The following is a 71,319-nucleotide window of genomic DNA, read 5'->3' as shown; positions in this document are numbered from 1 at the left end:
CAGTGTGGTGAGTGTGACTAGAGTGAGTGATAGGTTGATGATGGTGAAAATGATGATTGGAAAGCTCTTGGTGAACGTAATCATGGGATATGCTCCGCAGGTTGGTCGAAGCGATGAAGAGAAGGACAAGTTCTGGTGTGCGATAGAGAAGCTGATGGAAAACGTGAAAGATGAGGAAGTTGTTGTGGTGGGAGGCGACCGAAATGGACATGTGGGAAGGAGTATGGATGGTTTTGAGGGAGATCATGAGGGTTACGATATGGTGTGAGAAATGGAGGAGGTGAAAGGATTTTGGAGTTTGCTGATGGAGCTGATTTGTTGATTTGTAATAGTCAGTTCCAGAAAGAGGATAATAAGCTTGTTACATACACGTCAGGTGGGTCGACGACAACCGTTGACTACCTGATGGTGCGTAGGCGAGAAAGGGGGCACCTCCGGGACACAAAGGTGATCCCGGGGGAGGAGGCTGTTTCACAGCACCACTTGGTTGTCTGCGACATAAGGGTGAAAGGTGTGAGAAGAGCTCGGCGGGGGAAGTACCGATAATGAAGGTGTGGAAGTTGAAAGAGGTGACAGTAAGGGAGGCATTAAAAGAGAGGCTGAGTAGGGTGAATGTGGTTGAGCTTGAATGTGGTTGGATGTCAATGAAAGATAGTCTGTTGGGAGCCGTTGGTGAGGTATGTGGATGGACAAAAGGACCACTGAGGCACTCGGAAACATGGTGGTGGGATGATGAAGTTGGAAAGAGGATTGACCAGAAGAGGAAGAAGCTCAAGGAGTGGCAGAAGGCAAAGGGTACGGGAGCAGAAAAAGCAGAGCATGAAAGTTATAAGGCAGCCAAGAAGGCTGCAAAGAAAGAGGTAGCAAATGCGCAGGAGGCATGTAGGAAAATGTTCGGAGAACGCTTGGATTCGGAAGAGGGTCAGAGAGCGGTATTCAGGATTGCAAAGCAGATAGCGAAAGAGAGGTGTGATGTGATGGGGGTGAGTTGCTTGAAGGATGAAGTGGGACAAATCGTTGTGGACCCAGATGGAATTAAAGGAAGATGGAAAAGATATATGGAAATGCTGTTGAATGCAGAGAATGAATGGGATGGCAGAGAAGATAACTGAGAAGGAAGTTGAGGAAGCGATAAAAGCAATGAAGAGTAGAAAAGCGGGAGGGCCGACGGGAATTGTGGAAGATATGTTGAAGGCAGCAGGAAGTTGGGGTGTGAAGAGAATGGCAGAGATCTGTAATCTAGTGGTGAAAGAAGGTCACATTCCAGTGGATTGGGAATTGAGTACCCTCGGCCCTCTATACAAGGGGAAAGGTGACCCTCTGGAGTGTGGCTCGTACCGAGCGATAAAGTTATTGGAGCATGGAATGAAGGTATTGGAAAGGGTATTGGAGAGGAGGATAAGGAAGAAGATGAAGATCGACGAAATGCAGTTTGGATTTATGCCAGGAAGAGGAACGACAGACACACTCTTTATTGTGAGGCAGTTGCAGGAGAAGTACATGGAGAAGAGGAAGAAGTTGTTTCTTGGGTTTGTTGATCTGGAGCATTCGATAGGGTTCCACGCGAAGTATTGACATGGGTATTGAGGAAGTTAGAAGTGGAGGAATGGTTGATCAGAGTTGTGATGGCAATGTACAAAAGTGCGCGCACAGCTGTAAGGACGAAGGATGGGAACAGTGGTGAGTTTGAGGTGAAGGTGGGAGTGCATCAGGGGTCGGTACTAAGTCCACTACTATTTGTAGCTGTGATGGAGGTGCTGGCTCAGAACGTAAAGGAGGGTTTACCGTGGGAGTTGTATGCAGATGATCTGGTGTTGATTGTGGAAAGTATGGATGGACTGAAGGAAAAGATGAACAAGTGGAAGGAATGTATGGAGACAAAAGGTCTGAAGGTGAATATCGGAAAGACGAAGGTGATGGCAAGTGGTAAAGCATGTGGTGAGGTGGAAAGAACTGGGAAGTGGCCATGTGCTGTGTGCAGGAAGGGTGTCAGAGTGAACTCCATTCAATGTACAATGTGCGCTGAGTGGGTTCATCAAAAATGTCGTGGTCTGAGAGGGTCATTAACCAGTGTGGCAGCTACATTCAAGTGTAAGGTGTGCACAGAGGGAGCTGCAGATGGAGGAAATGTTGAGTTGGATCTTGGAGACGGCGTGAAACTGGAAGGTGTGCAAACATTTTGCTACCTCGGAGACATGCTGAATGGAGAAGGTGGATCAGACTCGGCAACGGTTGCTGGAGTGAGATGTGCATGGAAGAAGTTTCGGGAACTGAGTGGCGTGCTGATGAGGAGGGAAGTGTCGTTGAAGCTGAAGGGAAAGGTGTATGCTGCATGTGTGAGAAGTGTTATGATTTATGGGAGCGAGACATGGGTCATGAATGTAGAGCAGCAACGAAGGCGGGAAAGGGTGGAAATGCGAATGGTTCAGTGGATGTGTGGAGTATCGTTGAGAGAGAGGAAGACAAATGATGAATTGCGAAAGATGATGGAATAGAGCCTGTGATGGATGCTGTGAAGAGAAACAGGTTGAGATGGTTTGGTCATGTGTTGAGGAAGGATGAAAGTGACTTGTTGAGAAGAGCGATGGAAATGAATGTAGAAGGAAGTAGAGGACGGGGAAGACCGAGAAAGACTTGGCTAAAGATGGTGGAAGAAGAAATGCAGGCAAGGGGGTTAACAAGGAGAGATGCAGAAAATAGGGCAAAATGGAAAATATTGTCATGGGGACCACAAGGCTAACCCCTGCTCTAGCAGGGAAAATGGCCTTAAAATGCAAGTTGTTGTTTGTTGTTGTTAGCATCTGTACGATGCACAAACCACATTTAATTATTTATATACATTTTAGCATCTGTCCCATGCACAAACCACATTTAATTATTTAATTATTTAAATACATTTTGCCCTCACTACTGCTATACCGCCTTCAATTATATACAAGTATTTATATACATTTTAGCATCTGTACTATGTACATAGCCTGGTGTTGACTTAGCGGTTAGGGGGCTGGCTTGGGATCCTAGTATCCTGGGTTCGAATCCTGGTTGATCGCTGAATTATTGATTGCTGAATTATTGGTCGCTGAATTAACGACAGGGGGGTTGACTCAGCCTGTCATCCTTCCGAGGTCGGCAAATTGAGTACCAGTTCACTGGTAAATTCCCTGTGTGTAGCAAGAGGCGACTAACAGGGTTGGTGGCAGGAAGGGTATCCGGCCATAAAACATTGCTTCAAAAAGGAGACCACAGTGCCCAAAAAAGGCCAACCCCTGCCCACTCAGCGGGGAAAAAAATGGCCTCGAAAGGTGGTTCTTCATCTGTACTACGGATCAACCACATTTAATTATTTATATACATTTTAGCATTTGTACTACGTACCAACCACATTTAATTATTAATATATATTTTAGCATCTGTACAACAGCTAGGACAAACCACATTTAATTATTAATATATATTTTAGCATCTGTACAACATGTTTGTACAAACCACATTTAATTATTAATATATATTTTAGCATCTGTACTACGTACCAACCACATTTAATTATTAATATATATTTTAGCATCTGTACTACGTACCAACCACATTTAATTATTAATATATATTTTAGCATCTGTACTACGTACCAACCACATTTGATTATTAATATATATTTTAGCATCTGTACAACAGCTTGTACCAACCACATTTAATTATTAATATATATTTTAGCATCTGTACTACGTACCAACCACATTTAATTATTAATATATATTTTAGCATCTGTACTACGTACCAACCACATTTAATTATTAATATATATTTTAGCATCTGTACTACGTACCAACCACATTTAATTATTAATATATATTTTAGCATCTGTACTACGTACCAACCACATTTAATTATTAATATATATTTTAGCATCTGTACTACGTACCAACCACATTTAATTATTAATATATATTTTAGCATCTGTACTACGTACCAACCACATTTAATCATTAATATATATTTTAGCATCTGTACTACGTACCCACCACATTTAATTATTAATATATATTTTAGCATCTGTACAACAGCTTGTACCAACCACATTTAATTATTAATATATATTTTAGCATCTGCACAACAGCTTGTACCAACCACATTTAATTATTAATATATATTTTAGCATCTGTACTACGTACCAACCACATTTAATTATTAATATATATTTTAGCATCTGTACTACGTACCAACCACATTTAATTATTAATATATATTTTAGCATCTGTACTACGTACCAACCACATTTAATTATTAATATATATTTTAGCATCTGCACAACAGCTTGTACCAACCACATTTGATTATTAATATATATTTTAGCATCTGTACAACAGCTTGTACCAACCACATTTGATTATTAATATATATTTTAGCATCTGTACTACGTACCAACCACATTTAATTATTAATATATATTTTCGCATCTGTACAACATGTTTGTACAAAGCACATTTAATTATTTATATACATTTTAGCATCTGTACTACGTACAAACCACATTTAATTATTTATATACATTTTAGCATCTGTAAGACATGCATACCACCTCAAATTATTTATTGATATACTTTAGCATATGCACTGCCTACATTGCACCTTGAAGTTTTCTTTCCTTTGTATACAGAGTGAAGGCTCGTGGAAGAGCTCGAACAATGAATGGATCAGAACAAAGGAAACAGTACAGAAAGAGGGAGGGAGGCGGGGTGGGTACAGCCGGGTTGAAGGACAAAATAGAGCGAGACTTGGACAAAACAATGGGTGTGGGGAGGAACGAGGAGTAGGGGATGACACATAGTCCCCACAAGATAGATACGGAAGGAAAGTGCCAGGAAGGAAAGACTGGGAATTTGGAAGGATAATGTGGGGGTGGGAGGCAGGTTAGAGAGGGTACATTACATTTTTCGCATGAACAAAAAAAAAAATTTTTTCGCATGAACACCACCAACATATACACAAAGAATTAAGTTAAGCACCCCCCCCCGTTTTTTTACAACCTCGCACATTACAAGTTTGTTGTCGTCAAAACAGTGTAATATACCCATGATATTGCTATATTTTCTGGAGAAGTGATATTATGGTCACATAAAAACATAACAATCATGCCGTTTTCAATATTTTATTCTGAATAATTTAAGGTGAAATTTTTTGGGAATTTTAGGCATATTTTCACCTCAATTTAAGTATGGAGCTATAGGTCCATCACGGACAGTGTGGATGACGTTTATGTTTTCTAACGTACAGTCATTGTTCTGAGAAGACCTCTAGCGATCTTTGCGTCAATAACGTGTGTAGGACCCACGTGATCGGATCACTGACTCAACCCTACGTCTCATAGACCCTGTAAGCCGTCGTATGCGTTGCTGTGGCAGGTTGTTCCCTTCCCGATGTAATGCACGTTCGGGACATGTTGGGCCGACAAATTGCGAAGATGGTCCCTCCAATAGCCAATCTGGATGAATTGGAACGTGCATTACATCGGGAAGGGAACAACCTGCCACAGCAACGCATACGACGGCTTACAGGGTCTATGAGACGTAGGGTTGAGTCAGTGATCCGATCACGTGGGTCCTACACACGTTATTGACGCAAAGATCGCTAGAGGTCTTCTCAGAACAATGACTGTACGTTAGAAAACATAAACGTCATCCACACTGTCCGTGATGGACCTATAGCTCCATACTTAAATTGAGGTGAAAATATGCCTAAAATTCCCAAAAAATTTCACCTTAAATTATTCAGAATAAAATATTGAAAACGGCATGATTGTTATGTTTTTATGTGACCATAATATCACTTCTCCAGAAAATATAGCAATATCATGGGTATATTACACTGTTTTGACGACAACAAACTTGTAATGTGCGAGGTTGTAAAAAAACGGGGGGGGGGGGTGCTTAACTTAATTCTTTGTGTATATTTGATTACTTTGTTAAATGCATAATCGACATCCATTTTTAAGGTGTGTTTGGGGGTTGTGTGTGATGACTTGTATTTTGCTTTTAATAGAGGTGTCCAGATTTGTGAAAGTGTCGATCAGAAGGGTGACATCTGATAGCAGCACTGAGAGGGACAGATGTACAAAGGACGTCCAGATAATCCATGAAAGCAGAGGTGATTGGTAAGGAGGCCAGGAAGAGAATCAAATCAGTGAGAGCTCCCAATGGTGGACGCATGCAAGTGAGGCACAGGGTTAGTGAGAGCTCCCAATGGTGGACGCATGCAAGGGAGGCACAGGGTTAGTGAGAGCTCCCAATGGTGGACGCATGCAAGGGAGGTACAGGGTTGGTGAGAGCTCCCAATGGTGGACGCATGCAAGTGAGGGACAGGGTTAGTGAGAGCTCCCAATGGTTGTCGCATGCAAGGGAGGCACAGGGTTAGTGAGAGCTCCCAATGGTGGACGCATGCAAGGGAGGAACAGGGTTAGTGAGAGCTCCCAATGTTGGACGCATGCAAGGGAGGCACAGGGTTGGTGAGAGCTCCCAATGGTGGACGCATGCAAGTGAGGCACAGGGTTAGTGAGAGCTCCCAATGGTGGACGCATGCAAGTGAGGCACAGGGTTAGTGAGAGCTCCCAATGGTGGACGCATGCAAGGGAGGCACAGGGTTAGTGAGAGCTCCCAATGGTGGACGCATGCAAGTGAGGCACAGGGTTAGTGAGAGCTCCCAATGGTGGACGCATGCAAGTGAGGCACAGGGTTAGTGAGAGCTCCCAATGGTGGACGCTTGCAAGGGAGGGACAGGGTTAGTGAGAGCTCCCAATGGTGGACGCATGCAAGTGAGGGACAGGGTTAGTGAGAGCTCCCAATGGTGGACGCATGCAAGGGAGGGACAGGGTTAGTGAGAGCTCCCAATGGTGGACGCATGCAAGGGAGGCACAGGGTTAGTGAGAGCTCCCAATGGTGGACGCATGCAAGGGAGGCACAGGGTTAGTGAGAGCTCCCAATGGTGGACGCATGCAAGGGAGGCACAGGGTTAGTGAGAGTTCCCAATGTTGGACGCATGCAAGGGAGGGACAGGGTTGGTGAGAGCTCCCAATGGTGGATGCATGCAAGTGAGGCACAACGTTAGTGAGAGCTCCCAATGGTGGACGCATGCAAGTGAGGCACAGGGTTAGTGAGAGCTCCCAATGGTGGACGCATGCAAGGGAGGAACAGGGTTGGTGAGACCTCGCAATGGTGGACGCATGCAAGGGAGGCACAGGGTTAGTGAGAGCTCCCAATGGTGGACGCATGCAAGGGAGGCACAGGGTTAGTGAGAGCTCCCAATGGTGGACGCATGCAAGGGAGGCACAGGGTTAGTGAGAGTTCCCAATGTTGGACGCATGCAAGGGAGGGACAGGGTTGGTGAGAGCTCCCAATGGTGGATGCATGCAAGTGAGGCACAACGTTAGTGAGAGCTCCCAATGGTGGACGCATGCAAGTGAGGCACAGGGTTAGTGAGAGCTCCCAATGGTGGACGCATGCAAGGGAGGAACAGGGTTGGTGAGAGCTCCCAATGGTGGACGCATGCAAGTGAGGAACAGGGTTAGTGAGAGCTCCCAATGGTGGACGCATGCAAGGGAGGGACAGGGTTAGTGAGAGCTCCCAATGGTGGACGCATGCAAGTGAGGCACAGGGTTAGTGAGAGCTCCCAATGGTGGACGCATGCAAGTGAGGCACAGGGTTAGTGAGAACTCCCAATGGTGGACGCATGCAAGGGAGGCACAGGGTTGGTGAGAGCTCCCAAAGGTGGACGCATGCAAGTGATGCACAGGGTTAGTGAGAGCTCCCAATGGTGGACGCATGCAAGTGAGGCACAGGGTTAGTGAGAGCTCCCAATGGTGGACGCATGCAAGTGAGGGACAGGGTTAGTGAGAGCTCCCAATGGTGGACGCATGCAAGTGAGGGACAGGGTTAGTGAGAACTCCCAATGGTGGACGCATGCAAGGGAGGCACAGGGTTGGTGAGAGCTCCCAATGGTGGACGCATGCAAGTGATGCACAGGGTTAGTGAGAGCTCCCAATGGTGGACGCATGCAAGTGATGCACAGGGTTAGTGAGAGCTCCAAATGGTGGATGCATGCAAGTGAGGCGCAGGGTTAGTGAGAGCTCCCAATGGTGGATGCATGCAAGTGAGGCACAGGGTTAGTGAGAGCTCCCAACGGTGGACGCATGCAAGGGAGGCACAGGGTTAGTGAGAGCTCCCAATGGTGGACGCATGCAAGTGAGGAACAGGGTTGGTGAGAGCTCCCAATGGTGGACGCATGCAAGTGAGGCACAGGGTTAGTGAGAGCTCCCAATGGTGGACGCATGCAAGTGAGGCACAGGGTTAGTGAGAGCTCCCAATGGTGGACGCATGCAAGTGAGGCACAGGGTTAGTGAGAGCTCCCAATGGTGGACGCATGCAAGTGAGGCACAGGGTTAGTGAGAACTCCCAATGGTGGACGCATGCAAGGGAGGCACAGGGTTGGTGAGAGCTCCCAATGGTGGACGCATGCAAGTGATGCACAGGGTTAGTGAGAGCTCCCAATGGTGGACGCATGCAAGTGAGGCACAGGGTTAGTGAGAGCTCCCAATGGTGGACGCATGCAAGTGAGGGACAGGGTTAGTGAGAGCTCCCAATGGTGGACACATGCAAGTGAGGGACAGGGTTAGTGAGAACTCCCAATGGTGGACGCATGCAAGGGAGGCACAGGGTTGGTGAGAGCTCCCAATGGTGGACGCATGCAAGTGATGCACAGGGTTAGTGAGAGCTCCCAATGGTGGACGCATGCAAGTGATGCACAGGGTTAGTGAGAGCTCCAAATGGTGGACGCATGCAAGTGAGGCACAGGGTTAGTGAGAGCTCCCAATGGTGGACGCATGCAAGTGAGGCACAGGGTTAGTGAGAGCTCCCAATGGTGGACGCATGCAAGGGAGGCACAGGGTTAGTGAGAGCTCCCAATGGTGGACGCATGCAAGTGAGGCACAGGGTTGGTGAGAGTTCCCAATGGTGGACGCATGCAAGTGAGGCACAGGGTTAGTGAGAGCTCCCAATGGTGGACGCATGCAAGTGAGGCACAGGGTTAGTGAGAGCTCTCAATGGTGGACGCATTCAAGTGAGGCACAGGGTTAGTGAGAGCTCCCAATGGTGGACGCATGCAAGTGAGGCACAGGGTTAGTGAGTATGAAATATCTGTGGCTAGAAATGAACCTCTAAGAAGTAAAGTGGGCTATACCACACAGACATACACACACACACACACACACACACACACACACACACACACACACACACACACACACACACACACACACACACACACACACACAACAACTGGTGAGAGAGTGATCCAAAATTCTGATTCCCATTGAACAAAGGTCAATATCGGCCTCAAAATGTTCACAACTGTCGCCACCACCAGAGATGTACAGATGAAATGACTTCATTGCACCGAACTCGAATTTTTCCCTGGATGTGGAAAAGCCTTTTTTATACTTGTTAAAGACTAATAGAGAAAAGGACATGCGGCGGCAGCAATGGGCTGCAATGTTGAAATTGAGGGAGATTACTGTGATTATCTTTTGGTTATCAGATCCACAGATTCGAGAAAAGGAAGACAAAGGAGTAGAGGTGAATCAGGAGCTTAAACCCAAGGGGGTGAATAACAAGGTATGCAATTCTGGAAGAATGCGTGTGGCTTAGAGGACCTGGCTAGGGCAGGGGGGGGTTGTGGGGGGGGGGGTGAAGGGCACACAGAACAGGAGGACAAATACCTGAAGAAATGTAGAAGAGTGTGAGGCCACCATTCCACTTTAGTGAGTGAACAGGAAGCTCTGCAATTCCAAATCCTGTTTAGAGCTACTGATGAATCTTGGCTTTAGACTCCACGCTCCCCAAAAGGTATGCTCCAAGGTGCTTCCACTGCAAGTAAAAGGTATACAAGTGGTTCATAAATTGTCCATTCACTAATTAATGCTTTGTTGCTTGTAAAAAATAATGAAGGCCCCCATAGTGCTGTTGAAAAATAGTAGGCCATTGTGTGCCAGTATCAAGGTGAAATTCTAAATTCCTGCCAAACTCCACAGGAATACTTCCTTTGTATGCAGCACAAGGCTGTGGGGTAGCATCATTGGCTGATGTGATTCCCTCTGCTGGTTCGGACAGAAATTTGGGATTTGGCCATGGTATCGGCAATAGCTGGTCTACTCTTCGCGAGGGACACCGTGGGATCTTTAACGTCCACGTGTATCTCAGCAGATGGGACTCTTGTTTAATGTCCATCTGAGGGATGGTACACACATTGATGTTTCACCTTACCTGTGAAACACCTGGCTGACAGTTTATAGCTGGGTCGGGATTCAAACCCAGGCTAGATAGCTTAGAGCAAGTGAGTGTACCCCTTAGCCATCCTGCCAGCCCTCATGTTTGTGTTTCAGTAATGAAGGAGCTGGCAGAATGAATCAAGCCATCTATAATTAATTTGAGAAGTATCTGTTTGTGTTTGACTTCTGTGCATTGCTCCACCATTGGACGGAATGAGTTGTAATCTGTTGTGGTTCTTAGGGTATGCAGCGCTAGGTTTAGGGGGTAAAATTTCATAATCCTGGAGGGTTCAGGGTGGGGAGGATCCATATTCTCTCTATGTAAGTATATATGACTTAGCACCACTCCTGGTGTGAGGGGGCAAGTCTACACCAATTCTGCGTAGATTGAGCGAAGAGTAGGCGAGCCTACTGTTAGTTATCGTTCATGAATTATCACAGCGTTCGTGCATCAAAGCGTAACATCAAAGCGTTCGTGAGTTATCACACTCAGACAAACAAACAAATAAATAAACAAACAAATGAAGACAGACCAACATATGACAATTTTTCAATTTTCTTCATACCAAAGACGGGTGAAAAGAGACCCTCAATCCACCTTCGGTGATGGAGATAATGAATGATGGAGGTGAGGGAAGTAACCCATCTGTAAGTACAGGTTCTTTGCTCGTGTAATTCAATCCCTGTTGCATATTAATTTTGGTGGGTAGGTAAATTGTATGTACTAGCGTGACTCGGCGCGCTCCGCGCGCCTCACCACACGTCGTTTCAGAGGGGTAGGCATCTTTGACCATTTCGGTGTCTTTTGGGTTTCATGGTGTTTTGAGTCTTCAGGTCTATTTGGGTCTTCAGGGTCTTTTGGATCCTCTGGGCCTTTAAGGGTATTTTGGGTCTTTGAGGTGTTTTGGGTCTTCTGGGTCTTTGGTGTTTTCAGAGGCTTTTGGGTATTAAGGGTCTTAAGGGTCTTTTGGTTCTTCTTGGTCTTTAAGGGTCTGGGTCTTTCTGGGTCTTCGGGGTATTTTTGGTCTTCGGGGTGTTTTGGGTCTTCGGGATGTTTAGGGTCATCGGGGTGTTTTGGGTCTTCGGGGTGTTTTGGGTCTTCGGGGTGTTTTGGGTCTTCGGGGTGTTTTGGGTCTTCGGGGTGTTTTGGGTCTTCGTGGTGTTTTGGGTCTTCGGGGTGTTTTGTGTCTTCAGGGTGTTTTGGGTTTTTGGGTATTCAGGGTCTTTTTGAGGCCCAGGGCCGTGAAGGGTATTTTGGGTTTCGTGGCGTTTTGGGTCTTCGGGGTGTTTTGGGTCTTCGGGGTGTTTATGGTCTTCGGGGTATTTTGGGTCTTTTTGGTCTTCGGGGTGTTTTGGGTCTTCGGGATGTTTTGGGTCTTCGGGGTGTTTTGGGTCTTCGGGGTGTTTTGGGTCTTCGGGGTGTTTTGGGTCTTTGGGGTGTTTAGGGTCTTCGGGGTGTTTTGGGTCTTTGGGGTGTTTTGGGTCTTCGGGGTGTTTTGGGTCTTCGGGGTGTTTTGGGTCTTCGGGGTGTTTAGGGTCTTCGGGGTATTTTGGGTCTTTTTGGTCTTCGGGGTGTTTTGGGTCTTCGGGATGTTTAGGGTCTTCGGGGTGTTTTGGGACTTCGGGGTGTTTTGGGTCTTCGGGGTGTTTTGGGTCTTTGGGGTGTTTAGGGTCTTCGGGGTGTTTTGGGTCTTTGGGGTGTTTTGGGTCTTCGGGGTGTTTTGGGTCTTCGGGGTGTTTTGGGTCTTCGGGGTGTTTAGGGTCTTCGGGGTATTTTGGGTCTTTTTGGTCTTCGGGGTGTTTTGGGTCTTCGGGATGTTTAGGGTCTTCGGGGTGTTTTGGGACTTCGGGGTGTTTTGGGTCTTCGGGGTGTTTTGCGTCTTCGGGGTGTTTTGGGTCTTCAGGGTGTTTTGGGTTTTTGGGTATTCAGGGTCTTTTTGAGGCTCAGGGCCGTGAAGGGTATTTTGGGTCTTTGGGGTGTTTTGGGTCTTTGGGGGTGTTCAGGGTATTTTGAGTCTTCAGGGGTCTTGGTGGTCTGAAGGGTCTTGGGGGAATTAAAGGGCCGTCAAAGGTCTGAGGGGCTCAGCAGTCTTAACGCAATTAAGAGGGTTAATGAAGAGGGTGGTTATTTTATTTTAAGAAGAAGAAGACGTTTTCGTCGCATATAAACATGGCGACATACATAACCATATACATTTGCTCTATTATAATAAGATGTATGTATGCATGTGCGTGTGTTCATTAAGGATAACATCATCTTTGCCAACCTCCCACCCCCCCCCCCTCACTTTTTTTTTCCAACTCCCACCCTCTCTCTCTCCTCCCCCCCCCCCCTCCCCCATCATTCCATTTCCTCCCTCCTCCTTCACCATCCCACTCCCTCCCCTTCCTCTTTCCCTCTCACCTCTCCCCAGTACCCGCTCCCTCCTCCCCCCCCACCCCCAATCCCTCTCTAACCTCCCACTCGCCTCCCCCTCCTCTCTCTTCATATTCCCATCACCAAGTGACTCTGCAATGCCCAGCAACGCCACCAGGTACCTTTACTAGTATGAATAAAGTCAATGCAAAAATTGCTTGAACATCAAAAATGGTAAACTAAGAAGAAGAAATCATTTTATTTTTCATGCCATAAATATTTGTATTACCTGTTTCTCAGGTGTATCAGGTTCGAAAGGAAAAAAAAGATTACATAGTAATGGTTACCGTGTTAAGCAACTTTGCTTTCATATGAAGTATACGAGCTGTGAAAGCTCCGACTAAATGATAAACCAAGAAAAGACAACAGAGTAAGGCAGGAACAAGGGAAGATTACCCTGGGATAACCTTTTTAACAGGAAGATAAACCATGCACGTAAAATTTTTAAGGGAACCTTTGTTGGTGCATTCCTATTCTTCAAAAAGATGTGAAGTCATTCTATCAGCAAGGGTGAATCTTCAACAAGGTGTTTCATTGTAATTCAGTAAGTGGGTATTCGGTACACGTCATCACACCTGGTGTACCTGACACTGAAGATTTAGTCTATCATACTTGACAATTTGCATGAATGTCAGGTCCAAGTTTTGGTGACGAGGCCTGGATAGGTATCCGAGCTGCAGGACAGGAAGTGTTGGTGACCCATCAACAGCACCTGAGGACGATGATGATGAATGGACCATTTGTACTTGACCGGAAATACAATTCCTGCCTTTCTGGCTCCACAAACTGGACTTGAGCAGAATCCGACCGAAGGCTGCTCTGTTCTTTAGTATTAACGAGTGCTTGCAATGCCAGATTGCTTCCAACACAAACTATAAAAACATGACAATTTACACACATCTCAAACAACTTGTACAGGGTGGCCTAAAAGTCCCTTTACCCCTCCAGAGTAAAGCATTCGTTCTTAAAATAATGAATCAGTCCTTCTATCTGTGTACCCTCCATCATTCTCCTTGCACCACTGAATTCATCGGCATGTCCTCTTAGACATCTTGTGTCGCATATTTGGAGTCACCAAGAACGCATGTGTTAGTCTGCAGCTGCACTTGTACACAAATGGATGTGGAAGAAATTGCTCAGTTTGGAAAACCGAGCCCCACCTCTTGATACTTTTATTTCAGGTTCTAAGAATCATGGGAACCATGGAGTACATACATAAACACCAATCACAACCAGTGACCAGGGTGGGAAGAGACCACGTTTGGTTGCACTCTGGTGCCGACAATGCCATCTTGTGACGTCACTTTCCTTTCAGCAGTGTGGGACAATCAAGGAGAACCAAACCCTCTACCTCCTCTTCTTCCCATGGGATTTCTCCAAGCTGGTTCTATATTCTGGGCGTCATGCGTGGAAGTAGTACATATCAATTCCCCAAAAGTTTCTGGTATAACTCAGCCAATGCTGAACTCCCAAGCTCAGTGGACACCAAGCCCAATGTCACATTCTGGTACACCACAAATACCAACAAGAAAAAGAGCAATCAGAGATTGCAAACCCTTGCCAGGATGTATTTTCAGTGGTTTTTAAAGCTTTTGTGTTAAAACAAAATGCGGCCGAACCACGTGACCGATGACGTCATCATTTTTTCTTCCCCAATTTATGCCAACATGACAAGAAATTTCATCTTGATCAGATGAAGTTTTGTACTTGTCGAATTATGACGTCATAATGGAGGCACCTATGACATCATTAACATATATTCCCTATGGAGAGTTCTTTACAATCAACCATTTCTCATTTTTTTCTATTCAGCGCTTTGATATAGAGGTGCAAAGTTTTTCGGGTTTTCCAAGATGGCGGCCGAACCACGTGACCGATGACGTCATCTTATTATTGTTTTTCTCCACCAGTTTAAGCCGACATGACGCTCAAAAAATTTCATCTCGATTGAATGAAGTTTTGTACTTGTCGAATTATGACGTCATAATGGAGGCACCAAAAAATAACCACGTGACCTATGACGTCATAATTATTAAAAAATTATACAGGTGGAGATGCACCTCTGGTGAAAATTTCCTGTCAATCGGACCAACGCTTGCAGAGAAAATCATATTTATTCTGTGCGGACAAACAAACGGACTCAAATGCAATGCCTCTCCTCTGGCGAGGGTAACAAGAGATGTTGCAACGATAAGTTTATAAAGTTCAGGCCAAAATTAATGAAAAATTGTGCACAGTAAACTGTCGCTATTCATCATGGTTCTGGAAAATACCATGAATTGCAAAACTGCAAATGGCAGGACCAGGGGCCGATGGGAAAAGGGGTGACCTGAATGGCTCATGTGAAAGAACAAACATTACATACTGTATTACGGAACTTGCCTTTAGTGATGATGAAGTTGATTTGACGAGGATGAATGTTTGAGGGATGCTCGCGGTACGGAAGACAAATGCAGAGAGGGGTGCGGGGCAGGACGCTCACGGTTACACAAACAGCATGCACTACTTTTTTCTTTAATTTCTTTTTTTGAGAACGTGGGCTGCGAATAGTAAATCATAAATCAGAAAATTTACAGCAAATAGTAAAAACCACGTGGTAAATCCACAAATAGCGAGGGTTTACTATATAGTCATACAAGTGTGGTACAGGACTATTTCTAATTTTTATTGGGGGCGGGACCAAGTTGATACAAAAACAATTGTTTCATTTCAAAAAATAATAATAATAATAATAATAACGTTCAACTCAACTCATCCATAACCTTCAATGCAAAAATATCCCCTACCCCCTCCCTTTAATGAAAAAAAGTTTGATTACAGTCGAAATTGAATATGCAAAACTAATACCATTAACAGACTTTTTAAAAATTGCATTCTTATGCATTAGTGTCGCATCAAACGAGGATTTGAAACGGCGCGATTGGTGTGTGCGTGTGTAAACGTTTAATACAGGAGGCTTTTCTACCACAAACTAACCAATAAACACGCGTGAGAAACAAACGACTGTTAAATGCCCCAAAGTTTGAATCAAAAGTTTCAAAGTTTTTGTAATTATACAAGTTCAGTTTTGAGATGCAAAAAAAAAAAAAAACATTGTAATAATAATAATAGGAATAATAATCAGTCACAAAATCCAAAGAATGCAAGGAACCTTCGATGGAGTTAACAAAAAAAATTGCAACTCCAAATATTAATTTGGTGAAGAATTCAGTTTTCATCAATACAGGGTAAGTAATCATCAGTCAAATCTGCAGTGGAGTGGCGACCTGCCTCGGGTTGGATTTTCCGCCACGGAAACATTCACGATACATCATGAGCAACCAACCTCACGCTCAGTCAAGAGTATGAGCGTCCGCCCTACCCTTAGTCAAGTGGAATACCTTCATCTCTCCCCTTTTTAACCAACCATTACAAGAAAAAGAAAAGTACAATTTATAATACCTTGAAAAAGTAATGTATCTCAAATCTCAAAGTAAAACAATGGACTAATTATTTGGAAATGCGGAGGAATTTCGATTCGTTGGGTGACTTTTAATGCTTGAAAAATCAAAAGGACGTTTGCTTGTTCAATCATTGGCGAAGACTAATTTCAGCCGTGTTTGTACCGTCGAAGGTAATTGAAATTCTCAAAACGTTCAAGTTATTACTCCAGCGTGGGCAAACGCGCATTCTGTATCAGCCTGACATTTTGGCGCTTCAGACCATGGTGCAGAAAGGCCAGGTGGGGTTACAGGAGATGGCAGTTGCGTTTGCGCCTCTTCACTGGCTGGGGGCAAAGCACGGCACGGATTGCTTCGTCGAACACCGTCTTGAGACCACGCTGTGTGAGAGCCGAGCACTCAAGGTATTTCACGGCTCCTGTCAGAGGAACAGGAAGCAGAACTTCATACATCTGCTGTCATTGGCTATAGATGACATAACTCAATACAACAACACAATAGGCATTTTAAGGCCATTTTCCCTGCTAGAGCGGGGGTTAGCCTTGCGGGGCCCTTGCCAATCTTCTCCATTTTGCCCTATTTTCTACATTTCCCCTTGTCAACCACCTTGCCTGCATTTCTTCTTCCACCACCGTTAGCAAAGTCTTTCTCGGTCTTCCCCATCTTCCACTTCCTTCTATATTCATTTCCATCACTCTTCTCAACCAGTCACGTTAATCCTTCCTCAGCACATGACCAAACCATCTCAACCTGTTTCTCTTCACAGCATCCATCACAGGCTCTATTCCAATCATCTTTCGCAATTCATCATTTGTCTTCCTCTCTCTCAACGATACTCCGCACATCCACCGACCCATTCGCATTTCCACCGTTTCCAGCCTTCGTTGCTGCTCTACGTTCATTACCCATGTCTCGCTCCTATAAATCATAGCACTTCTCACACATGCAGCATACACGTTTCCCTTCAGCTTCAACGACACTCCCCTCCTCGTCAGCACGCCACTCAGTTCCCAAAACTTCTTCCATGCACATCTCACTCCAGCCACTGTTGCCGAGTCTGATCCACCTTCTCCATTCAGCATGTCTCCACGGTAGCAAAATGTTTTCACACCTTCCAGCTTCATGCCGTCTCCAAGATCCAACTCAACATTTCCTCCATCTGCAGCTCCCTCTGTGCACACCTTACACTTGAATGTAGCTGCCACACTGGTTAATGACCCTCTCAGACCACTACATTTCTGATGAACCCACTCAGCGCACATTGTACATTGAATGGAGTTCACTCCGACACCCTTCCTGCACACAACAGACGGCCACTTCTGAGTTCTTCCCACCTCACCACATGCTTTACCACTTGCCATCACCTTCGTTTTTCCGATATTCACCTTCAGACCTTACGCCTCCATACATTCCTTCCACTTGTTCATCCTCTCTTCAGTCCATCGATACTCTCCCCAATCAACACCAGATCATCTGCATACAACTCCCACGGCAAACCCTCCTTTACATTCCGAGCCAGCACCTCCATCACAGCTACAAATAGAAGTGGACTTGGTACCGACCCCTGATGCACTCCCACCTGCACCTTAAACTCACCACTGTTCCAGGCCTTCGTCCTTACAGCTGTGCGCACTCTCTCGTACATTGCCATCACTACTCTGATCAACCATTCCTCCACTCCTAACTTCCTCAATGCCCATGTCACTACTTTGTGTGGAACCCTATCGAATGCTTTCTCCAGATCAACAAACCCTAGACACAACTTCTTCCTCTTCTCCATGTACTTTTCCTGCAACTGCCTTACAATAAAAAGCACGTCTGTCGTTCCTCTTCCTGGCATAAATCCAAACTGCATTTCGTTGATCTTCACTTTCTTCCTTATCCTCTTCTCCAACACCCTTTCCAATACCTTCATTCCATGCTCCAATAACTTTATCGCTCTATACGAGCCACAGTCCAGAGGGTCACCTTTCCCCTTGTATAGAGGGACGAGGGTACTCAGTTCCCAATCCACTGGAATGTGGCCTTATTTCACCACCAGATTACATACGAGGGGATAGACATAATAACTCAATCTCATCAACAATTAGTTCAGAGAAATGTGTAAAGAGGGAGGGAGGGGACAGCAATTGCAGCAGGAAACCACAGCACACCAACAATAATATCAACCGTAGACCTTAAAAAGAGCATTGGGGGGAGATGGAATTAAAGTTTAAGACTATCTGCGAGGAAAAAAATTACTCGAGTCAAAAATAAAAACTTCACAATTAAAGTTATGAACTAGAATGCCACTCGGAAGAGTGCATACATACCTCCACCTGGCTAAAACATTATTACGTTTTGTATCCCACTGCTACCAAAATCTGCATCCGAATCTGAACCAAAATTTAATCAGCTTGTTCTTGTCACCCACCCAACTCATCCACCTAGTTTTGGCATAATAAAGCCATCCATAGCCTTTCTTAAAATGTCACGCTATGCAGGGTGTTTCAAAAAGACCTGAACAACTTTGATTCTTAACATATCGTTACGTCTGTGGGGTTAGATGATGGAATACCAGAGTGAAGATAGGATTGTATAGTAATAGCATGGACCGTTGATGTGTAAGAGACATCTTGATGTATTTAAGTAGAGAAACTTGAGCTTAAGATTGTTTATGTGTCTTCACATGAGGGGTGAAGCTGTGCTAGCTGGATAGGGATTAAGATTAGTTGCCCCCCAGTATATGATTGGCCTCGGTGACTTTTCCCTACGTTTTTACAACTACAACAAGGCCGGCCATGCAGGGCTTCCATTGGACCACCGGAACCGCCGACAATGCCCGGACATTGCCTTTCGGCAAGTAAGCCACGCATTAATGATGCTCACACCAAGCAAAGACGACAGGCCATGCCCCGAAGATTGTCATTGGTCAAGTAAGGCCATGGGGTGATTTAATAAGGCTCAGTGATTGCCTGAGTATTTTGATCCCAGCCTGGCAAATATCATACATCTGTATTAAAGGGGAACCAGGCGGTGGATACAAGGATCTCCCCAAAGACTGAGAGTACCCTCACCAGACTCCGTGGTGTAATGGTTTGAGCGTCAGCTCCGAGTCTGGGAGGTCGGCGGTTTAAACTCCGGCCAAGTCATCCCAAATAATTTGAAAATGGAACATGCCGCTTCCTTGCAGAATAAGAGCATGGATAATCCCCATAGATTGGCATCCATGGGGACGAGGAAATGTCCCGGGGACGAGGAAATGTCCCGCTGACGACAGTGGGAGAGGTGACGTCATTGTGACATCGCGAGTACCCAGAGCACCCCAGGGAAGTGACGGCACTTCCCCCAAGCTCAGTGGCTTGTCTCGTCTTAGAATTCTGTGTTACATCTTGTGTGTATGTCTATGTCTGTGTGTGAGATGCGGCATCTCAACTACAGGCCTTAGATCCCATATATAATTTTTTTTAAAACAAAACCAACGTTTTGTTTTCACAAAGTACAGATTCATACATACAAGCTCAATCGTAAAGTATATAAAGTTCAGATCAAATTTCAAGCAACCTTGTATACATTACGGACGCAAACAAAATCTTCAGAAAAATCATTCAGACCAGGATAAGACGGTACAAGATTTTACAGACCAGGATACAAGACATACCTCATGTAGAAAATGATTGGGTTGCCATATTTGAGTGTGTAATACAATTATCTGGCCCCTAAGCTTCATTGCACTTCAAAAGGATAAGGCAGTGGAAGTCCAAGATCGCACAAAATGAGGGAACGAAGCACGATAAGATTGGCACTGGTACGATTCCCACAATAGTGTTACATTGCCAAGAGCAAATCAAGAAGGTGTGGAGGGACATACCGATATCTTTCGCCATGGCCAATCCCTGTGGGTAAGTGATTGGCGCAAGCTTCTTCTCACGCAGCTTCTCTGTTGTGTCTTTATCATCACGGAGGTCGAGCTTCGTACCTACCAGGATGATGGGTGTTGCGGGGCAGTGGTGACGAACCTCTGGACACCACTGCACAAAATAAGAGGCATTTGCCAAAAACTATTGCATCAACCACTCAGTCTTTTAGCATTATTACATAATTATACATACTTGTACCAAGTTTGATTTGAATTCATTCAGCTATTCTCAAGTATCACATTTTTACCTGACATAACCTCTGAACTTTGATCTCAAAATCTAACTAGAACGGCACTCTGTGGAGCCCACACCTCGGCCAGGCTGAGCAGTTTATGTTTTGTATCCCACTGATAGGCCACATCAGGATTCGGACCTGAACCAAAATCAAATCGGCTAACGTTCGTCACCTAACCAACTCGTCCACCAAGCTTAGTTATAACTTGTCCACAACTTTTATAAATATTTTATATATATTACACACACACACATATATATACATACAGTCGGACCCCGATATCGGTGGTTCCGCTATTTGCGGGTGATAAAATGCGACCTGTTTCTCTATTCGCGGAAAAGGGTCCCAGAAATTTGCGGGTTTTTTTTCCTATTCGCGGCCGAGTTCCGCGAATGTGGTTTTTCAGGGTCGCAAAAAAAATAACTTACGAGACGTTAGCTTGACCTACGGTATTTATAAAACCCATCCTTCACCAGCCATGCATAAAGCAGCTGGACATGCGCAAAAAAACATACGAGCCGCGAGCATGACCTGCTTCCGAGTATGCTGCCGTGTGTTTCGCATTTTCATGGTTTTCGCGGGATATCTCGACATTCACACTGTGAATAGATTCACGTGATATTCCACCATTCACAGGTAAACATTGCTTCACGGGATATCCCACCAGATGCATAACACATCATCCCTGCGAGTTACTGTACAGAATGAAAACGCTCCACAGTATCTATTAGTGCAATTAGCTGCTTCCCTTTGCCCCATTGAAACAATGGCACGGCATTCATTCACGGATTTTATCTCGCCATTTCCTGGACGTTCATCGACCTTCGCGGATTATCGTCGACATTCTCGGGATTTGCATCACAGTTCACGGATTTTGCCTCGCCGGTCGCGGTTTGGTCCTGTCTATTCGCGTATTTTCGCGCCTCGGTAGCCTATCCCCCCCTTTTTCCATTAAAACAATGCCCCGCTATTCGCGGATTTTCCAGCAACGTATCCCCCGTGAATAGCGGGTCCGATTGTATAGTATTAATTTGTGATTGGAATGATGAGTGATGCTGTTTAGAATGAAAATATGGAGATATTGAGTTTAAAACTCTGTGTATATATAGCGGGGTCCGACGGGGGGTTCCGACTGTGTGTGTGTGTGTGTGTGTGTGTGTGTGTGTGTGTGTGTGTGTGTATATGTATATATATATATATATATATATATATATATACATATATATATATATATATATACATATATACATATATATATACATATATACATATATATATACATATATATATACATACATACATATATACATACATATATACATACATACATATATATACATATATATATACATACATATATATACATATATATATACATATATATATACATATATATATACATATATATATACATATATACATATACATATATACATACATACATACATATATACATACATACATACATACATACATATATACATACATATATACATACATATATACATACATATATACATACATATATACATACATATATACATACATATATATATACATATATATATATATATATATATATATATATATATAAATATATATATATATATATATAAATCGCTTTTTGCCCGATCTCTCAATGGTAAAGTATTACTTTAAAAATTCTACTAGCCGGATCCGGATCTTCACCAACATCTAATAATTTAGTCCTTGTCAAATACACTACCTCTCTGCCAAATTTTGTCCAAATCCATCCACAACTTTTTGAGATATCTTGCTCAAAAACAGACAGACAAGGGTGAAAACATAACTTCCATCCACCTTTGGGGGCTTTGGTAACCAGTTTGTCTTTGCATCATATGTACTTCTACCAAGTTTGGTGAAAAACCCATCAATGGTTCACAAGTTATTGAGGTAACAGGATTTTTACCGAAAATGACCTCTGCCCTTTGACCTTGTGACCACAAAATTTAATCAGTTCATCTTTACCTCATTATAGATACCTGCACCAAGTTTGACTTGGATCCCTTCAGCCGTTCTCAAGTTATCACGCTAACGAAAACCTATCACAAACAGATAGCCTGACGGACAACCCGAAAACATAATACCTCTGGCAACAAAACAAACAAACCCAGTGGAAAGGAGGGAAACACACCCACAGTAGAAAAGAGCGACCCAGATTACACTTGGAGGAAGAATGAGTAGAAAAAAAAAGTCTGAAACCAGAATGGCCATTTACACCTGCAGCAAGAAATCAACTAGGGAACGCAACACGGAAATGATGGGCCAACTAGCATTCTCATTTCCTTGTTTAAAGTCGTACAGGTTCGTGAAACCACTCCGAATGTATAATTCCGTGGAGAATGTGGGCTCTTTGTATTCTAATTTCCACACTGCATACGGAAAATAAATATAAATAAAAGGGATACATTTCACAAAGATCAACCTTCGAGTGCAAAGATGCAATGCAAGCTCCACCACGCAAAGATGGCCAGTTGGTTTAGAAATTTATGAGAAATCAAGCTCGCTCATGTACAATGTTACCGTTGACCACCGGGTGGAAGCGAGGTCAAACCCTCCACCCACACCATCACCAATTTAGCAACAGATCGTCGAAAGAGACCATGAGCAGTCTGCTGGGAAAGCCAACTAGATCTTTACTTCGGTTTTCGGCGTATGGATACCTCAAACGAAAATCTGTCGCTCTATCTGAATTGTCTGTATAATAGGATAGGCCAGAGTGGTGGCCCAGACGATCCAGCAGTGGTTTTAGAAAGCTTCCTACGAGGTCGACACAAATTTCCCATGGTCGTGCTTTTTAATTACGTGGGGATTAATAGTCCAATGATAAACTGCAAACCAGCCGAAACAAATTAATGGAATTAATCCGATTTAATAAATGGGGGAAGTGATATTTGAGAACAGAAGTATCATAAAAAAAATTAAAAACAATTACAGAGACATTCAAAGTACACCGTCCCCATGCCAAATAAATAAATATCCCCCAGCGCGGCATTGCCGGGGTGCCTTAGGCACCCGGCAATACCGACGTGCAGCTCATAGAGACTGTATTGGGAGGGAGAGGTGTACAATAATTGATTAATTGCAAAATTAAAATCAATGAATAGTGATCTTAAAATCTTTTAATCAATTGGCTAATAGCATACCTTAACCACAAGTGCTTCATCCGAAGCTGTAACCTTTTTGAATATTAATTTGTCATTAATCGAATAAATTAACGAATTAATTGATTAATCAATAAATCAAAAATATCCTTTCTAGCCACATCACTTGGTCACTGTCGTGTCCAAATATGAGCTTCCTAGCTCAAAAGGTGCCTGAGATATTGCTCAGATGAGAAAGAACATAAATAAATGATTAATAATGAAAATAAATAAATAATAATAATAAAATAATAAAATAATCAATCATTTGACTAATAGAATACTTAAACCACCGCAGTTTCATTCGAATCTGTAACTTTAAAATAATTAATGAAGTTATTAATTGAATAATTAAATAATAATCAATTAATTGATTAATCAATAAATCAAAAATAGCCTTTGCAGCCAAATCACTTGGTCATTGTCATGTCAAAATGTCAGCTTCCTAACTCAAAAGGTGCCTGAGATAATGCCCAGAAGAGAAATGAAATAAATAAGTACTTAATTAATCGATAATAATTAAGTAATTAATAAATTGATTAATTGATTAATCAAAAAACAAAAAAATAGCGTTTTTGCCAAAGCACTTGCTCACTATTGTGCTAAAAGTTCAGCTTCCTAGCTCAAACGATGGCCGAGATATCGCCTGGACAAACAAACAAGAAAGAAAGAAAACAACCAGAGTTTAAACCGATTACTCCCTTTCGGTGCGTGTCATCGCCAGGCCCCCTTCGGTGCCTGGCAATGACGCCATGCAGCGCCTGGAGATGGCACGGGAAAGGAGCAGTGTACAAAAAAAAAAAATGCTTCTGTACACCGCCTTGACTCGGTTTTCAATCCACCATCTACATTTCCAATAGAAGACATGTAATTACTCTCGTGGAAAATATATTTCATGTTTGTTTTATCCTCAAAAATAAATTGCAGTGAACACAGTTGTGTTAAAAGATCGACCTTTAAACCCCCACTTAAAAAATCCTGATGAGGATGGACAGCCATCTGTACAAAAGCACAAACACACTGTAGATATTACAAACAAAATATACTGTAGGTAAACTCACCTTGGCCCGGACATTTTCAAAGGACGCCGGGCTCACCAGCGAAAAACAAATTAGGAAGACATCCTGCAAAATACAGAATCAACAGGTGCGTTGCGTTGGTGACGATTTGGACCCAACAATTTTTTCTTGTTTTATGTGACCTTTTCTGATTGGCCTTCAAAGCTTTTTTTAGCGTCAGTGTGTCTAATGGTCATGAAAGATAAGGAAAGGCATTGAATGCACAGCTGCACTTACGGTTTGAGGATATGAAAGTGGTCTCAGCCTGTCGTAGTCCTCCTGTCCGGCAGTGTCCCACAAGCCCAGGTTCACCGGCTTGCCATCAACCATGACATTTGCAGAGTAGTTGTCAAATCTAAAGATAACACAGCGATCCTTATAAAATATATAACCACCTTTAGAGGCCATTTTTCCCCGCAAAGCGGGGGTTGGCCTTTTTCGGGAACCGTGGTTGTTGTTGTTTTTCGGTCCCCTATTTGAAGCAATGTTTTACGGCCGGATGCCCTTCCTGACGCCAACCCTTTTTGCCGCCTTCAACGACAAACAGGGAATTACCAGTGAACTGGTACTCAATTAGCCGACCTCGGAAGGATGACAGGCTGAGTCAACCCCCCTGGCGTTAATTCAGCGATCGACCGGGATTCGAACCCAGGATCCTTGGTATCCTAAGCCGGCAACCCTAGCCGCTAGCCCAACACCAGGGATCCTTACATTAATAAAATACCACAAGGCCATCCTGTGCATGCTCGCTGAGAATTCTGGGGCAGATTACAAGCAAGACACAGATTACATCATTTCGAAGGAAAGTCAAACTAGAGTGAAGTTGATGGCGTGCCATCGCAAATCCCCATGCTTCCCACATAAAGGAAAGCTGAAAGATGGCGGAAAGTTCCAAATATCAAATATCAAATTGAGTTTAACAATTTTCCCCGTTTTGACCCATGGGTCAAATTCAAAACGATCGTTGCATATGTCATGCGTTCCCCAATGTTGATTGCATAGAGAAAGTTTCATTTAAAAAAAATGTTCTAAAATGTGCCCATAATTGTATTCATTTTTACAAATTCCCACCAAATGTCGGGAAGGAAGCCCATCTTCCACATCACAACGTAGGCTCCAAATGAGGCAAGTAATACACGCAAAAGCCGGGTGTCCTCGCAGAACTCACACTGTTGGGATGTATTCGCCTGGGAATGCATTTGTCGTGTAACTGATGAGAAGGCACGTTTTACCGACAGCACTAAAGGGAGGAAGGCAGGACAGGAGAAACAGAAGGGGAGGGCGTGGAAGATGTTCAACACTCCGCATTATGATCATGATCACGATATGATAGATCATGCACAAACAACCATAGGTTGGCAACAGTGGAGGCTTCGGTGGGCCTAATTGCCCTGCTCCTGCATCGAGGTTACACCCTCGTTAATCCTCTCCCCCCACCCCTCCGAAAATCCACCCCAGTCCCTTCTCGGTCCAAATTTCCAGTTTTTCCTTCTGTTTCCATATTGTCCACCACATGCATCCTTTCCTGCTCCCCATTCCTCCCCATTCCATTGTTTGTCAAAGTCTCCCTCTAACTTGTCCTTCAACTCTGCTGTTGGTGATTCCCACTCCATCTCTCTGCTGTTCCTTTTGTCCTGTTACATCCTGAGCCATTCACTCTACCAGCTCTTCCACGAGCCCATACTCTAATATTTAGATTAATCAACAGGATTAGATTGATATATGTGGGAAAATTACTTGCCCAGACCAGGAATCGAACCCAGGTCCTCTGGAAAACCATACCAGTGCTCTACCATCTGAGCTATCTGGGCGACCCTGACTGAGCATGCAATTTTCCCACACATACGATTGCCACTCCCTTTCCGTCAATGCTTCACTACGCCCCCGGTGGTGTTTATAATAGAGGACATGGATTTGTCCCCACATTGGAGGAAGATCCTCTTGTGTTCAGGTCGTTGGTGCTCCGATGGTTGGCAACGAGTGCCCCGGAAGCATTGACGGAAACAGAGTGGCAAACATATGTGTGGGAAAATTCCATGCTCAGTCAGTGTCGCCGAGATAGCTCAGATGGCAGAGCACTGGTACGGTTTTCCAGAGGACCTGGGTTTGAGTCCTGGTCTGGCACGTAATTTTCCCACATAATTATATCAATTTAACTCTATTTATTATTCCAGGTACATTTTTACAATCCTCGTTTAAACACAACTAATAAATAAATAAATAAACAAACACTGGCTTCTTATATTATGAACCTTGTATCATGTCATATTTAGTGTGCCAGAAGGGAGAGGTTTGTATGTATCCGATTCAGGTTTGTGTGTATCTGATTCAGCAAGGGTGCACAGCACGGGGTGTGTTGGCGGGTTTGTAAAGGCAAACAAGGCCCAAGAATAACGTTTCTTCGCTCAGACTTCCTCTGAACAGTCAAAACTGATGTTTGACTTAAACGAGCCACCAAGACGTCAGATTTATTCGGATGGGTATTTTGCTGCAAGATTGTTCGTTCCTGGGTTTTTCACCTCTGCACATGACATCCTTGGTGCCACCTGAACCCACAGTGAGCAAATATAAAGGTATGAGAAAAAAAAGAAGAAGACCTTTTCGGTTTTTTTGTGCATATATAATGGTGATGAACAGCTGTCTTGAAGAGTTGGAGGTATTAATGAGATTGATACCTGGGGGAGGGGTGGCGGAAGGGACAGAGCATGCAAAGACACAAAGATCAGATCAGGGTGCAAGACCAGAAAAGAGGCGGTAGGGGCAGAGAGACCACCAACCTGTCTGTGATGTGAAAGCGATAGGCCCACGGACTCGGCTTCAGAGGAAGATCCCAAGGACCTTGAAAGCCTTTGTTTCCATGGCATAAAGCTGAGCAAGGTGTGAGGAAGGGTACCAGCACAGAGGGGAGATCAGTACTCCATCAAGCTGCAGATGAAGGCCTGGTAGGTGGATTGTTCAGGTGCGCCATGGAAGAATATTGTTATGTCGGGAGGGTAGCAATTGAAGGAAATGAGGAAGGTAGGGAAGGGAATTTGGAGGTAAATGGACGATGTTTCCCACCTGCTGGCCTGGAGGTTTATCGGGGTCGGGTGGATGCCACAACACCTCAACCGGGGGATGAATATGAATCCTTGCAACACCAGGGCGGTGGTGCAGAGCAAGAGGAAGTAACATTATTGGGGGTCCGGGTATTGGGGAGCCGGACCGGGTATTTTTTGGGGAAAGCCTGTCGGAGCCAGAACTGATTGGTGATGGGGATTATGTAGATGATGTGATACAGCGGCTGGGGACCTGGGACACTGGGACAGTCCCATGGAGGTAGGGGTTGATCAGCCCCAAAAGGGTGATGAGGTGAGTCGGTCCGAGGAGTAGGTTGAAGTGACCGAGTGGATCCTCACCATACACTGCAGTTTGGCAACGGAGGCTCCGAAATTGCAGAACCAGTTGGGGGAGTGTGTTGCCTCCGGGCTGGATTTGGATATTGGATGATCGGGAGATCGAGCCTCGGACGATTTGGTCCCCGTAGGGAATTTGGACCAGCTGCAGGGAGGGGCAGAACAACCTGTGGTAGGGGTTGTTACCTGCAGCTGCCGTTTGGCACAGGTGGAAATGAAAATTTTTAAAAGAAGAAATAAATTTATATTGAAATGGGAGGTGGATTTGGAGCAGCCATGGGGAGAGTTGGTCCCCGGGCTGCGGGATTTGGACCAGGGGAGGTCATTGGGGATGGCCTCGGGCAAAAGTTGCCCCTTTCAAAATTTGGGAATGCCAGCCAGCTGGGGGGCTGGGCTGGCGAGATTTGGATGTGGGGTCCAGCCATGGGTGTCATGGTACGACCTGGGCCCCACGGGGGGGTCTGGTGGAGTGTGGCGTCCCTTGTCCGTCGGGGCGCCGCCCGAGCGTGTGGCTCAGGCTGACAGGGTCGCCGGACCCTGGTGGGGGTTAAGACCTCCAGGGGGTCCGAGATGGTTTCTCAAGCCTGGGATGGCGTTTATTGAGGACCAGGAGGGGGAGGTGTTGTGGGTCGCACTTTGGTGGTGGCATCGTGGACGGCCAAGTTAGGCCTGATGTGGTGACCACCTGGGCATGCGGCCTGACACCCTCTCCCTGAGACTCTGGGACAGCCAGCATGTGGTGACCTGCCATGCTGTGCTGGGCCTTGGACGCGGGTCGAACCGAATGGACAGGGATGGAGATAGCCCACCAGACAACCATTGGGGCATCTGTGGAATGTGATGGTGTGAGAGTGACCTTCCACAGATGTTCCGTTATGATTTATGGACTCTCAGTTTGGGAAGAGAGCCATGGTGTTTGTTGAATGGGAAGTTGTAAAGTGCCGAGTATATGGGCCATGCTCGGCTGGCATGTGTATGGAAAAGCATCTTTCTTTGGTGAGTTTCGCAAAATGTGAAAACAATGGGGCAATGAACTTGTAAGTCGGTTGATTTGTGTTTGGGACTGCGGGCACCACAGCCTGAAGCGCCCCCACCATCTTGTTGTGCGGTACCTCTCCGCTGCCTCGATAGAAATGCACACATGAATATGACATCAATGCCATGGTCCTGCAGGGGGGGGGTGAAATATGTGCTTTGAAATGATTTTGTGTGCAAGGATTTTTGGAATGAGTATAAGTGGTTAAAGGGTTGTGTTATGAATGTGGGCGAAATCCACCGAGCCGTGTCACTCACCTGTAACACCAGTACAGGGCCCACGGAAATTTAGGGGTGCATTGGGATGGCCCCGCAGGTAAGGTTGTGTCTTCTGGCATCCACCGGGGGACGCGGTCTGTAGACTGGGGTTGTACAAATGGTTATTAGAGTTTTTGAATTTTTGTAAGTTGGTTAAGATTTGTGGTGAAGTTAGTTTTTGAGTGTTGCTCGTTTCCTCCCTCCGCAGGAACAACGAATGAGATCATTGTACACATTTGCATGATTGTTAAGGGGATTAGCATGTTAAGGAGAATAGGTAGGAAGTCCGGCTCACTTCCCACAGCCCTCCTGCTTTATTTCGTAGGTTAATTAAGTGTGAGACAGTAAGTGTTAAGACTGGAATGGTAGCGCCTGCAGTGAACCTAGCAGGAGCTACGGTTGCAGGGAGGGGGCTGTGTTATGTCGGGAGGGTAGAGCAATATCTAGTCAGGTGGATCTGAATAGGTAACATGCTTCGTCTGTCGCGATAAGGAACCTGCCCTGTAATACGTTCTGTGTGTAGGCGGTTTGTCGGTTAAGGAGTATACCTGTGAACATACCAGGATATTCGTGTGCTAGGTAGTTGAAGGGATTAAAGATAACAGCCTTGTGTGTCACACCTGGTAATCAAACCTTTGTTCCTTATGGCAATGCACACCAACATAAACACTGAGATAGGCCCTTTAGTGCAACAGTAAGTAAATCCCCTTCCCTTACAACGACTTTGGAAGAAGACAGGCAGGAAGCCAGATCGGGGCACCGCCGGGTGGCCGCCGTCAGCTACACCACCGCTAGGTAGGGCTGTCAACCGAGCCGAGACCGGGACGAAATCCCGGCGGTTTCGGCTTTCGAGACGGTCTCGGGACGGTCCCGAGATAAATTGACTGACGCAATTTCTCGGTAAAAAAATCCCGGTTAAAATTCCAACTTCTTGCAGATATTTTCCACAATAGAGGCATTTATTGAGCCTTGCTTTCATTACTCTGCTTCTGCACAAGCATCATTTTTCGCAAGTGCAGCTGAACTGACACAAACGATGATAGATAAAGTAAACTCACTGTTCCAGGATTTTCCCCTCGTCCTCGCAGAACAAACAATGCACTGCAAACGAATCCGAATTCCGAATCCGGATCTTCACCAACATCTAATCATGTCGTCCTTGTCACACACGCTGCATCTCCACAAAATTTCGTCCGAATCCGTCCACAACTTTTTGAGATATTGTGTTCACAAACAAACGGACAAACAGACAGGAGTGAAAACATAATCTCCATCGACCTTTGGTGGCGGAAGTAACGAAATCAGGATAAAGGTCCCAATGAAAATCCGCCTCATCACGACTTTATTTAAACCGTTGAATCCTTCCGCTGTATCACTCCGCCTCGCCCCGCCTTACGCTGCGGTCACGTGTCCGTCCTTGGAGACGAGTTACGGAATGTGGTTGCTATGGTCTTTTGCACATTAATATCGAGGGACTCGCTCGAGCCCCGTGATTGGAGGGACGATGTTTATTTAGATTAAAAACACGTTTATAACGGATTATTCTACACACAATGTATTAATACAAGTACAATACATTATGTAGTTTTATGAAATGAGTTTTTGATGAACGTTTATGTTTAATTGCAACGCTAAATCTATAAATTGTAAGAATCCCTCGGGGTTTGGTTTGACGGTTTGAATGTGAAAGTATTTTGGTTATCTTATCTCCACTTTAGGCCTGATAAGTTGATTACGTTTACTTTAGTCACAGAGTCAAAATAAGGAGGAGGGGGGGGGGGATGATCACTACACCGCCTGCTTTATAATTTACTAGCAGAAGAACCCGGCATTGCCGGGCGGGGGAGGGGAGGGGAACGGGGGGGGGGGGGGGAGGGGGGGAGCGAGCCCCTTGGCGATCACAACTCACAAAATGATAATGAAACTCCAACCGGGACTCGAATATGCCTGGACAGAAACATTTTCTCCCTCTGACATTCCGAGCAAGAAATTACACGACAATACAAACTGTAATGAGATAACCCGGTCCCGTCGGTGGCCGATCATCTGCATGTAGGCGGTGTATTTTATTTCATCCCGGTAAATGGAAGCTAAGTCGGAATTTAAGTACTCAACATCAGAAATGAATTTTTTTCATTGTTGTTTATATATTGTAATGAAATTCCATTATTTTTGAAGCCTTATTATTTTATTTTATTTTATTTTTTTATTTTTTATTTTTTTTTTACTTTGCCGGGAACCGAGCCGAACCGAGATCCCGTTATGAAAATTGAAAATTTATCGAGACGGTATTTTGAATCTAGCTAACAGCACTACCGCTAGGCCTAGCAACATCGCGTGACATGAGCTATGACCACGCCACAGGGAACGTGCGATTGGAGGGAAGGCGCTGGAAGGTTTGGTGGAAGGCACTGGTTGGTGGCGCGCCAAGGCTGACGTCACCGCCCAGGTTATAAAAGGGCGTGCCGGACGACATTTTCGCTCTTGCACGTCCCTCTTTGGCTCTTGCGCTGCACATCCCTCTTTGGCTCTTGCACTGCACATCCCTCTTTGGCTCTTGCGCTGCACATCCCTATTTGGCTCTTGCGCTGCACATCCCTCTTTGGATCTTGCGATGCACATCCCTCTTTGGATCTTGCGATGCACATCCCTCTTTGGCTCTTGCGCTGCACAGTCCTCTTTGGCTCCTGCACTGCACATCCCTCTTTGGCTCTTGCGCTGCACGTCCCTCTCCGACTCGTCTGGGCTTTGTCTCTCTCCTTCCTCGCTGGTCGCTTGTCTCTGCGCTTCCCTTCTTGGTCTTGGGAGGTCCCTGGTGGTAGTTGGTACGCCATCTTCGTGGTGCTCGGTGCTCAGTGCATCTGGAGCTTGGGTTGGTGCTGAGTGGGCGGGGCCTCGTGGTGTGCAGCAGAGCGAGTCGCATCGGGGCCTAGCGAAGCGTACGAGGCGGATGGAGGGTTTCTCCGCATCGGAGCTTGGAGCCGCGTGGGGACAAGACGACGGACAGATAAGACCGCACACCACATACACCAAACATAATGAACGGTTCTTTTCGTAATTCATTCCCTCGTCTCGTATCCGAAATCTGTCATGTGGGGACGTCCCGATTAGGATATTTATTACCGGCGCGTGTTTTTCCTGTCCCACCATCCTTGCGAATAAACCCTTATATTATTTTCTGTATATATATATATCTGAACGCAGTTTCCATGTGGTTGATTTAATAGGTAAGACTGCAGGGCTCTTGCGCCGCCCCCCTCCATCCCGCGCACGTTGGTGTAGCTTTTTGTTTTTGGAGTCCGCCATTGAGTTTTTTCGCCTCGAGAGCTAAGGCCTTCGCAATCGGCTTCCGTGACCGTCTGATTTTAATCAAAGGCGGCCGCACGACAATATGATGATGTATGATGATGATGATGGTATGATGGACGATGCCCAATCAGTGATTAGGTGGATGGAGGTTATGTTTTCACCTGTTTGTTTGTGAATAAGATATCTCAAAAAGTTGTGGACAGATTCAGGCGAAAATTTGGTGGAGAAGTAGGGTGTGCAACAAGGAAGAAGTGATTGAATTTTGGTGAAGATCTGAATCCATATCTGGATTGGACTTTTTTTTTTTATGATTCTTTACCATTGGGAGATAGGGCAAAAAACGATACATAGCAAGATATCTCAAAAAGGTGTGGACGGATTCGTACAAAACTTGGTGGACAGGTTGGGTTTGTAACAAGGAAGAATAGATTGCGTTTTGGTGAAGATTAGAATCCAGATCCAATAATGTTTTAAACGATTCTTCACCATCGATTGATTGTGCTAAAAACGATATGCAGCATATTTCAAAAAGTTGTGGATGACTTATGACAAAACTTGTTGGATGAGCTGCATAAGTGACAAAAACAAGCCGATTAGATTTTGATTCAGGTCCGGATCCTCGCATTCTGTATTTTAAAAAAGGATAAGGGTGGTTTGGCCAAGAGAGATCATGGCTGATAGTGAGACTCAAGAGGCTTGTTAGTAAAGTAGATCAGAGGGTTTCCCAGATGGTCCTTTCAGAGTGAAATAATGGGAATGCGAGATCCGATAAATCAAAACATTTTATTGCATCCTAAAATTTTATTTTTGATTAAGTTCTGCTCTCCACGTTGGGCTGGCACCCCTGCGTCACATCTTGCTCAGTTTGACGCTGTGGATACTAAGGCCTTCAATAATATTGGCATCTCCTGCGATGAAGCCGAGTCGACGGGCCCATTACTATGCCATCACCGACAGGTCAGTGGTCTTTGTCTTCATCCGCCTCATTTCTGGACTTGCACCCTCTGCCCTCTCCGTGCTTTGTCCTCGGCCCAGGTACCTGCAGGACGCATGTGGTCCCCAAGCAACTCCTTTCTAGAGAAACTGCCTAAATCTAGAACCACTGCTCACCTCCACTTATTTATTCCTTTTTTTCCCCCACCCGTAGAACCTCTTTACACACTCTCTTCGATCCAATTCTTGAAGACAGCTGTTCACCACCATCTGAGATCATCCCCCACCTAAAGCCAGGATCTTTTTCAACATCTGCTAATTAATCAATCCCAAAACTCCAAAAATGTTGCTCATGTCTTGTCCACCCCTTGGGTACTCTCCTACCCCTCATCGTTACCTGCATCCCTTGTGTATCCTTCTCAGTATACTTTGTCCCTCTGCCATGCTGTTGGCCTTTCCTCTCGCTGTTAACTTTGCGGCCTGATCGATTCTGTGTCCTCGCTCTTCCATGACATGAGCCTAGACCTTGTAGTGTTGTACACAGAAGAAAAAAGAAAATAAAATAAAAGGGGGGGGGGGAGGGGGGGGAATAACTCAGTGAAGACCAAGACTACCAGAGATGTTAAGAAGAATAAGATTTCAAATTTATTTTTCTAATATACCCCCCGCACTTGACACCATGTAAACAAAGGGCCACTTGATAAATAAAACCATTAACACATTCAACACTCGCAATACGTCAAAACAAAACACGTGTCAACAAACATATAAACGTAAACATTCACGATTCTCGGCGAGAGAAGAACAATCCTGCATTTGTAAGGTTGATACGTTTAGAAGACGAAAGTTTTCGGTGCCCGTGGCCGTGAGCCAGGAAGTCAACGAGGGCGTGGTATTGGTAGCGCCAACCGCCTCGAACAGGAAAAGTCTCCGCGGGAGAAATTTAAGAAAGATCGAAGGCCTAGCCAAAGCACAGCTACGTCCGTGCTTCGAGTACCGATCTTCCGGTAAGAACCCCCATCGCAGGTGTCTGGTGTACTCACCCGTCACCGACCACGACGCACTTTATAGCCTGCATGCTCGCTCCAAAAACGCAAGCGGAAGCACTAATAGAAAAACACTGGGGGGAAGGGCTTCGAGCAACAGCCTATAGCGAGGCGGGACGGACACTTCCGGCATTTACCGGAAACCTTCCGTTTTTTGCATGTTTAATTATTCTTCCACCTCATTCAGATTCAACACAACTTTTTTAATGTGATAAATCTTTAAGTGTCACGAATATAATCATATATTGTATCATTTCACAAAATCACCAAAATATCTAAAGAGATAGATTCTATACACCGCCTAGATGCCAGATGATGAATGATGCATACATTACTTCATTTAGTCATCGATAAAATATCTAAAGTTTTTTAGCACAACTTTTATAGCGTGATAAATCTTTAAGTGTCACGAATATAATCATATTTTGTATCTTTTCACAAAATCCTCAAAATACCTAAAGAGATCCAGCCTATACACCGCCTATATGACAGATGATGAATGATACATACATTGCTTAATTTAGTCATCGATCAAATATTGATATAGGGGAAGAGAAGCAAAGCAATAAACGTACTTTGACATAATGTCTAGAAAACGGAAAATAGGTTGTGAGAAATATTCTATTTTATAAAATGAATTATTTATTTTTATATCCTTTTTAAAATGATCTTTGTTACATCTGTGGACAATTTAGAACTGCTCATTGTATCCACGGGAGGCGAAGAAATATCCGTAGTTCGCCACGTACAGACTATCTTCAATTTTTGCCAAATGCTCAAAATAGATTGGTGCTCCGTATCACGTGACGCTCCACTGTCCTTGCGTCATGGCGCACTGTACCGCACGTGTGTCACGTTCAGGCGAAGCGCGCGTCCTCTGGCGGTTACCGATGGAAACGTGTGGGAGGGAAGGAAAGAGACGAGACCTCGGCACTCGCACACCCTCCGCATCACGCTTACGCCCCTTTCGCTCATTCTAGACATTCATCTCTGGGTCTTGCCGGCGTTGCCGCTGCCATGTTCGATTGGCTAAACTTCTCGGCGTTGGACCGTTTCCCTCTCTTGTTCTACATTCTTGCGGCTAAGAGCATCCTCTTGTGTTTTGGGTTCATGTTGGTGAAGAATTACCAAAGGCGGCGGCTGGAACGGCAACAGGAGCAGGAGAAACAACAACAACAGCAGCAGCAACAAACAAGTACGAAAAAGGAAGAGTGAAGGTAATTACATACACCTTGATTTGATAAAGAGCAACTCAAACTTTTTGCATTCACAAAATTTTGGTCAAAAGACCAAAATGGGCAACTTTTCGATTTTCCCTTTCTCATGGTGTTTGTCTCGTCATCCTCGGAGTAAAAATGATATCGATGGAGCCGTTTGAATCTGTGTAACTATTTCTGGGACAAACGTCACTTGTGTCCTTCTCGAACTTTCTCTGTCCTGCTGATTTTTTTTTACTTCCCCCGTGACCTTTGGATGGACGTCATGTGGTGCTGACCCCCTAATAATAATGTCCGATGAACCTCAATATCGAAATGCCGAAATAAAGATTTCCCACAATCCTAACTGCACCTGCTTTGGAATTGCAATAAGATAGGAATTCCACTTTTAAGACTTATGAGAGCATTCCGGTGTGTAAAGTTTGATCACATTTAAAAAAACGTATTTATCTTACGATAATTCACCAAATGTCTGTCCGTCTGTCCATCCGTCTGTTCCCGGGTACCGCGAAAACGGCTGAACCGATCGCAACGAAATTTTGGGTGGGTAATCCTGGGACCCCTGGAGTAAAATAGGCTAAATTGTTTTTCCAATTTTTCCAATTTTCCAGTTTTTCCAAACTATGGAATAATATTTACCGACATGAACAGTGATGTGGCTTTTATTGAAATTCTACAAATAATGTTTAGATTTTGATGATTTGCGTGTGATATGATTTAACGGATGTTTACATAAATCGTTTAAAATAAAAAAGCCTTCAATTTCTGATATTTGTCTTTTCATTTGGGCCTCCCAATTGAAGCCCCGCCCATGGGCGGGTACCGTTGCTAGTACTAATAATGTGGAAAAACCACACATTTGCACTTTGTAATTCATCAAACCCAGTTGTGAAAATGCAAGCTGAATCACCATCCATGAACTGAGGTTTCAGCCACAATATAGTTCATTGAAACTGCAGCTTCCTGTGCAAGATGTTTGGTTTGTAATGGAAGACAAATCTGACAAGGGTCGCAGTCGCATTCGCAGTCTCGTCTCCAGCCTTGTTTTAAGGTCCAGTATTGACCACAGGGTCGTTGAAGGTAACATAAATGCCAGAGCCCCAACTCAGTGGTTAGACTTTGTTGAGATATTTCTGGTTTGAATCTGGGATTTGTTCAGGTTGCCAATTCACGATGGCCTACTGTTAACAAAGGGCACCAGGGTCTTTACCACCCACCAACCAATGCTAGAAGACGGGACACCCAATCGTCCAGCCGATGGTAGGGCCGCTTGGTGATGCAACCAACGTCCTGCCTGTGAAGCAAAATTTGACAGCACACAAGATGGCTCAAACACCTCTACTCTACCATGCTGTCAAGATGACAAAATAGCCGTTCAACATCATTACATATTCGACAGTTTTGCAATATTACCAATAAACCTTTTTTGAAATGATCGCATGTTCCTCCTTAAGTTATGAATTATAATTACTAGGTTTATTTTCTATTGCTTTGAGAAAAATTGCTATTAAAAAAATTGTGAGCCCCTCCCCTGTCCTTGTAAGGGGCACCTGCTGTCGTAGAATAATAAATGTTACAGTTGGAAACGCAACGTTGAAGCTCGTGGTCCCGCTTCTTCTTCCTCGAGTCGATAAACACAGGCTTTTGAAACGGGCAAGTAAATGTGATAAAATAAACAAATTTTTGTTCCTAGTAAATAGACTATTAGCTTTTCAACGGAGTATATGGATTATTACCTTTCGAGCTGTACCATGTGTATTTTTAGACGACACAGAGACTCCCTCGAATATGGCGTTATGGGTGGAGAACCTTGGCATCCTCTATGTATGGATTATCTGCAGCATTTGCTGGTGGATGTTAGAAAAATCCAATGGCACCTTTTGATAGGCGTAGGCCATGGTGTACTGGTAACTTGATTCAAATTTTTAATCCTCGCTGTAATGTACAGAGGTGCTATGCACGACATCAGCGGCATGGCCGTGCCTCAACAGTGATGCAACGAGCAGGTCGAGTTAGTAATTCAATCCCAGTCAAACTCGGTTTCACTAGATAGTGGATATTATTGGGGTGTTGCATCATCACTATAGTTACCCGTGTGCGAAGCTGGGGTTAAGCAATTGGTTAACTTTGTCTATCTGTCTGCAGACGTCAGACTTAATTTAAATATAATTTTACATGTTGAACACTAGAACACGAATCGGAACATGAACGTTCATATAGTAATACTTTGCCTTTGGTTCTGAATTTGGCAAATTCGACGGAATCTCGTCCCGATCGCACATGCACAGAGAGGTGTATGGTAATTGTATTAGTCTGTTTACCTGTCTGGCAGTCACAAAATTGAAAATCGTTCTAAATAGGAAACCTACTGTCTATAAAGGACACGAACAACTAGCATGAATAACTAATGTAATGCATTAAATAGGGTGGTGTAAAAGACGCTACATCAACGTCGGTGAACTTCCAAAAAAAATTTGTGTGACATTTAAAATATTTTTTTTATTTCAATTTAATTTTATACTTGAACACAGTAGAGTGTAGAACACAAATCACCTTTTGACACTTTCAAAACCCTTCCAATTTAGCAGTACTTGGACAAAATATTACACCATCTTGACCAATCAAAAGTGCCGCTCGCTCTCAGCATTGGGGATATCGAGATTCAGACAAAATTGCGTCTTGTAGGAAATATAGATCGTACACGGAAACACAAAGCAAGAGTTGAAAAGACCATTCCCCATGGCCGCTTGATGTCAAGACTGCACGGGCTAAGGTGTTCTATGAATTATAGCTTTGAATAGAACGAAAATCAAATTACGATCATTTTAAAAAGGTTTTATTTTGTTTATTTATTTATTTCTTTTGGTAATGCAATGGTACGGTTGACAATCTGGGTTTGGTCCACTACTTATATTTGTGTATGTTACGATGGAGTGCAGACCCTCTCTGAGAATGAGCCATGTGCTTCTATTTTAAAATCGTCTCAAGTCGTTTGACTGAACACACCAACTGCCGCATGCTCATCAGCAAAAACGATCGCCGCGACTGTTACAAACTACTACGTTGCATCAACGGGTACGCCATTGAGCTGGGTGTCCTGTCCTGCAAGCATTAGTTTGAGGACATCAATGATCCCGAGAGTCTTTTCAAAAAGGGCTAGCTATTGTGTGCCTGTGCCCTGGCCAATTTACTGTCTTGGCTGGTAAAAGTAATGGCAAACCACCCGAGTGTGCATTCCCTACCTGGTGACTGCTTCGGCAATCGATGCTCTGGGAAGAGTATCGGTATTGGATGGCTGGCTGGATGGATGGATGTTATAAAAGTATGAATTGTGTTATGAACCAACGAGTTATTATGACAATAAAGGATGTTCTTGAAACAGCCACTCATCAAGGCAATTAAGGAACTAGTTTCAGCACAGTTCCCACTTTTAGAAGTCTCATTCAGAATCGTGCGTGCGGCTTTTTTTTTTTTGATGGTTTATAATTAACACAAGCAATTAACATCACAATTATATGTCGTGTTCTGTTGTTTTTTTTGTTTTTTTTTAACCACCCATCTTTCCACCCATCACAATTATATGCTCCGTGCCCCTCTCAATCTGCCTCTCCCCTCCCCCAGCAAGTACACCAGCTAAAGCTATTTCTATCTGTGGGGAAGATTGCACTCGAGTTGTGTTTCACTCGAACTCCAAGCCCTTCAATTCCTTGCCAAGAGATCACCTTATTTGGATAACTTTTCACCCCTCAGCCCAAATTGGGCTAAGGCGTATTGTCGTCAAGGGCGTTGTCCGAGCGTCGGGGCGTCCATCAACTTTTGGTTTCCGTCAATTTCAAGGAGAACGGCTTGTCCGATTAAATCAATGTTTGCAGTGTGTGTTGGGGTTGAGTAGAGGAAGGTTCCTTTCGAAAATGGGCGCGCTGCGATTTTAAATATGGCCGCCACGGCAGCCATCTTGAAATTGGTTTCCGTCAATTTCGAGCAGAATGGCTTGTCCGATTAAATTCATTTTTGCAGTGTGTGTTGGGGTTGCGAAGAGGAAGGTTCATTTCGAAAATGGGCGCGCTGCGATTTTCAATATGGCCGCCACGGTAGCCATCTTGAAATTGGTTTCCGTCAATTTCGAGCAGAACGGCTTGTCCGATTAAATCCATGTTTGCAGTGTGTGTTGGGCTAGAGTAGACGAAGGTTCATGGGCATGCTGCGATTTTCAATATGGCCGCCACGGCAGCCATCTTGAAATTGGTTTCCGTCAATTTCGAGCAGAACGGCTTGTCCGATTAAATCAATTTTTGCAGTGTGTGTAGGGGTTGATTGGAGGAAGGCTCATGGGTGCGCTGTGATTTTCAATATGGCCGCCATGGCAGCCATCTTGAAATTGATTTCCGTCAATTTCAAGCAGAACAGCTTGTCCGATTAAATCCATTTTTGCAGTGTGTGTTGGGGTTGAGTAAAGGAAGGTTCATGGGCACGCTGTGATTTTCAATATGACCGCCACGGCAGCCATCTTGAAATTGGTTTCCACCATGCATGGGCTGAGGGGTTACGCCCGCTTTGCGGTGCTATTTATTTGATTATATGATTATACCTGAGGACGATATTGATACACAAACTATAACTAAAATAAATGTAGCCAGAAAAATCCACCTGCCATCGCTGGTGGTTGGTGTAGGTTAAAGACCCTTTGGTGTGTTTTGAGCAGGTGAGTTGTCACCGGCACCATGACCAGATTTCAAATTCCTATCCTGACTGATTACAACCACCCAGCAAAATACTTGCCATGAAACTACTTCAGTAGCACTGACATTCAGTCAATAGTATTCAGTCAACTGACAGTCATTCAGCACACACACACACACACACACACACACACACACACACACACACACACACACACACACACACACACACACACACACACACACACACACACACTCCCTCTCTCCCTCTCTCCCTCTCTCCCTCTCTCCCTCTCTCCCTCGGAAAGCGGGTGAAATGCTGAGCAGGTCTGGTTTCGCTTGTTTATTACTTGATTAGGAGAGTACATTTTTGGATGGATGTGCCTTTCTTTAAATCCAACCGCTCCAATTTTATGTATAACGTATACAATGGCTTCAGAAAATATTCACATTTTGTGTTGCAGCCTGAATTTAAAATAGATTGAAATGAGATTTTTTTTTTTGGCACTGATTTACAAATAATGTCAAAGTGGAATTATTTTTATTTTTTTTAAACAAAATAATTATAGATGAAATACAGAAATATCTAATTTAAATAAGTATTCAACCCCTGATTCAATACTGCCTTTGGCAGTGATTACAGCTTCGAGTTTTCTTTGGTATGTCTATCAGGTTTGTACATTTGGATTTGGGGAGTTTCTCCCATTCTTCCTTGCAGATTTGCTCAAGCTCTGTCACGTTGGATGGGGAGCATCAGTGAACAGCAATCTTCAAGAATTTCCAAATATTCTCAATAGGATACAAGTCTGGGATTGGTTAGGCCACTCAAGGACTTTCACATTCTTGTTCTGAAGCCATTCCAGTGTTGCTTTGGCTGTATGCTTGGTGTCATTATCCTGTTGGAACATAAATCTTTGCCACAGTCAAAGGACTTTTGCACTCTGAAGCAGGTTCTCCTCAAGGATTTGCCTGTATTTGGCTCCATTCATTGTTCCCTCTACCCTTACAAGTCTCCCAGTCCCTGCTGCTGAAAAGCATCCCCATAGCATGATGCTGCCTCCCCCATGCTTCACAGTAGGGATTATGATAGATGTGTGATGAGCAGTGCTCCGTTTCCGCCAGATAGAGCGCTTTGCATTCTTCATCTCATCAGACCACAAAATATTTTGTCTCATGCTCTATGTCACGTGCCTTTTTGCAAACTCCAGGCATGCTGTTAATGTGTCTTTTTCTCAGGAGTGGCTTCCGTCTGGCTACTGTCCCATAAAGCCTAGATTTGTGAAGTGCTGCAGAGACTGCTGCCTTTCCAGCAGGTTCACCCTTCTCAGCCAAGGAACTTTGTGGTTCTGTCAGAGTGATCATTGGGTTATTTATCACCTCCCCTGACCAACGTCTTCTTGCCCGGTTGCTCAGATTGGCCGGACGTCCAGTTCTCGGAAGAGTCTGGGTAGTTCCATATACTTTCCATTTCCTAATGATGGAGTTCACTGTGCTCTTGGGAAATTTCAACACTATAAATTGTCTTGTACCCTTCCCCAGATCTATGCCTCCTCACAATTATGTCGCTGAGTTCAATGGACAGTTCCTTGGACTTCATGGTAGAGTTTCTGCTCTGAAATGCACCGTCAACTGTGGGACCTCTGAATATAGAAAGGTGTGTTTCTTTCTAAATAATGTCCAATCAATTGAATATGTCGCAGGTGGACTCAAATCAAGTTGTCGAGACATCTCAAGAATGATCAAAGGAAATTGGATTCTACTGAGCTCAATTTGGAGTGGCATCACAAATGGGGTTGAATACTTATTGACTCAAGATATTTCAGCTTTTCAGTTTTGAATTCGTTTGTAAAAAAATAAAAAAAATTCAGTATATAAATAAAATAAACTTCCACTTTGATATTATGGGGAATTATGTGTAGATCAGTGGCAAAAAAAATCTCAATTTGGTCCATTTTAAATTCAGGCTGTAACAACAAAATGTGAAAAAGTCAAGGGGTGTGAATACTTTCTGAAGGTACTGTATATATCTGCTTACGTATGCTAGAAATAGGCGTCCACAACCATCCATGACCATGTTGTGGAACGTCGGCCGATGCCATCACTTTTTCTTTTCTTCCGCCCTCACTTTTTGTCCCCCGTAGCACCGTGGAGCAAAAGGGGGACGATGGTTTTCCCGTGCGTGCATGCGTAAGCGAAGGACCGAATTCTAATTTGGTGTGTGGGTGCAACCCACGGCAAAATCCAAGATGGCCGCCGCCATGTATGTCTGATGCCATGTATGTCTGAACCTTGTGAGCAGAATATCTTGAAAAATAAGCAAAGTACCAACTTCTAATCTGGTGTGTGGGTGTATCTCGGCATAAGGAAGAACCCCATTTAAAAGTGGGTCGCCACGTCAAAATCCAAGATGGCCGCCACCATATATATGTCTGAACCTTGTGAGCGAAATATCTTGAAAAATAAACGAACTACTAACTTCTAATCTGGTGTGTGGGTGTATCTACGCATAAGGAAGAACGCTATTGAAAATTGGGTCACAACGTCAAAATCCAAGATGGCCGCAACCATATATATGTCTGAACCTTGTGAGCGAAATATCTTGAAAAACAAGCATTCTGAGTATTGCGCTGCAATACATGTCCCCTACCGGCAGTCTGTCGTCTGGAAAACTGTTGGGGAAATTACCAAGGGTTATTTACCCACAGGTTCTGAATCGTTCCCAATCGCAAATTACCTCAAGACGGCCTCACCTGTGATTCGCACTCGGGACTTCGATTTATACACCTTGCAGACAGGTCAGCAGAAGCACGACAAAATAAGTTGTTGATAAAGAACCTTTCGAGTCGCTAAATATCAGTAATTTATTATATTTTCTGGTTCACGATCAATGATCGATGTGTATGTATATGTTGCTCGGCTTGGCTCCGCTCCTCCGGAAAGCGTGCGCTGTGTCGCGCTTTTGACGTTCGCGAGACGAGGCTGAGGGCGTGTGGTGCGGCTTGAGAACTCAAGAATTAAGAAGAGATATCGATTTTTAAAAATACTTTCGTTTAATTAACGATATCTGCCGAACCACGTGACCTGTGACGTCATAATTACCATTAAAATATTCTACAGACCGAGTCTCCCCTACGGTGAAAATTTGATCTCAATCGGTCCTATTATTGCAGAGAAATTGGTTTTTAAAGGAAATTAAAACTTAAAATAGCAGTGAGTTGAGGATCATCAGAATTATCAGAATTCCCAAAGTTCAAAGTGCCATAACTTTGTTTAAAATGATCGAAACGTCGTGAAGTTCGAACTTGACCTGTAACTTATCATGAGGAAACCATGTACCAAGTTTGAAATCATTAGCGTTAAGAGTTTAGAAAAAAAGTCCGGAAAACTGTTCTTTGCGTGACAGACTGACGGACTGACGGACTGAGGGACGGCGTGCAAACCTATAGTCCCCTCCGGTGTACACCGGTAGGGGACTAATAAGCGAAGTACCAACTTCTAATCTGGTGTGTGGGTGTATCTATGCATAAGGAAGAACGCCATTGAAAATTGGGTCACCACGTCAACATCCAAGATGGCCGCCTTGCGTCTTCCACTTTGTCAACTCATCACTTCACCGACGGGGGACCGAGGCGTAACGCTTGTTTGTCCCCTGTCGCACCGGGGAGCGAAAGCGGGACCATGGTTTTCCCCTCCGTCCGTGCGTGCATGTGTGCATAAGCGAAGGACCGCATTCGAATTTGGTGTGTCGGTGAAACCCACGTCAAAATCCAAGATGGCCGCCGCCATGTATGTCTGAACCTTGTGAGCAGAATATCTTGAAAAATAAGCGAAGTACCAACTTCTAATCTGGTGTGTGGGTGTATCTAGGCATAAGGAAGAAACCTCTTGAAAATTGGTTCGCCATGTCAAAATCCAAGATGGCCGCCGCCATGTATGTCTGAACCTTGTGAGCAGAATATCTTGAAAAATAAGCGAAGTACCAACTTCTAATCTGGTGTCGGTGTATCTACGCGTGAGGAAGAACGCTATTGAAAATTGGGTCGCCACGTCAAAATCCAAGATGGCCGCCTTACGTCTTCCACTTTGTCAACTCGCATCACTTCACCGACGGGGGACCGAGGCGTAACGCTTGTTCACCTTTGTTTTTGCTCACAAACTCTTGATAGGTTTGCACAAAGCTTTCCACATAGGATTGCCGACCAATGGATAATTTTTGTACAAAGTTACATGATTATTGGATGGAAAATGCAGCCAGCGTTCCAAAAAAAAAAAAAACAGTTTTCTGCAGGCATGGGTTGCAGGGTGTTTCATGTATCAGGATCAAACAGCCTCAACATCACGAATAATTTTTAAGTGGTATTTTTGCAGTGGAGGGGACAGGCCTAGAGTTTCACACAATAGCCACCTGCAACGGTAAGAATTAAGAATGTAAGGAAGTGAGGGTTAAGATTGGAGAAATCTGTTCATCTGAGTGTTAGAGTTGGAAGTTGTAGGTCAAAGAAAATTTGAGCACAGCAAATTATTCCAAATTCTAACTGAATGGGGAATGGAGGAAGATGCATTTTGCTGTGTTGTGTTAAGTGCGAAGGTGACACAGTGTGAGTGACGCGCGGATGCCAGGCTAGCTATTCCTGAGTGAACCATTTGAGAAGAGACAATACTGGTCAATTATTCTGAAAGAGCATCCATGGTTGTGGTAATAAAACAAAGCACGGTGATGAAACATTTGTACGGAAGAACTCGAATCAAAAACAAGAAGAAAAACTGTTGCAAAAAAAAAAATGGGAGTAATTGAGCTTTCGGTTCCTGCTTCGAGCTACAAATTAACAAGGTTTGAAAATCGGAGTAAAATCGGTGAGGGTGCATTTGGATCTGCTCTCTGTCATGTGACATAGGTCAGCGACGAAGGGTTATCTTGGTTTGACCCGGATTTTTCTCTCGTGGTGAAAGTAGCAAAACATCTGCCTGAATTGCACTAACCATGGCTTGCCGCATACGTTTTTGTTTAGGCCAATCAAAAAAACTTGCTTTGGATGACGACCACGCATTTTCCTGTTGGGGAAAAAAAAAGAAGATGTCCTTACTAATTATATTTGCTCGAGCATCTTGAAATTATTTTTAAAACACCAGTATCTCGTTACGAGAAGCTTTTTTTTTTAAATTCCCCTCGTTGAATGTTGTGACGAGAGGAAGGGACGATAAAGTGCAGACATAATGGACCAAATGTCCCGCTTTGTTTAACTTTCTTGTACATATCCTTTGTAAGGTTTGCAAGTCTTCCATCATGCAGGCGGACCTCACAGTTGCATAATTTAAGGAGTGATGTGAGATGGAAGATAAATGATATGTAGGAGTAAAGTGGAGTGTGTTTTCACAAATAATAGTCTCATGGTGGAGCTGGACGACAGGGGGGAGGGCTTGACATACCGATCGTGGGGAAATAAGAAGAAGAGGAAGAAGAAGGGGAGGAGGAGGAGGAGGACGACGTGCGACTAACAAAATAAAAACAAGATTGAGTCCAGAAAAGATCCTTGAACAAAACTAAAGGTACAAAGAGAGAATTTTGAAAGGATCGTACATTTGGACATTTTTCAAGAACATTTCTCGTAGAAAGAGAGCTGAACGGCTTTCGGCAGTTAATTGTCTATATATTGGAATGTGAACTGAACCACACCGATATGGAAAGACTTAGTGAAAACAGATCATGTATGTATGTATTATATATATATATATATATATATATATATATACATATATATATATACATATATATACATATATATACAGTATATATATATATACATATATATACAGTATATATATATATATAAAACCCACCTTTAGAGGCCATTTTTCCCCGCAAAGCGGGGGTTGGCCTTTTTCGGGAACCGTGGTTGTTGTTGTTTTTCGGTCCCCTTTTTGAAGCAATGTTTTACGGCCGGATGCCCTTCCTGACGCCAACCCTTTTTGCCGCCTTTAACGACAAGCAGGGAATTACCAGTGAACTGGTACTCAATTAGCCGACCTCGGAAGGATGACAGGCTGAGTCAACCCCCCTGGCGTTAATTCAGCGATTGACCGGGATTCGAACCCAGGATCCTAGGATCCTAAGCCGGCACCCTAGCCGCTAGCCCAACACCAGTATATATATATATATCCAGTATATATATATATATACAGTATATATATATATATACATATATATACAGTATATATATATATACACAGTATATATATATATATACATATATATACAGTATATATATATATATACAGTATATATATATATATACATATATATACAGTATATATATATATATACAGTATATATATATATATACATATATATACAGTATATATATATATATACAGTATATATATATATATACATATATATACAGTATATATATATTATATATTGTGGTGCTGTGCATACACGACTCGATTGCCAAAAAGGTAGGCCACAACGCATGGATACAAACGAAAGCACTTTATTACAAGCTCGCACATCAGCACTGGTCGAGCCCGTATATATGTCCCGAGGCCACGCCTTACCCCTGGGCGTGGCCGATCGGCCGAAAGGCGGGGCATGTATCTCAGTTCCAGGCCCGGACGCTCGCGCCACCCACTGGTGCGCGGAATGATTGATCCTTGTGCCCGCCACACGCGCCCCCCCAGAATTCCCGCGCACCTGAAGGGTGAGCTTGCGGGGAAGCCGGATGACCCGGCCGAAACGCCCTCTGGCGATGCGTGCAGGGCTGGGGGTAGCGGGGCTGGGGGGTGCCGGGGGTCTGACCGCTGGGGGGCGGCCTCGACGCGGAGGCAGAGCGGCTTGCGGGGGGTGGTCCAGATCAAGGTGGGCCGGCTTGAGACGGTCCACGGAGATACGATCCGGAGCACCGCCGATGTCCACAATGAAATGTTTGTCCCCGGTCTCCAGCACGTGGAAGGGCCCGTCATACGGGGGCCGCAGCGGTGCCCGGTGGGCGTCGTGCCGGACGAAAACGTACTCCGCCGTGCGAAGCTCCGGGGCGACGTGGGAGGACGGGCAACCGTGGTGTGCCGTCGGCACCGGGGCGAACCGCCTGGCGGTCTCCTGCAGGGTGGAGCGCTGTTGCGCCGCGGACCAAGGAGCCGTGGAGTCGGGGATAAATTCGCCCGGCACCCGCAGCGGTTGTCCGAAGACCAGCTCCGCCGAGGACGCGCGCAGGTCGTCCTTGGGCGCCGTCCTGAGGCCCAGCAGGACTCAGGGGAGCCTGTCGGCCCAGCCGCCGTCGCGGAGGCTGGCCCGGAGCGCGGCCTTCATGGAGCGATGAAAGCGCTCGCACAGGCCGTTGGCCTGGGGGTGGTAGGCCGTGGTGCGGTGCAGTTTGACGCCGAGCCCTTGCGCCACCGCTCCCCAGAGCTCCGAGGTGAACTGGGGGCCGCGGTCGGACGAGATGTCCGAGGGGGCACCGAACCGGGCAACCCACGTGGCGATGAAGGCTTGCGCGACGTCAGCCGCAGCCGTCGCCGCCAATGGCACGGCCTCCGGCCACCGGGTGGTGCGGTCCACCATGGTGAGGAGGTGGGTGAACCCCCACGAGGGGGGCAGAGGTCCCACCAAGTCGACGTGGACGTGGTCGAACCGACGCTCGGGCACCGTAAACGGGCCCAACGGGGCCTGGGTGTGGCGGTGGACCTTGGCGCGCGAGGCGCGTCCTGGCCCAGTCGCGGACGAACTTTGCCGCGACGAGCTTCTGGGAGGCCTTGGTGCCCAGGTGGGGCAGGCCGTGGATGGCGTCGAAAACCGGGCGCTGCCAGCCAGCGGGCACGCTGGGGCGAGGCCGGCCAAGGGAGACGTCGCACAAGAGGGCCGTGCCCGCGACGTCGAACGGCACCTCAGTGACGCGGAGGCCCGTGACGGCGGTCCGCAAGGCCTGGACGCCGGGGTCGGCGGTCTGGTCTTCCGCCATCTGGGCATAGTCGATCCCGAGGTGGACCGCGTGTGCGACGGACCGGGAAAGGCAATCCACCACCGGGTTGTCTTTACCCACGACGTGACGGATGTCCGTCGTGTACTCGGACACGGCAGAGAGGTGACGTTGCTGCCGGGCCGACCATGGCTCGGCGACCTTGGCCATCGCGAACACAAGGGGCTTGTGATCGACGAAAGCCGTGAACGGGCGGCCCTCGAGCAGATGGCGGAAGTGTCGGACCGCCAGGTGGAGTCCGAGCAGCTCGCGGTCGAAGGTGCTGTAGCGGCGTTCGTGCGGGCGAAGCTGCCGGCTAAAAAACGCCAGCGGCTGCCAAGCACCACGCACCCACTGCTCGTGCACCGCGCCCACCGCGTAGTCCGACGCGTCGGTGGTGAGGGCGATTGGTGCATCGGGCGACGGGTGCGCCAGCATGGTGGCGTTGGCCAAAGCCAGCTTTGCGCCCGCAAATGCCACGGCCATCGGCTCCGACCAGGCGATGTCACCTTTGCCCGGCTTCCCTCGGAGGGCCTCGTGCAGGGGGCGCAGGAGCTGGGCGACGCAGGGCACGAAGCGGTGGTAAAAATTGACCATGCCCAGGAATTCCTGGAGCCCCTTGATCGTGCGGGGGCGCGGGAAACTCTTGACGGCCTCCACCTTGGCCGGTAAAGGGATGGCCCCGTGCCTGGTAATGCGTGGCCCCAATAAGTCGATTGGCGGTGACGCCGAAACGGCACTTCGCGGGGTTGATGATCAGGCCATGCTGGCCCAGGCGTTCGAAGAGCGTGCGGAGGTGGAGCAGGTGCTCCTCCCGGGACGTGCTCGCGACTAGGATGTCGTCCAGGTAGACGTAGATGAAAGGTAAGTCGTGCAAGACGCTGTCCATGAGCCGCTGGAACGCCTGGGCCGCATTCTTTTACCCAAAAGGCATCCGCAGGAACTCAAAGAGGCCGAAAGGGTTGATGACGGCCGTCTTTGGGACATCGTCCGGTTGTACGGGGACCTGGTGGTAGCCCCGGATGAGGTCCACCTTGGAGAAAACGGTCGTGTTTGCCAACCGGGTGGAAAAGTCTGTCGGGGGTGGTGGCGTCGTTGAGCCGGCGGTAGTCACCGCACGGCCGCCATCCGCCGCCGGGCTTTGGCACAATGTGCAGAGGAGAGGCCCAAGCGCTGTTGGAGCGCCGTACGATGCCCAGCCGTTCCAGCGTGGCGAACTCCGATTTCGCCACGGCGAGCTTCGTGGGGTCGAGGCGGCGCGCCCGGGCGTAGACCGGTGGGGATATGGTGCTCCACCCCATGCTTGACGGCCACCGCTGAAAAGGTGGGCCGCGTGAGTGCCGGGAAACTGGCGAGGAGGCGCGTAAACTCTTCCGCTGCCGGAAGCGTACAAACTAATCTCGCCGGGACGGAACCACTCAGCAAGCCACTTGGCAAGCCGCTCGGCGAGCTGCTCAGCGAGCCGCTCAGCGAACAAGCGAGCGAGCTGAAGGTTTCGGCCTGGATGAGACGTCGACGCTTAACGTCCACCAACAGCCCATTTGCACAAAGGAAGTCCGCACCGAGCAGGGCCATTGGCATGCTGGCGGTGACGAACGACCATTGGAAACGCTGCCCTCCGAACCGCAGTGAGAGGCAACGCTTCCCGAATGTGCGGATGGGTGTTCCGTTGGCGGCAAGCAAAGCGGGGCCCTGGCCCGCGGCTTGCTTGTCGGACGCGGAGACAGGGAGGATGCTTACCTGCGTTCCCGTGTCGCACAGAAAACGACGACCAGACGAGGTGTCCGTGATGAACAGGAGGCTTCCGGAATGGCCGACGCTCATGGCCGCAAGTGAGCGCCGGCCCGGTCGTTTCCCGACCCGTCAAAAGAACACGGCGGGTGGCACATTCTTGCCTTGCGGCCGAACCTGGCATGGTAGTAGCACCAGGTTTGCGGCGGCGTCGGCCGTGCCGGTGGTGGTGGTGGCGGCGGCGGTAGTGGGCGGGGCGTAGCAGCGGCCACGAGGGAAGCAGGGGGCGCTGGAGCCTCCGCACCGGGATCCACTACGGCAGCACTGTACACCGACCGCGTGTCGCAGGCCGTGAAAAATTTGTCGGCCTCTCCGGCCAGGGCGCGGGGTTCCGTTATTTTGGAACCGGCCAGCGCGAGGCGCACCTGTACAGGTAGCTGGCGGAGGAAAAGTGCTCCAAAGAGGAAATCCGGGCGCTGGTCTCCGAGAAGGGACAGCATAAAATCCATCCGGACGGACGGTCGTGTGTCGCCGAGGGCTGGAAGGTCCAGGAGGCGGTCGGCGCGTTCGACCTCCGTGAGCCCGAACGTGGCGAGGAGGAGACGTTTGAGTGCCGCGTACTTGTGGTCGCCCGGCGGGCGCCGAAAGATGGACACGACGCGGGCGGCAGTGCCGGGCCCGAGGGCGGCGACCACGTGGTAGTACCTGGTCTTGTCCGCCGTGATGCCCCGGAGTTGGAATTGAGCTTCGGCCTGCACAAACCAAACGTCGGCTTGTGCTTCCCAGAACTCCGGGAGTTTGATGGTGACGGCGTTGATAGCCATGGCGTGTTCGGGGGTCAGCAACGGCTGAACCAGTCGGGGTCGCCAGTGTGGTGCTGTGCACACACGACTCGATTGCCAAAAAGGTAGGCCACAACGCGTGGATACAAACGAAAGCACTTTATTACAAGCTCGCACATCAGCACTTGTACCCGGCATTGCCGGGCGGGGGAGGGGAGGGGAGGAGAGGAGAGGGGGAAGAGGAGGGGAGGGGAACAGGGGGGAGGGGGAAGAGGAGGGGAGGGGAACAGGGGGGAGGGGGTGAGGGGAGGGGAGAAGAGGGGGGGGGAAGTACCCGGCATTCCGTGTATAAACGTGAGGGAGAAGAGGGGGGAGGAAGTACCCGGCATTCCGTGTATAAACGTGAGGGAGAAGAGGGGGGAGGGGGAGGGATGGGAGGGGGAGGGGAGGGGGGAGAGGGAAGGGGAGGGCCAGTCAACAATGACGTTGCAGTTCTCATGGTCGGAGAGCAGCACAACAATCGCGACATCGTCCTGAATCTTCGCAACAGCACGAAGCGGATTTTGGAGACTCACCGATCCTGTGACGCCCTCCAGTACCGGCGTTGCCGGGTGGGGGAAGGGAGACCTGTACATTCCCAACCCGTACATTCGCCCTCTCGACTCAAGCTCACTCGGACAAAAGCCTCGCACAAATTACACCGTGAAGGCCCAATGGCCATGTCTATGCCACAAATCAAGTACGTGAGCGAGTCGGGCGCACTGAATTGAAAATATATAGAACGCTCATACTCCGTGAAAAGTGAAGCCAACTGGCGGCAGGCATGGAACATCACGTGATCGCTCTGAGCGAATCAGCGCGCTGCTCTGCCACCGGTCAGAATCCGTGTATAATATTCCTCGATGAAAAAAAAACTATGTGAAACATGCTACTATCTATGCTCAATCATGCTAAATGCTAATCATGCTAAAATCTATGCTACTTGCTGTGAGTTAATGGCGGCAAGGAACATCACGTGATCGCGTCACGAACATCATTCGTGATCACGTGATCGTGATCGTCATCAATGAGCGCGAATGAGCGAATCAGCGTGCTGCTCTGCCACCGATTCAGAATCCGTGTATAATATTCCTCGCTGAAAAAAAATATGGATCTAAAGATGAAAGAAAAAAAAACCTATGTGGTGTGAATGGCAATGTTCCTCGCTGAAATGTGAAAAAACACAATCGCTTTTCGCTCTGAAATACGTGCGAACGCGTAACTGAGTTAATGGCGGCAAGGAACATCACGTGATCGCTCTGAGCGAATCAGCGCGCTGCTCTGCCACCGGTCAGAATCCGTGCATAATATTCCTCGCTGAAATGCGCTGAGGTAAAAATATGGTAAAAAAATATTATGAAATAAATTTTTAGGTCGGCCATGTTCTTCCCAGGCTCAATGGCCATGTCTGTGCCAAATATCAAGTACGTGAGCCTCTCCGTTTAGGAGTCTATCGGTAACATTACACACACACACACACACACACACACACACACACACACACAAACTGTGTTTTATATATATAGATATATTATAAGAATATATTTACTGTATATATATACACAAAGAATTAAGTTAAGCACCCCCCCCGTTTTTTTACAACCTCGCACATTACAAGTTTGTTGTCGTCAAAACAGTGTAATATACCCATGATATTGCTATATTTTCTGGAGAAGTGATATTATGGTCACATAAAAACATAACAATCATGCCGTTTTCAATATGTTATTCTGAATAATTTAAGGTGAAATTTTTTGGGAATTTTAGGCATATTTTCACCTCAATTTAAGTATGGAGCTATAGGTCCATCACGGACAGTGTGGATGACGTTTATGTTTTCTAACGTACAGTCATTGTTCTGAGAAGACCTCTAGCGATCTTTGCGTCAATAACGTGTGTAGGACCCACGTGATCGGATCACTGACTCAACCCTACGTCTCATAGCCCCTGTAAGCCGTCGTATGCGTTGCTGTGGCAGGTTGTTCCATTCCCGATGTAATGCACGTTCCAATTCATCCAGATTGGCTATTGGAGGGACCATCTTCGCAATTTGCCAATGTATACATATACACAAAGAATATATATTAGGGGGTGCTTAACTTAATTCTTTGTGTAGGGGTGCTTAACTTAATTCTTTGTGTATATATATATATATATATATATATATATATATATATATATATATATATATATATACATACATACATACATACATACATACATACATACATACATTACATACATACATACATACATACATACATACATTACATACATACATTACATACACACACACACAAGCCGAAACCACCCGGCGCTGCCCCGGTTCTTTTTGAATGAATTTACTACTATAATTCAGCTTTTACTCGCGGCCGTAGAAGATTGACTACTATAATTCAGCTCAGCCTTTAATTGCGAAATGGGCCCAGCCCGGCCGAAGCGGCCTCGACCGGCCTCACCACCTAGCCTATAACCTTCCCGGGGCCCGTCCCGACATTTTTTGTTTTAGAGGTTTCCTCCTATGTTTCACCCTTCAGGAGATTATCGCGTGCAGACAAACAAACAAACAAAAACTTTCTTTTATATAAATGGAAGGTGTGTGTGTGTGTGTGTGTGTGTGTGTGTGTGTGTGTGTGTGTGTGTGTGTGTGTGTGTGTGTGTGTGTGTGTGTGTGTGTGTGTGTGTGTGTGTGTGTGTGTGTGTGTGTGTGTGTGTGTGTGTACGTACATACATACATACATATACATATTCATACATATATCTGCAATTGTTGTCAATGTGCTATGTGCTGCAAGTCCTCTTCGTCTCCTCTTGGTCTCGGCTTCGGTGAGGAAGATGGGTATAAATGAAAGCTATTTGCGATAAATCATTTTACCCATGTATGGATGTATGTAATTCTTTGTCCATTGTTCAAGGCGTTTGGTGGTGAAGTGAGGCTGGCTGAAAGAAACCATTTTCTCAAAAGGCAGTTTCTAATTTTATAAACGAATTAATTTTCCCTCTTCCTTTTGTGTGTATGCCATTCCGCCTGCAGTGTTGAATTCTCTTCCACTGACAGATAATGATGGCGTGTCACTGACCTTTAACCTTTGTTAATGATGCTTGACCTCCACTATTGGACGTAACCCCCATGTGCATGGCTGCAAGGCAGGCGCTGTGAGCAAATCTGCAAGCTACTTCTCCATGTGGCTGGTATCAAACGGTTTGTTTGCAGGAGCACTTGCCGTTCCCTCTTTACAGGAGCTGGACATCGCTTACAGATGCGAGTTATGGACACAGGCGCAAATTATCTGCTGCTGCCGCCTTTGTTTTGTTACTAGGGGTAGTGTTGGAACAACTTGCAACTCTTCCTCAGCTCCAATTTTGAAAACCCAGCTCCTCTTGTCCTTGAGGTCGAATCAAAGCTTTTTGGATTATCTTTTGAGACATTGAATGCCGATCTCGACAAATTGATGCATTCGGGGAGAGGATTCCCAGCTCCGATTCCAAGAGAGACAAAGCGGCTGCTGTGGTCGTTTGGCCTGTTCGCACTGTCCGGGCAGCTGCTGAGATGTGGTTGGCTCACATGACTGCTAGCCGGACACAAGCAGCCCTGTCTGCAACACCCGTAGTGCGTGTGCGTGTGCGCGCGCTATATTCAGCATCCATTATTGGGTTACTCTGCAACATAACGTTGCATCCAAGCTCTGCGGAATGTGCCTTTGCCACAAAGCTCACAAGTTTAAACGGTGCGTGATAGGATGGGGAGGACATGCAAAAACTAACAAATGGCCAGGGATAGATCGGAACGTGGCGGTAGGCCAGAACCGAAGGAGTGGTAACGCTGCCCTTTTGCAGCTGTTGTGTTGCAATGTTGCCGCACCCCGATTCACGAGTGTAGGAGCCGCACCACTCCCAGGAGTTTGGCGTAAAGCACGTGGCCGCACTCACGGAACCCGTTTCCTACAGACCTCTAGAAATCCCGCCGCTTGCGGGGACGTCAGGCTTTGAAGTTCTAAGTCGGAATTCTCGGAGGAGATTCATTCTGGCACGTTATAAATTTTAAATATACTTCTTGTGAATGTCTGCGCTCGCGACACGTGTGCACTTCCAGCTTCTGTACCGGACAATGCTGGTGTATTGAAATTGCATTTTATATTTCTTTGTATGTATTTTTGTAAATATTTCATAGCCTTCCCACAATCCCTCACTGCCTGGAAGTGCTCTCCGGTGGGAGTTTATTTGATCTCGGAAGATTGATGGATGTGAAGCCAGCTGATTATCCATCCATGTTTAAATGGATAAAGAGATGCGCTTCTCATCGTATTCTCTGTACGTTATTACATTGCACCGCTGTTTCCCCTTTGTCAGAGAAATTCGACGATGACTGAGTTGAAATTACGAAGCAATCTGAAATTAATACTGTCGGGTTAACAAACTATTTTTTAATCTGATTTTGAATTCTTTTGATTTTGATTGTGAATCTGAATTCAAAAGAATCTGGTTGTGAGAATTTTTTTGAAGATGCATTAGATGGTACTTTACACCATCACAAAGATGAAAGTTAATTAAATGTTAAGGTTTTTTTTCTTCTTTCTTTGTTGTGAAAATATTAACAGTTATTCTAATTACCCCGGTACCCCGGTGTATACCCCGGTTTAGAATAGATACACCGTATCCCTGCTTGTCATAAGAGGTGACTAAAAGGGTTGGCGTCAGGAAGGGCATCCGGCCATAAAAACATTGCCTCAAAAAGAGAACCATGACAATTACAACTACATATGGGCAGGGTACAGCCCAAAGTACCCCGTGGGGGACCCCACTCCCTCTCGTCAAAACTATAGGTGGGGAACCCGATCGAAGCAAGGGTGGAAATCACTCCATTTATGACGACGAAACGTCTGATGCCCGACGTGGAGATTGGTTTCTGAGGTTTGGGACATGGAATGTAGGGACAATGACAGGGAGATCAGGAGAAGTGGTGGAAGTATTGGTCAGAAGAAGAGTGGACATATGTTGTGTGCAGGAGACGAGATGGAAGGGAAATGGGGTGAGAATGGTGAAGGGTAGGCAGGGACATAAATACAAGTTTGTGTGGCAAGGGTGCCCAGAAGGCGTGAATGGTGTTGGTGTCCTGTTTTCTGAGGAGTTTGTCGACAGTGTGGTGAGTGTGACTAGAGTGAGTGAAAGGTTGATGATGGTGAAAATAATGATTGGAAAGCTCTTGTTGAACGTCCAAGAGACGATGCTGGTGTATTGTCTCTTGGACGACAATTCACAATCACAATCAAATCATTGAGGGAGTCACAAATCACAAATCGCAATCAAGAGACAATTCACAATCAAAAAGACAACTTTCACCGATTGGAAACGGTGAAAGTATTGTAGAGGATGATGTGGTTGAGCTTGAAAGTGGTTGGATGTCAATGAAACATAGTCTGTTGGGAGCCGTTGGTGAGGTATGTGGATGGACAAAAGGACCACCGAGGCACTCGGAAACATGGTGGTGGGATGATGAAGTTGGAAAGAAGATTGACGAGAAGAGGAAGAAGTTCAAGGAGTGGCAGAAGGCGTAGGGTATGGGGGCAGAAAAGGCAGAGCATGAAAGTTATAAGGCAGCCAAGAAGGCTGCAAAGAAAGAGGTAGCAAAGGCGCAGGAGGAATGTCGGAAAATGTTCGGAGAATGCTTGTATTTGGAAGAGGGTCAGAGAGCGGTATTCAGGATTGCAAAGCAGATAGCGAAAGAGAGGTGTGATGTGATGGGGGTGAGTTGCTTGAAGGATGAAGTGGGACAAATCGTTGTGGACCCAGATGGAATTAAAGGAAGATAGAAGAAATATATGGAAATACTTTTGAATGCAGAGAATGAATGGGATGGCAACACAGAGAGTAACCCAGTTTTAGGACGGGCAGAGAAGATAACCGAGAAGGAAGTTGAGGAAGCGATAAAAGCAATGAAGAGTAGAAAAGCGGGAGGGCCGACGGGAGTTGTGGGAGATATGTTGAAGGCACCGGGAATTGGGGTGTGAAGAGAATGACAGAGATCTGCAATCTGGAGGTGAAAGAAGGCCGCATTCCAGTGGATTGGGAACTGAGTACCCTCGTCCCTCTATACAAGGGGAAAGGTGACCCTCTGGACTGTGGCTCGTATCGAGCGATAAAGTTATTTGAGCATGGAATGAAGGTATTGGAAATGGTGTTTGAGAGGAGGATAAGGAAGAAAGTGAATATCGACGAAATGCAGTTTGGATTTATGCCAGGAAGAGGAACGACAGATGTGCTTTTTATTGTGAGGCAGTTGCAGGAGAAGTACATGGACAAGAGGAAGAAGTTGTTTCTTGGGTTTGTTGATTTGGAGAATGCATTCGATAGGGTTCCACGTGAAGTAGTGGCATGGGCATTGAGGAAGGTAGGAGTGGAGGAATGGTTGATCAGAGTCGTGATGGCAATGTACAAAAGAGCACGCACAGCTGTAAGGACGAAGGACGGGAACAGTGATGAGTTTGATGTGAAGGTGGGAGTGCATCAGGGGTCGGTACTAAGTCAACTACTATTTGTAGCTGTGATGGAGGTGCTGGCTCGGAACGTAAAGGAGGGTTTTCGATGGGAGTTGTACGCAGATGATCTGGTGTTGATTGTAGAAAGTATGGATGGACTGAAGGAGAAGATGAACAAGTGGAAGGAATGTATGGAGACAAAAGGTCTGAAGGTGAATATCGGAAAAACGAAGGTGATGGCAAGTGGTAAAGCATGTGGTGAGGTGGAAATAACTGGGAAGTGGCAGTGTGCTGTGTGCAGGAAGGGTGTCGGAGTGAATTCCATTCAATGTACAATGTGCGCTGAGTGGGTTCATCAAAAATGTAGTGGTTTGAGAGGGTCATTAACGAGTGTGGCAGCTACATTCAAGTGTAAGGTGTGCACAGAGGGAGCTGCAGATGGAGGAAATGTTGAGTTGGATCTTGGAGACGGCATGAAGCTGGAAGGTGTGAAAACATTGTTACCTAGGAGACATGCTGAATGGAGAAGGTGGATCAGACTCGGCAACGGTTCCTCGAGTGAGATGTGCATGGAAGAAGTTTTGGGAACTGAGTGGCGTGCTGACGAGGAGGGGAGTGTCGTTGAAGCTGAAGGGAAAGGTGTATGCTGCATGTGTGAGACGTGTTATGATTTATGGGAGCGAGACATGGGTAATGAACGTAGAGCAGCAACGAAGGCTGGAAAGGGTGGAAATGCGAATGGTTCGGTGGATGTGCGGAGTGTCGTTGAGAGAGAGGAAGACAAATGATGAATTGCGAAAGATGTGGGTATCGAGCCTGTGATGGATGCTGTGAAGAGAAACAGTTTGAGATGGTTTGGTCATGTGTTGAGGAAGGATGAAAGTGACTGGTTGAGAAGAGTGATGGAAATGAATGTAGAAGGAAGTAGAGGACGGGGAAGACCAAGAAAGACTTGGCTAAAGATGGTCGAAGAAGAAATGCGGGCAAGGGGGCGGTTAACAAGGGGAGATGCAGAAAATAGGGCAAAATGGAGAAGATTGTCATGGGGACAGCAAGGCTATCCCCTGCTCTTGCAGGGGAAATGGCCTTAAAATGCCTGTTGTTGTATTCTAATTGCCATTGTACCATTTTAATTAAAAGGAAAATTATTCATGAAAACGAGTTTTGATCATTTCAGTTTTTTTTTATTTTAAAACAAAATTGCGGATAGTTTGGGGACTCTGGTGTTGAAAGGGAGGGAGGAGAAGGGGTTGTCGTGATAAATCAGGTGTGTGCACTGTCGATTAATGCATAATACATAATACTTTGAATGTACAATGTGGGGTATCGGGTATGCATGTGGATTCATTGGTAATGTGAGGTAGTGCACGTATTCTTGTATAATGGAACTAGTGCGTAAACCCGCCTTCCAGGAGCGAGTTCCCTTATCGGCCCATTGGTCCATCACAATGGAAAAATAACCCAAATACAGCCTGTGGCTGCTGGTTGCATCATTGCTGGGAGCACAGCTGTACCACTGATTTCCTGTTACCAGTCGGCAGGCTGTCAACCCACCTGGTGTTATTTAATGGCATGACAGGGGCTCAAACTCAAGACCCTGAGATTTTAAGCCAGCCACCTTGGCCGTTAAGCCAGGCTTAATAACCTGGCTTAATAACACCTATGGAAAATCCGGAAAAAAAAAAGAAAATATCTCGTAAAAAAACCTACGTATTGACCCTTTGAGTATATTTTGAAATTTTCGTCGAATCGGCCCAAGGGTCTTGGAGTAGTTACCCAACATACATACAGACACCAAACATACACCTCATGTAAAGTTTTGGCTTTTTCAACATATTTCAACATACAGCTATTTGATCTTCATTTCAACAATATTGATAGATAAAGGTGATATAATATAACAAATATCATGAAGCATTTACATTTTGTAGTCCATTGTATAATTTAAATAAACATAAATGCAAATTTCGCATGTGGAAAAAGTAAGTACACCCCTACATTTATCACTACTTCAAATACCTAAAATTAGAATCAGGTGCACCAGCTCAGGTGCAAATGATTAGAACATCGTCAGAGAGGATCTTGGAGGAACCTGTCTTATTTAAACCTCAGACATTTAGTTTGGTTTGCTCTTTGTTGTTGAAGTGTGTGGCGTCACCATGCCTAGATCAAAAGAGCTCTCTGAGGCCTTCAGAAAGAAGGTTATATATGCCTACGAGTCTGGGAAGGTATTTAAAAAGATCTCCAAACAGTTTTAAATCTCTCATTCGACTGTCCGGAAGATCATCTACAAGTGGAGAAGATTCCAAACAACTGCCAACTTGTTCAGGCCAGGCCGCCCCAGCAAGTGCAGCCCGGGAGCAGACCGCAAGATGCTGAAAGAAGTCTCTAAGAACCCCAGAATGTCATCACGGGACCTACAGGTAGCTCTTGCCACTGTTGATATCAAAGTGCACGAGTCTACCATTAGTAAGAGGCTGTACAAATTTCATCGACATGGGAGGTATGCCAGTAGGAAACCTTTGCTGTCCAGAAAGAACATCAGGACAAGACTAAAGTTTGCCAATGAACACCTCGGCAAAGACCAGCACTTCTGGAACAATGTGCTCTGGACAGATGAGTCAAAGGTAGAGATATTTGGCCACAGTACCAGAAGACATGTTTGGCGAAAACCAAAGACAGCATTTGACCACAAGAACCTGATACCAACTGTAAAGCATGGTGGTGGAAATATTATGGTTTGGGGCAGCTTTGCTGCATCAGGGCCTGGGCAGCTCACCATCAAAGAAGCCACTATGAATTCTTCATTGTACCAGAGGGTGCTTGAGGATAATGTGAGGCCATCTGTCGGAAAGTTGAAGCTCAACTGAAGGTGGACTTGCAACATGACAATGACCCTAAACATACCAGTAAATCCACCAAGGAATGGCTGAAAAGAAAGAAATGGAGGGTTCTGGAATGGCCAAGTCAAAGCCCGGATCTAAATCCCATCGAGATGTTGTGGGGGGATTTGAAACGAGCTGTTTGGGCACAGACAAGAAACCCCTCAAACATCGCACAGCTGAAAGAATTCTGCATGGAGGTGTGGGCAAAAATTTCTCCAAGTTGATGTCAGAGACTGGTAGACAGTTATAAGAAACGTCTACTTGAGGTTGTTTCTGCCAAAGGGGGCAATACCACCTATTAGAGCCAAGGGTGTACTTACTTTTTCCACATGCAAAATTTGCATTTATGTTTATTTAAATTATACAATGGAATACAAAATCTACATGTTTCATGATATTTGTTATATTGTATCACCTTTATCTATCAATATTGTTGAAATGAAGATCAAATAGCCTCATGTTTAAATATGTTGAAAAAGTCAAAACTTTACATGGGGTGTACTTACTTTTTCACATTCCTGTATGTACTACTAGATATGCTCTAAGCCTTAGATATGCTCTAATTGAATTGTATCCAATATGAACTTCTTTAATATTTTATCGAGTCTAAGGGTTATGAATCGTACTTTATATATAATCCAGAAGTGTTTATTTGCTTGATTTTGATGCACTCCTGAACTGCTGGATGGAATTATATGAAAACTGGGGGTTGTACTCAGGGATGAGGTGAGAGGTGGGTGAGTGAATGGGGAGGTTTTAGGTTGTTAATAAAAATCAGTCCTGGGGTTTCAGGGTCGGGGGAAGACCTCCAATTCTCTCTATGTAAATGTATGTCATATCGTGCCACTACCGGTGGAGGTGGGTATTACAAGCCACCTGTCCAAAATTCTGTGGGGGGAATTATCCCGTCCGTAAAGATAGGTTCATTCCTCGTATATGATAGTAAGGGAAAACCTCTAAGCAAGGAAGGTCGACATCGATCGTGAAACTATATGCTCTATGTAGAATGTTTAAATGTATTGCTTTGCTGGACTGACTGACTATATGGACACAGCTGAAGTCGTGGATCTACTGAAGTCTACCCACGGCCACCTTTTTGAGAGGCCTGTGGCTGAAAGGGTCGAAATTTCTGAAGAGCCCAACGGATGGCCCAAGCAGCTGAAAAATCGGTCACTCGCTACAAGTTACCAAAGTTAATGCTGTACCAAAGTTTTAGGCATATAACTGTTACGTGCTCCTCCCCAAACCCCGGTCACGGTGTACCTCCGAGCCCCGAAAGGAGTCACGGCAGAGTGCTATTATGTGTGCCAATGACCAATGGTGAAACCACACCAATCAATCGATACCAAAAACCAAGTATTGTCTTAATATCGCACAATATAATAACTTGCGCAAGTACAAGAAAACCTCAATTGCACAGCAAACACCATATAATTCCTATGATGGTACCACCAGTTTCTTAACTCAATAACTCACGGTACTCCACGTGAGCGAAATGTAACACCCCCAAAGTCACTGTCACGACACCAGGTCAAAGTCTATCCACGCTCCGGTGATCACAAGAACAAAGGTCGTACTGAAACCTGACCCCAGGACGGCTGACAGTCGACGCTGCAGACGAGCCGCTTGGTGAGGTGGCGGGCCGACGTCGGTCAGGCAAAAGTTCACCCAAAAGGTGACTGGGAATTCACACCTTCGGTTCACCAGACAATGACACTGACATGAACGAGCAGCAGTTCCCAAGCGGAGAACCGAGAATTCCCAAGTGAAATCCACGACACACACGAGAACCAGGCGAATCGCTGGTGCGAGGTGAAATGGCTGGTCCGAGGTGAAATGGCGGACGGGCCTGTAATGGAGGCGTACCTGCTCTCCAGCAATGATTCACTTTCGGAACCAAAAGCAAAACCCGTCATGCAGGTTTATCTGCCACAGCAATAACGACACTGTCACAGGAATCCCTTTCCCGGGGAAACCAATATTCGCTCGTGACCAATGTCCACCAGCGTCCGCTTGACACCTCGAAGCAGATTGGCCTTCCTTTCCCGATCTCCCTTGATCCTCCCCAGCCTCTTCTTCTTCGTCCTCTTCCGGTTTCTCCCGATCCATTTCGTTTTTCTTTTGAAACACTAATTTTTATCTTTTAAGACAGTTATCTCCATTTCACACTCAAACTGTAACAATAATAACTAGCCGAAACCCGTGGAACATCCACGGAAGGGAGGATGTGGTGTATGGATAGAGTGTACCATTATGGATGGCATAGGGGATTTGCTTGTCCGAGTAAGAGTTAGGAAGAAAGATGAGAATGAAGAGTGCGTATATGAACAACGATCGCCGACACCGGCACAAATGCATGCTCTGTATTGTCCACTCAGTGGACGGCTTGCTTTCGCCTTCGCCTGTCCAATCAGCGGACGGCTTGCTTCGCCTTCGCCCAACAGACGCCAATACGATGGCGTCGTAAGATGGCATCATATCGGCAGTTAATCGGATGCTTTTGGGCCCCAACGTCAGCTAATTCAGATTTTTAGAGTATGGCTGTCGTGATAAACAAAGCGCGCGGTTCGTAGATCTTAAATCCATTAGTGCCGTGGGCATCGGGTCACTGGGCGCGGCGTAAAAGGGATAACAAAGTCGAGTCCTTACGCTATTATTATATAGATACATGAAACTAAAAATGCTTCAAGTGGATGATAACCACAAAGACGGAAGTGACGAATCCGTAACAATAACTAATGTAACCATTGCTGTTCAGGAAATCATCGTACTCTATATTGAGGTGTCTGTGAGTTTGTTTGTTTGATGTCTGTGCACTCCTGACCTGCTGTGCAGAATGAGTTGAAAACGTGTGGTTGAATTTGGGGCATGCACAGGAAGGTTTTAGGTGGTTAGATGAATTTGTAGTCCCGGGAGTTAAAGGTGGGGAAAGGGAGGCGGTGGAAGCATCCCAATTCTCTCCATGCTGATATGTAAGGCACAGCGCCGCTCCCGTTGGGAGGGGGTATTACAAGTCAGAGTAAAATATGCCAATTCTGGGGCAATTGTCCTGTCTGTCAAGACGGATTGTACAATAGTCATTGTGCATGTGTGCGTGCACTTCTTTTATGCTTCTGCCGACGCAGTCGCCAGAGACATGTTTTCAGGTTGTTTATATACACTCCAGATCATCTGAACGGCAAACTGGTGCACGGGAAGCTTAAAGGCGGTTCGATTTATTTAAATAATCCCAGGGTTTTTATTTGGGGTGGGAGGATGACCCCAGTTCTCTCTTTAAATATGTATGGCATAGTGCCACTCTCCATGAGAGCAAGTATTACAGATCATACTAAATCAGCAATTTCTGGGAGAGTTATCCCATCCACAACAGAATTTCTTCATTAGTTACCCCACACACACAAAGCGAATAGTGGGGTTAAGCAGTTGCTTCACTTCTGTCTGTCAGTCTCTGTCCTTCTGTCAATAAATATCAGTTTATGATTGATGAACGACTTCGTTTAAATGGAATGTCATACAGTACTTTGAACCTGTAGTTTAGCAGTATTTTAGCTCTGAATTTGGCCCGATCGCGCATGAGCAGAGGCGTGAGATATTTTTTTTTTACTCTGCCTCCCCACCTGGCAGTCAAACAAAATTGAAAATCATTCCAAACAGGAAGCATGCTGTTTTTAAGGATGCCATGATGACAAAAACAACAGGCACAAATAACTAATGTAGCGTGGTAGATAGGGAGGTGTATAAGATACTGTGTCTGCAGTGGAAAACTTCCTTTTTTTTTTTTTTTCTTCAACCCTTAAAATGTTTATTTTTACCTCTGCCACCAAAGGTGGATGGAAATTATGTTTTCACCCCTGTTTGTCTGTGAGCAAGATATCTCAAAAAGTTAAGGACGGATTCGGACGAAATTTGGCAGAGATGTAGCGTATGTGACAAGGATGAAATGATTAGATTTTGGTGAGGATTTGGATCCGGCTAGTAGAATTTTTAAAAGTGATTCTTCACCATTGGGAGATATGACCAAAAACGATACATAGCAGGATATCTCAAAGTTGTGGATGGATGATTTTGATTAAATGTGATTCTGTGTTGTGATTTTTCTGGTCTACTCTGGGATACAAAATGTAAACTGTTCACCTGGCGGAGGTATGCTCTGTACTGAGTGCCGTTCTAATATTTAAATTGAATTATATACCTGAATACTTTATTAGAACACAAATCACATTTTTGCCACTTTTAAAACCGTTCAGTTTAGCAGTACTTGGACATGTTAAATAAAGTGGTGTATAAGACACCGCATCAATGGCGGTAAACTTTTAGAATACGTTTTTCAATGTGACTTTTTATTTTAAGACTGCACAGGGAAAGATGTTCTCTGACCTCTCTAGTTATAATTGCTTCGAGGAATGGTTTTACGAAAAAGGTGGTGTTGTTTTTGTTTAAGGGCTAAATTGAGCGGGGGTCAGGGGAGTACAATTTGAGCAGAGGAGAAAATAAAAGGTACAATGAGTTAAGATGTTACTCTATCAATGAGATTTCTTGAAAAATGGGCACCTTTGTCTAATATGCTTGGAATCCCAGTATTTATATTTCTTTGAATCAATAAATTATTCTCAAGTCCCAAAATTTCGGCACTGAATTTTGTTCACTTTTTGTCCAACCAACTATCTTCTCATCTGAGACCAATACTTGCATGCGGTAAGTGCTCGTCACGCCAATCGCCCTCCCTCCGATGAGGGCCCGTGCACCTGCATCATGGTGGATGGCATTGACACAGCTGGCAGTGCTTGAGCTATGACGCCATCTCGACACTGAGACGGGTACAAGTCCCAGGGATATGCCTCTGGAACGTCCCTAGTCACATTTTTCAACACCTCCGCCATCGCCACGTAATCGTCCTTGGGAAACATGCCCGTGGATGAAGGTGATAGATGGGAGCGATGGCTATGTGCGAGGACAAACGAGCGACGGACAGGTATTCCGTGGGTGAAAAGAATCTTGGGACGCATCTGTGTTTGCCCGATGGGGAGGATAAGATACTCGGTTTAAAACGCAACACACGTGGTTTTCCCACGTGATCTTACTCTTTGGTGTATTTGTTTATCCGAGCATTGCTTGCTGTTTTTGTGTAAATGTATTATTTAAAATTACCTTTTTCTGGAAATGTTCCGCAATCGGTTTTCTCCAATGCAAGATCGAAATGTGCACATGTCCACCAAGCAACGTTTGGGACAAAATAATTTGACCTTTTTAACTGAACAATCACCGGTATTTTTCTTGCGGTCTATGTCAGGGACTTGCTGATAAACCCTTGTATACATAAACATGCACACCTGTTTCTCTCCCATTTGTCTTCAGAAAGTGGGGAGGGAGGTTGGGGAGGGAGGTTGGGTGTAGGGCAGCAGGTGTGGGATGGGATGTGGGAAAGAGGGTCAGTTGGAGGTTCTGCGTTGTTGTTTGGAATCCAGCAAGACTATGCACAGCTGCATTTAAAAATAATAGAAAATAAAGTGTTTCGTGTTGTGTCGAGTGTCTTCTGGTGAACGAAATGTGTTTGCTAGTGCTGCTTTTCCACCCTCCTCCTTTGCGGTGAACCTTTCCTCCCCTCTGGCTTGTTTCGATGTCGGTTTGAAGCACGACACAGTGCGCCTGCCGTGCAGGGAGCACAGACTCTGGGATGCGTGCCACAGCCATGCATCACGCCAGCAGCAGCTGCGCGGTGTGCACCGCCGCCTGTGTCATAGCCACCTGTGTCACCGCCATTGCTGTTTGTCTCCGAACCATCCCGGCAACCGTAACTCACGTGGCGCCATTACATTACCGGTGCCTTTTTACGTACATGCTCGGGGTAGCATGTGGGCGGACGGCGAGGGGAGGGTGCACCTGCTTTGCCATTTAATCCTCAGGTTGTAGATCCTGATCCTGCCTTGGCGTCACTTTCTGTACTGCAGATGGACAACGACGGCCGCTCAAAACTGGGGGGTTTTAATTCGCTTTCCATTTATTATTTGATGTTCTTCCAAATGTATTTATTTTCAGGCCAAAGCAGCGAATGATTAGGGGAAAAAACGATTCAACCTCAAATCTGCATTTGTTTTAGGTTCTTTGACACATTAAATACAACCGGAGTGACGTTGATGGTGCGCCTTCGCACATTCCCACGCTTCCCACCTAAAGCAAAGTTAAAAGATGGCAAAAAGTTCCATCAGGAATGATTCGATATCAAATTTGGAATTTTTCTTTTTGGCAGGGCCAAAAAGGAAAATGTTCTTGCACTTTCTTAATATGCGGAGATCATAACTACCATGTTTGGTGAAATTCTGCCCAAATGTTTCGGAGGAGCTAGCGTGACGCACGGACGGAAAGATGAGTGGACAGACAGACAGACAGACAGACCCGATTACAATATCCCCTCGTTTTTTGTTGTTTTCAAAAAGTGTGGGGATAAAAAAAAAATTGAGGCTCATTCTAAAGTTGCGTGGCAGAGGATTATTGACATACCAACAATGGTTCTTCTTAATAGGGACAGGTTGGGATATTATTTTACAATTTTCTTAAGCTTGTAAAGATAAATGGCATCATGCCAGGTGTGCAGCAGCTTCACCGGGCTCTTATTTCCCAGAATTCCATGTATACCGAGCACTTTTAGAATACATTCTGCTGAACATCCAGCAATAACGGCTGTGGAAGCAGCAATTGACAGCATGTCCGTTCTATTCTATTTATTGTTGGACAGGTCTTACCCTCCTCTCTCCTGCACCAATATCAGCAGCACCCCAATATGTGTAGAGTGTGGTTCGTGCAGCAGCCTTCCTGGGTTGGAATTGCATATTTTCTTTGTAGAAATGATCTCCGAGTCCCCTCCCCTCCATCGGTTCGTTCGACAGACATTTCGGCAGCATGGAGAGAGACTGTCAACACACATGTGCAGAGTTCTCTGTGTAACGAAGACGTGCATTGGCAGTTCAGTGCCACCACAACATGCATTGGGAGTTTTTGGTGCCACCACAACATGCATTGGGAGTTTTTGGTGCCACCACAACATGCATTGGGAGTTTTTGGTGCCACCACAACATGCATTGGGAGTTATCGGTGCCACCGGGACACGCATGGATAGTTCTCTGTGCAATTGGTACATGGTTCACTTTGTATTGCACTCGGTTGCTTGAAAGCACGTACTGCCAAAAACGTTGTTTGAGGTCATGCAGGAAAAGTAAAATAAGTCTGCTCAAGCAAGACAGTCGACCACTGTGGAGGTAGCCATATGGATTGTGGACATGTTTCAACCACCTCTCCTGAGATGTCCCCGGGAGTTCTCCGAACTTCAATATTCATGAGTATTTTATCGGCTCAGGCGCTCCTTCTGAGGACGACACGGAAAGGCTTTTTCACATTCATTAACTTCATTTACAAGTTGAGCAGCCGAGCTGGAGCTAGTTTCTCCTGGCACCAGGCCAACATGCCATGCTCGCTCCACCCCCTACCCCTCTCGCCCACACATACAAAAAAGGCCGTTAAGCTCACACAATCTAACCTCCGCCCATCATGTGGGCGATCGCATCGCCAACCTTCAATCGATCTTCCTCGGTGAAATTGTCACCGTGGCTATTATTACTTTTTTCTGTGTTGTGTTGCTGTTTCTTCTGGTGTTGCTGTTTTTTATTTTTTTCCGAATCGTGGAATTTGCTCATGATTTCCATACTGTTTTTAGAAATTGTGTCGAAGATTTCCAGTGTGTTTATTTTTTCTGAGGTCTTGGCCGTGTTGTATCAAAGCCTCATGGAGGATGGCTCCAAAACGATCACGATTTCTGTTATCTTTGGGTGTTCCTCTCAGCTCTCTCACCGAATTTCACCGTAACACGACCCGGGGAACAAGCAGCCTTTTGTTTGCGCCTTGCTTTGTGTACATTATTCAACGTAAACAATATTCTGACTGGCCCTCTCTGCCGCTTGTTTACTCCCCAGGCTCTTCTCCTCTGGTCGTGCGGGAACTTCGCTTTGACAATTTGCTGACCTTGCGTCCTGCACTTCTCAACACCTCGCGGCCTCAACAGGGGGACATCGTCTACACCTTGCTTCCTGGGAAAACTAAAAGTAAGTTTTCTATCCTGACAAAGACGGAGCTACCTTGAGATGTGCGGCTCTCCCTCTTTCTCCCGTCACTACAACGTGGTGTGAAAGTCCGTATGAAATGGTGACGTCCTGCGTGGAGAAGGAGATTCATGATGTAAAATAACGTCTCCATTGTGAGGTCCACAATTTTGTTGCTTTTTAAGGGGAAACAGAGACTCGAGTTCGAGGTTTGGTTTAAACGCGCACTCTTATTCTCAGTGAAATCTCTCACTGGGCAGCATGTGTTTGCGAGCACGGGTAAACGTCGCTCTTCCATCGGGTTGAGCGAGTCACGGTGCTCTTTGTGATGAAAAGCTGGAAGGAAATGTTTTAGACAATGGCCCAGGCAACGGATGAACGCATATAAGCAAAATCACAGCTCTGCTCTCCCACCTTCCCCATCCTCTCCTCCTTTCCTTCCACTTACCCTTGTCCCCTCCCCCACTCAAGTCCTCCCCACCCCACACTGCCCTCCCCCCCCCAACACACACACACACACACAGCGCAATTTCCTGAACAGGTGTTTCCTTCCTGCCCCACATTCTCGTTTTCAGAGGCAGCCTTTATTTTTGCGGCCTTCCCATTTTATCACTTCCTTCAAGTGCACGCATGTTCTTCCCGAGGCCTCTTTGAAAAACTTTTGCCTCTCCCTGCAAGAGCAAAGGAGCAGCTGTCTTAAATTGATGACCCACCGTGTATAAAGTTCAGCAGACTGTTGGAAACCCTTCACTATAAAAGCCTGCGCTTCTGTCTCTTCCTCTCTTTTCTCCTGTCCCTCTACTCTCCACCCCCTCTCTCCACCCCCTCTCTCCACCCACTCTCTCCACCCCCTCTCCTCCCCTTCTTTCCTCCCCCTCTCTCCACCCACTCTCTCCACCCCCTCTCCACCCCCTCTCCTCCCCTTCTCTCCACCCCTCTCTCCACCCCCTCTCTCCACCCCCTCTCTCCTCCCCCTTTCTCTCCTCCCCCTTTCTCTCCTCCCCCTTTCTCTCCTCCCCCTTTCTCTCCTCCCCCTTTCTCTCCTCCCCTTCTCTCCTCCCCTTCTCTCCACCCCCTCTGTCCATCCCCTCTTCATTATCTCCCTATCTCTACTTCTTTCTTTCCCCCACAGACCAGATTCCCTCTTCGACCGAACAATGGTGCTTCCTCCATGCCTTGAGGCTGCAATTGCCTATATGTGACCAGCAAAGAAGAAAAGTCAAACTTCTACCCTGATCTATACCCTGACGTACCTCTGTGTTCTGCTCCAATGTTCTCATTGCATTTGTAAGGAATTGCATCCGGCGTGAGTTTTTAATGGACACCCGACTGAACATTTTACATTATTTTCTGTTTCCCGTTTATTGGTGTTCGTGTGCACCCTCACTACCCTCACTACCCTCACTACCCCCACTACCCCCTACCCCTTCCTCCTAACCATTCCAACCCTCCCCTGGGCCCAGCAGTTTCCCAGTGGGAGGCGAATTATCACTTTGGGTTATTCAAATCGCAGTATATTGTGCGACCGCCATCTCTACATCTAATCCTTAGCCGGCAGCTCAAATGTATCGCTGCATTTAAAGTGTCAATGCAACCAAAGGGGCGCAAATGTGAGAGATATATATTTGAAAACATGTCAGCCCTTGGTAGTAATCGAGGGAAGCCATCTTGCCAACAACTGTGGAGTGGATAAGGTAAACTGGAAGGGCATCATTTTTACTCGACTTGGTTTTGTAAAGTTTTGTCTCCCCCACCTCGCAATGCCTTGATTTATTGTGCTGGAGTGCGACGTTATATTCACAACCCCGACAACAAAATAAAGTGTTGAACTATACAGCTTATTGTTATCATTGGAGGAACGTTATTGAGGAAACCATTTGCGGTGCGTTTTATTCGGAACTGTTCGGGTCAGCATGAAAGTAGTGCCTTTTATTTTTCAGTTTTGAAGGGAAGCTACGCGAGATCACAGGTGAAAGGTTTATAATATCCCGGCCATTTTGGGTTGAGCGGCACTGTGATTGATCGCGTGACAACATCACAACACACTTTCAAAAGTGCTGCCTGGCTACAGGTGCACACGAAGCGGAGAACTGTTGGTGAATTTCTTACTGGGCAGAGGTTCCTCGAGTCTAGTGGATGTTCATCGGTTTTTATTTATTTGTTGAAGTTTGCCACCGAGCCACTAATTTGTAAAGGGCTACAAAGAAAAAGAAGAGGAAAAGCTGGCAAAACCTTCAGCGGGTCCTGAAACAAGGAAACCTCTTCACAGGTCGAGGCCAGGTGCAAAAATAATTTCTCCCACCTCCATACGAAATGGTCGGCCTGAAACTGCGGTGACCCCGGGAATACAAGTTTGTTTGGCGCATTGCAGTTGACAGAGGCGATGTGGAAAAATAACTTCACATTTGCCACGTGTGTGCACGTATTCCCTGCACCTTTCATTTATTCTGCCATCGTTTTTATGTGTCGGTGAGGACCCATCACCAGGGACGCGATGTGGAAAAAAAACGATGATGATGAGGACCCATCATCCCATGATCCCATGACCCATCATCTCATGAGGACACATCATCATGAGGACCCATCATCCCATGATCCCATGAGGACCCATCATCTCATGAGGACCCATCATCCCATCATCATCGCATCATCATCCATGAGGTCATCATCCCATCACCATGAGGTCATCATCATGATGATGGGTCATCATCATCATCATGATGGGTCATCATCATCATCATCATGAGGTCATCATCCCATCATCATCATCATGTCATCATCATCATGATGATGGGTCATCATCATCATGAGGTCATCATCCCATCATCATCATCATCCATCATCACCCATCATCATCACCATGAGGACCCATCATCCTCCAAATGAAACCTCCTAACCATCGTGGATGATGTGGAAAAATGTGGACGATGATGTGGAAAAATAACTTCAAATTTGCCACGTGTGTGCA

The 71,319-nt window shown here is 45.7% G+C and overlaps 2 protein-coding genes and 1 non-coding gene across 3 annotated transcripts; 1 reads left to right on the top strand and 2 right to left on the bottom strand.

The window, feature by feature from the left end:
• Window positions 1-15,372: 15,372 nt before the first annotated feature.
• Window positions 15,373-34,628, bottom strand: LOC137433860 (ras-related C3 botulinum toxin substrate 1). Its single transcript, XM_068126270.2, has 6 exons — window positions 34,498-34,628; window positions 25,693-25,764; window positions 24,762-24,879; window positions 24,528-24,590; window positions 20,019-20,178; window positions 15,373-16,586 (listed from the first exon to the last, which is right to left on the bottom strand). Exons 1-6 carry the CDS (start codon window positions 34,530-34,532, stop codon window positions 16,456-16,458), a joined length of 579 nt encoding a protein of 192 aa, XP_067982371.1. The 5' UTR covers window positions 34,533-34,628; the 3' UTR covers window positions 15,373-16,455.
• TRNAT-GGU (transfer RNA threonine (anticodon GGU)) lies at window positions 26,263-26,335 on the bottom strand. Its single transcript has one exon. It is a non-coding gene; the product is annotated as a tRNA-Thr (tRNA).
• Window positions 34,629-35,322: 694 nt separating the features above from the next.
• On the top strand, window positions 35,323-70,185 carry LOC137433862 (small integral membrane protein 11). Its single transcript, XM_068126271.2, has 3 exons — window positions 35,323-35,717; window positions 68,226-68,354; window positions 69,484-70,185. Exon 1 carries the CDS (start codon window positions 35,518-35,520, stop codon window positions 35,713-35,715), a length of 198 nt encoding a protein of 65 aa, XP_067982372.2. The 5' UTR covers window positions 35,323-35,517; the 3' UTR covers window positions 35,716-35,717; window positions 68,226-68,354; window positions 69,484-70,185.
• The last annotated feature ends 1,134 nt before the right edge of the window (window positions 70,186-71,319 follow it).

The sequence above is a fragment of the Myxine glutinosa genome, chromosome 10 (genome assembly GCF_964187855.1).
Source record: "Myxine glutinosa chromosome 10, kmMyxGlut1.1, whole genome shotgun sequence".
Taxonomy (NCBI): domain Eukaryota; kingdom Metazoa; phylum Chordata; class Myxini; order Myxiniformes; family Myxinidae; genus Myxine; species Myxine glutinosa.
The sequence above is the reverse complement of the archived record's forward strand: the minus strand, read 5'-3'. Positions and strand labels throughout refer to the sequence as shown.

Coding starts and splice junctions, on each gene's coding strand:
- LOC137433860 (XM_068126270.2), bottom strand. CDS start 34,532: ATGCAGGCTATAAAGTGCGTCGTGGTCGGTGACGG. Junction 24,591..24,761: donor CACTTTCATATCCTCAAACC/GTAAGTGCAGCT, acceptor TGTATTTTGCAG/GATGTCTTCCTAATTTGTTT. Junction 16,587..20,018: donor GGCCATGGCGAAAGATATCG/GTATGTCCCTCC, acceptor TTCCTCTGACAG/GAGCCGTGAAATACCTTGAG.
- LOC137433862 (XM_068126271.2), top strand. CDS start 35,518: ATGTTCGATTGGCTAAACTTCTCGGCGTTGGACCGTTTCCCTCTCTTG.